General features: G+C 53.4%; 1 long non-coding RNA gene and 1 pseudogene across 1 annotated transcript; both read right to left on the bottom strand.

Moving 5' to 3' along the window:
- Positions 1-27,642: 27,642 nt before the first annotated feature.
- LOC137675651 (interleukin-11 receptor subunit alpha-like) lies at positions 27,643-64,426 on the bottom strand (annotated as a pseudogene).
- LOC137675795 (uncharacterized) lies at positions 41,880-50,726 on the bottom strand. Its single transcript, XR_011050005.1, has 3 exons — positions 50,479-50,726; positions 47,080-48,056; positions 41,880-45,436 (listed from the first exon to the last, which is right to left on the bottom strand). It is a non-coding gene; the product is annotated as an uncharacterized lncRNA (long non-coding RNA).
- Positions 64,427-71,073: the final 6,647 nt, after the last annotated feature.

The following is a 71,073-nucleotide window of genomic DNA, read 5'->3' as shown; positions in this document are numbered from 1 at the left end:
TCCTGCAGCTTGCTGCCACTGCATCCAGATTCTGTCCCCTTCCCTCCTGCAGGGACAACTGTTTTAATTTATCTCTGAGCTTTGTTCAGTGAGGATTTTGGGCATCACTTGTGAACGATCCTGTAGTGCAGGAGTTTTTTAAGTCAGTCTTGGTGGGAGAGGTGGTCCCGGAGGAGAGCAGGCGATGGGACAACTGGGCTCTGGAAAGGTGTGCTCCCACTTGGCAGGGTTGTGGAGGACAGCAGTGAATTTGATCAGAGGTCTGGATGACCTGGCCTCCAAACACAGGCTGAAGGATCTTGGGTTTACCCTGCTTCCAGGCATGGATAAGATGGTTTCCAAGTGCACAGAGGGATGCTGTGAAGAGAAAGTGAAAGAAGTACTCTCTGAGTTTACTTCTGATAGGTCAAGAAACCACAGGGGACCTTGGGGTCAGACTTTAGGGGGAAATTCCATTTAGCAAAAAGAGGCAGCTGAAGAAATGCTACATCTCTACTGCTGGAAACTTTTACAGTTAGACCAGTGCCTGTTGGAAAGCTTTAAGTAGTGCTGGCCCTGGCTCAGCACAGGATGGATTAGATGACCTGGGGCAGTCCTTCCTAATCCTTTTTTTTTCCCTATTATTCTGGTCTACCAGGTTCCTAGTGGGTGAGGTGGGCTTCCTCTGCCTTATGCTATTCCTCTGAGGGCTGCATGAAGTCACAGGGACCACGACCTTGGGAACCTCTCTAGAAGGTGGAGGTGGGAGGATGGGGTCACACTCTGAAGTCCCCATTCATTTGTTGGGTGCTTGACATGAGGCAGCCCATGGCCACAAGAAACCCTTGTCCCCAGGTGCAAAGCCAGGAACTGACCGAGTGCCCATGTGATGAAGGTGCCTTGGGAGCATGGGAAGAGGTTGGCAAGCCGGGCTAAAGGAAGCAGATCTTGTGTTGCATCCAAGAGCCCCCTTTGAAGCTGAGCAGGCTGTGAAGACGCTAATAGTAGAGTGTGAGCCATCAGCAGTGAAAAACAATGTTCTTGCTGTCACCATCTGGGCCACCTGCTAGTGTGCTAATGTCAAGGGCCTTGGCAGCCTTGGCTCTGTTTTGCCAGCATAATTTGAGATTGGGTTTGAGAAAAAAAGCAAGTAACACAAAGAGAGAAAAGAAAAGAGCTCTTCAGGGTGAATGTGAAGCCAAAGAGTTCAGTATCAAATGCCTTTTGAAAGCAGCTGTGGAGCCTTGCTCCGAGATAAATAAAGGCTGGTTTGAAGCTGGAGAGCTAGCTGGCAGGACACATTGTTCCCATCTTGCCAAACACTTCCTGGACCACCTGTCCTTGCAGGGCTGGGTTCCCTGCAGAGCTGCCAGGAGCTGCCATGGTGCCACACGCTTCGGCAGAGTGGCTGGGTGTATTGCCAGGATCCTGATGCTCAGCCCAGGCTTGGAGCAGGGGCAGGACTCAGGGTGTCACGGGGAGGGGTAAGCCCTCAGGGGGTCCTTTCTCTCTCCAGAGAGCTCAGAGAGCTGGAGACCTTTCCACCTGGTGGTTTATCCTCACCCTTGTGAGGTTTCGAGGATTTTTGAGTGGGAGGCAGACATGACAGTTTGGCTGGCAGGAGATGTGCACTGCCTGACCCCCTGGGTTAGTACCAAATGGAGACTTTGGGTTGGTGCAAGGTCTGAAGCATCTGAGTCAAGGGAGTTTTAACCAAAGCAGACCCTAAAGTGTCTGTGCTCAGTGCTTTAGCAGAATGAGGAAGGGATCAAGCAGAAAACTACTGGAACAGGATTAGAAGCCAGACACGGTCCTAAACAAAGGAGATTCATGGCCTTGGAGGAGAAAACAGACATGTAAATGGAGACAGAGGGGGCCAACAGCAGGTTGGGTTTCTCTGGATCTCATTTGTCTTCCTTGTGATGCAACTGTCTAAAGTAAATGCTGGGGGGCTGTGGTGTGCCCGAACACGCCGGGGCCATTCATCACAGGCTGTGCCAGCAGTTGAGACAAGTCCGTGCCAAGCAAAAGCTCCCAGCTGTCCAGAGGAGCTCTGCCTCATTTGCATCATCAGTTTTGAGGCTGCAGCCTTTCCCATACTGCATGCGGGCAAATGCAAGGAGAGAACAACTTCTTTCAGCAGGGCATTAACTCCTGCAAATGTGACCCTGGGGTGCTTTTCTACAAGATCTCTGACTGGGCTTCAGCAGAGTCATTGCTCTCTCTGAACCCCTTTAGCTCAGTCTGGGAAGGAATTCCTCCTGGTCTGGATCTCGCCCCTCATAGGATATTGCTGGCTGCACTCACACAAGCCTTCTGGGTCAGCACTTTCCAATCTGCTCAGCGTTGCTGCTTCTCTTCCAGTAAAACTGCTCTCCTGTCCCAAACAGTGTGTGTGAAGATGGAGAGCAGGTAGTTCTGCAATGTTTTGATATGGATCTGCTATGAAGGGCTTTCTCTGAAAGCCAGGAGACTGAGGCTGAGTACAGCTCTAGTGTGAAGAGAATCTGCAGCTCTGTGCCACACTTGTGTAGGCCATTGGGGACAGCACAGACAAAGAGTTGAATTTAGAAATTCCTAAGTGAGCCCTTTTCTCAGCTGCTTGCAAAGGGAGCTGGAGGAGGCCACGGTGGCTGGGTCTTTGGGAGCTTCTCCATGGAGCAGAGGAGTCTGTGCAGTATCTTCCTTCCCAGACTTCCTGTGGGATACTTTTGTCCAAGGATTTCCAGGCAGAAGATGACCAGGGCCAGGAAGAAGTCATCAGAGAGAGTAAAGCTGGAGTCTGGGGGGGGCAGAGCTGCCAAGAGTGCAAAGGCAGCACAGGGCTGGGGAAGTCTCCAAAGCAAATATGATGTACCAGGCTGGTATTCCTACCAGGGTACAGCAGCAAAGAGTGGAAAGTCCCTGGCTGGCTCTTCTGTGTCCATGCCCTGCCAAGGAAGGACTTGCTTGTGGATCTTTTTTTACAGGAAATGGAGGGGAGAGGCCTCAGGATAGCAGTCAGAGGGATGGGAAAAGAAAAGCCAGCCAGATCGTTCCTTCAGGCTGCTCCAAGCACAGCTGTGGTGTTAGCTGGGCCCCTAAGCTGCACAGGGAAGCTGTTCGGAGGTCCTGGGCAGCAGGTCCAGGACTTCACATCTGCAGGCTGGGAGTATAACACTGAAGCCTGATTGGCCCTTCAGCTCCCCTCTCCTCTCCTAATGCTACCATGGTCCCCTTAGAAGTGCACTGCCCCCCTGGAAACCCTGAAGGTCTTTTAAAGCCTCCTTCTGCTTCAGGGAGGCTGACCCAGGACTCCCTTTCACCACTGGTTAGAAACATCCTCCTCGTATCCTGCTGCAGTGCTCCCAGGGCCAATCCAGCTGCTTCTGTGCTAATGTTGTCCCTAGGCCTGCCATGATCTGTGTCCATCCCCAAAATGATAAGGTTGCAAGTTTAAAGCAAACGAGAGTGTCCTTTTCACATCCTCTGTAGATAAGTCATGGAAACCTACAGCACAGGGTGCTGGAGAGGCTCAGCCAGGGGCTGGACAAACTCATCATGGATGGCTGCACATAAGTTGTGCAAGCTCCACCTGGGGAAATTCCTGTGCTAGTGACTCCTGGGTGCTGGGAGGGCTTGGCAGGGAAGGATGACTCTGGTTTGCTCTGTTTCTTGTGCTTTTTCTTATATATCTAGTAGTGGCCTCCGATGGAGAGAGAGCCAGGGCGATACAGCCTCTATCCTGACCCAGCACTACCATTCTTGGACTGTCTCCTCTGCCCTTTGCACTGATAAATTTCACACAGTATCTATTACATCCACTTATTCTTGTAAGATATCCTGCTGCTCCTCTGAATCATCAGAGAGTGTCATTAACCTGCTCCCACATTCTGTGTTGATGTCCTGTGACCAGCCCCATGGGGTCCCAGGGCGGCTCTCTGATGGACCGAGCCCCATAGTCACTGCTCTTTCAAAACACCCTGCTTGCTGCAGCCACCCCTCACCCTCCATCGCCTCCACCCCCCGCATTAACCCCCACCTCTCCAGCGTCCCCACAGCCCAGTGGCACCTCTGCCTGCTCCTGTGTGCTGCATGATGTCCCCCTAGAGGCAGGGTTTATCCAGGCAGAGCAATTGCCTGGGTAAGTGGAGGGCTTTGGTTTAACTAAGGCACCTTGAAAACATGCCGGGGATGCACATGGCAATGCATATGTCAGATGTAGCACTCGCATGGGCAGCAAACACCTGGATGAGGATGGAAAGCTGATGCATTTGGATTCAGATACATGCAGGGAAGCCAGAGCTGGGGTAGCAAGGCTGGGATGAGGAGTACTAGCAGAGGTTCTTTCTTGCCCTTCGTCCCCAGGAGGTCTTCACTTACAGAGTGTTTCTCACATCCTGAGGAAGCAGCTGCAGAGCTGTGAGTGCTGTCCTGGAGGGAGCATGCTGATACTTTGACCTCACATCCTGTGGGGACAAGAGCTCTCCTGGCTCCTTGCCCTGCCCTAGCAATGCTTAACCAAATGTCCCTGCCTCCCCAAAAAATCCCGGCCAGCAGAAAAAGCCAACCACCTGCTGGGAAGGAGAAGCAAGGCACCACCGAGCTTCTTATTGTCTTTGTTTGGACAGGCAAAGTCCAAGGCTAGCTGTCACACAGAGCCATTCCTGGCCGTGGGTGTGTGCCAGAACATCCCGGAGACCCACAGGAACTAGCAGCAGAGAAAGAGAAACAAGCTGGAAAGGACTTTGCTTGAGGGTATCTAGGGGAGCCCAGGGCTCAAGATACGATGTATGAGGTTGGGCAGTCTTTTTGTGCTCCCTGTGCCTCTCTGCTCACCATGATGAGGCCCTCCAGCTCCTTACAGTAAAGAAACGGTTAGGTCCCAGCTGCTCAGGGAGATTGGTGGGGGACAGGTCTGGTACAGTGTTTGTGAGCAGCCCAGACCACATTTGGTGCTGACTGTGGAGTGAAAAACTACTGATGGGTCACTCCAACACATTTTAAGTATTTTGTGGTTTGGTTGTTGGGTTGGTGTTTTTTTTTTTGTTTTTTTGTTTTTTTTTAAATTTAAAAATAGAGTGATTTCTGGGGACAGGGATGCTTGGGGTGAACACAGCAAGCCTCAGAGATGGGTACAAAGTTAAGGGGCTGCTCTAAGAGATGCCTGTCCTCCATCTAAATCTCTTGTGGCAACTGTTGCTGCATCCCAAACACCATTTCTGGAGGGGCAAGAGGGTTCATGGTCATCTTGTGGAAGGACAACCATTATCCCCAGCTCCTCCCATGGCGGACGAGCAGCCCCAGCAGAGCAGGTTGCCACCTGCATGTGTTGGAGAGTTTATCAGGCAGATGTGGCTGCAGCTCTGAGCCTTGGGAGCACCTGGGCTGTGGGGGAATTACCCTGCAGAGCTCTACTCCGCAGCGGCAATGGGCTCATCCTTCTGCTGTAGCTCTGCCATGGTCTGCGTGTCCCTCTCCTCCTTCCCTGTAAAATGGAGTGGCAGATCTACTCTTCCACTCGTTGCCTGCTTTGTCTATTTAGAGGAGATTGTAAACTCTTTGGGATTCAGTGTAGGTCTGAGTCTCTGGACACCACCCATAAGAGTCATGATTACTGCATGGTTTGGACAGGCGCACATAGCTGGCACATCCCTGCAGTCTGAGTGTTGATGTTCCTTGAAGCATGCAGGAAACCCAAGCCATCGCGCTGAGTGCTGGCACTGGCCATGGCAAATACTTCAGCACTATCTTTCCCTCTCTACTGTCCTAAATCCCAGGAGGGGACTGCCACACTCCTCCAGGCCAGGGGAGCCCTGCTTTGGTCACATAAAGCTTGTCTTTGCTGGAGACACTATCTCAAGGACTCTGATTTGCTGGGATGGGTCCACAAGCCTTCAACTCCCTTCTCACACAAACACAGAGCAAGGCAAAAATATCACCCAAACCTCCATCAGCACCAGTGGTGTTTGCGGAGAAGCAGAGGGAGCTGAGCATGGGAGACTTCCACATGTGCCCTGTTGCTCATGGTAAAAGAGCTTACACAGAACACAGTGAGCACAAGAGGAAGCCAAAATCTCCATCCTGGTAGGTCTCTGCTACTCTTTTTTAACCTCCCAAGCTGGTACAAGTAAGCCTGCATCAGTTCAGGGCTGACAGCCCCGAGTCTTGCATGGATAACTACCGGGTAACTATAGACCAGTCAGCCTCACCTCCATCCCCGGAAAGGTGATGGAACAACTTGTCCTTAGTGCTGTCTCTAGGCACATCAAGGATAGGGGGATCATTAGGGGCAGTCAACATGGCTTCACCAAGGGGAAGTCATGCTTAACCAACTTAATAGCCTTTTATGAGGACATAACCCAGTGGATAGATGATGGTAAGCTGTGGATGTGGTCTATCTTGATTTCAGTAAAGCGTTTGACACAGTTTCCCACAGCATCCTCGCAGCTAAACTGAGGGAGTGTGGTCTGGATGATCGGGTAGTGAGGTGGATTGTGAACTGGCTGAAGGAAAGAAGCCAGAGAGTGGTGGTCAATGGGACTGAGTCCAGTTGGAGGCCTGTATCTAGCGGAGTCCCTCAAGGGTCGGTACTGGGACCAGTACTAGTCAATATATTCATTAATGACTTGGATGAGGGAATAGAGTGCACTGTCAGCAAGTTCACTGATGACACAAAACTGGGAGGAGTGGCTGACACACCGGAAGGCTGCGCAGCCATTCAGAGGGACCTGGACAGGCTGGAGAGTTGGGCGGGGAGAAAGTTAATGAAATATAACAAGGGCAAGTGTAGAGTCCTGCATCTGGGCAAGAACAACCCCATGTACCAGTACAAGTTGGGGGCAGACCTGTTGGAGAGCAGCGTAGGGGAAAGGGACCTGGGGGTCCTAGTGGACAGCAGGATGACCATGAGCCAGCAGTGTGCCCTTGTGGCCAAGAAGGCCAATGGCATCCTGGGGTGTATTAGAAGGGGTGTGGTTAGCAGGTCGAGAGAGGTTCTCCTCCCCCTCTACTCTGCCCTGGTGAGGCCGCATCTGGAATATTGTGTCCAGTTCTGGGCCCCTCAGTTCAAGAAGGACAGGGAACTGCTAGAGAGAGTCCAGCGCAGAGCCACGAATATGATTAAGGGGGTGGAACATCTCCCTTATGAGGAGAGGCTGAGGGAGCTGGGTCTCTTTAGCTTGGAGAAGAGGAGACTGAGGGGTGACCTCATTAATGTTTATAAATATGTAAAGGGCAAGTGTCATGAGGATGGAGCCAGGCTCTTCTCAGTGACATCCCTTGACAGGACAAGGGGCAATGGGTGCAAGCTGGAACACAGGAGGTTCCACATAAATATGAGGAAAAACTTCTTTACGGTGAGGGTGACCGAACACTGGAACAGGCTGCCCAGAGAGGTTGTGGAGTCTCCTTCTCTGGAGACATTCAAAACCCGCCTGGATGCGTTCCTGTGTGATATGGTCTAGGCAATCCTGCTCCGGCAGGGGGATTGGACTAGATGATCTTTCGAGGTCCCTTCCAATCCCTAACATTCTGTGATTCTGTGATTCTGTGATTCTGTGATGGATCCCTTCATCTACTGCTTGATGCCTCACTCCAAACTATGCTGCAGCACAGTGGCAGTAGGGACCAGGAACAGCAGGTGGCATCACATCAGTGCTCCAGACACATTCCCTAGTGCCATTCTCTGGGTTTGTCCCTGCTGATACACTGAAAATAAACCTCACCCTGCAAACGTGGCTGGCTGGTTGTCACCAGGTTGTGCATGGCCCATTGTACCTGTGCGAGGACACTGAAAGCCACCTAGTTTACAGTCGAATGGGACAAGGCTAGCTAATGTCTCACACCAGCGCCATTTACCTCCACAGCAAAATAAGCTGCTGATTATGCAGCAGTAGATTAAAGGGCTTTTAATATTTTTATTGGGTACAAGATAGACAAACTCAGCCTGGTAACTGTCTTCAAGGAAGAAAAAAGTGAAGGCAAAACTAAATGATCAAGGGAGAACTCAGCGCTTTATCCCCTTTTTTACAATCTTCTCAGGTTTGTAGATTATGCAGCCCTGGGTGCATTTGTGTAAATATTCACAGTGATACAATGCAGGTTCATATCCTTGAAGGGACATTTGCAACCCCCTTGTCTCAGTTTTGTTCTTGCTCTTCTTGCATTACCGATGGGAATTTGTCCTTTGCTGCTGATGGATTGTGTGACTGAAGAGGTACTCTGACACTCTGCTTCCTGCCTCCCGGCACCAGCAGCAAGTGGAGGGGCAGTGGGGGCTTGCATATAGTCTCCTTGCTGCTCTCGGCGTAGCTGAGGAGCACAGGAGAGATGTGTGACATGGAAAGTCCAGATCCTAAAGACACCAAGAGGCTGGGCTTCCCTTGATGCAACAGGAGCGAAACCCAATGGCTGGCTGGGCAGCACTCCCTCCTTGCACCTCATGGGGTTTCTGCTGCTGCCCATCATCCCAATACCCAGCCTCCTTGTGTGCAACTGTCTTTTTTGACTTTTCTTACTTTCTGGATCCCAATTGTGCTTTGAGGAAGGTTATGGGGATTATTTTACCGGGGGATCACAGTAGCATTTGTGGTGGGATGTACTGGTGTCCTGGTTTGGACCAAAACAGAACCAATTTTCCTTTCAGTGATTTTTACTTTCAGCTAAGCTGCTTCTAAGTAACTGCACTTTCTGAAACTAACTGCATGTTTTGCAGACAGTGTCTGCTTCTAGGACTGATAACGCTCAAAGTTTATAGTTATCACTGAGGCACCGATAGGAATGGTATGCAGAAAGGCTCTTGCTTGTACTTATTCCTAGAGAAACCAAGGTCACTGCTAAATTCCTCACTGCTTACGAGTGAAGAACTGAAGGGGGGTCGCACCTGCAGGGAGGAGCGGACAGGGCAGGTGACCCAAATTTGACCAATGAGGTATTAATAGAATCATAGAATCATAGAATCATTTTGGTTGGAAAGGACCTTTAAGATCATTGAGTCCAACCATTAACCTAACAGTACCAAATCAACCACTAAACAATATCCCTAAGCACCACATTAACTCGTCTTTTAAATACCTCCAGGGATGGTGACTCCACCACTTCCCTGGGCAGACTGCTCCAATGCCTAACAACCATTTCGGTGAAGAAATTTTTCCTAATATCCAATCTAAATCTCCCTTGGTGCAACTTGAGGCCTTTTCATCTCGTCCTATCACTTGTTACCTGGGAGAAGAGACTAACACCCGCCTTGCTATAACCTCCTTTCAGGTAGCTGTAGACAGCAATAAGGTCTCCTCTCAGCCTCCTTTTCTCTAGACCAAACAACCCCATTTCCCTAAGCCGCTCCTCATAAGACTTGTGCTCTAGACCCTTCACCAGCTTCGTTGCCCTTCTTTGGACTCTCTCCAGCACCTCAATGTCTTTCTTGTAGTGAGGGGCCCAAAACCGAACACAGTATTCAAGGTGCTTCCTCACCAGTGCTGAGTACAGAGGTACAATCACTTCCCTTGCCCTGCTGGCCACACTATTTCTGATACTAGCCAGGATGCTGTTGGCCGCCTTGGCCACCTGGGCACACTGCTGGTTCATATTCAGCCAGCCATCGAGCAACACCCCCAGGTCCTTTTGCATCAGGCAGCTTTCCAGCCACTCTTCCCCAAGCCTGTAGTGTTGCATGGGGTTGTTGTGACCCAGGTGCAGGACCCAACACTTGGCCTTGTTGAACCTCATACAGTTGGCCTCAGCCCATCAATCCAACCTGTCGAAATCCCTCTGCAGAGCCTTCCTACCTTCAGGCAGATCAATACTCCTGCCCAACTTGGTGTCGTCTGTGAACTTACTGAGGATGTGTACACAATCCTCTCGTCCAGATCATTGATAAAGATATTAAAGAGAACTGGCCCCAATACTGAGCCCTGGGGAACACCACTTGTGACCGGCCGCTAGCTGGATTTAACTCCATTCACCACAACTCTTTGGGCTTGGCCATCCAGCCAGTTTTTTTACCCAGCGAAGCATACGCCCATCCAAGCCATGAGCAGCCACTTACTCCAGGAGAACGCTGTGGGAAACAGAGTCAAAGGGTTTACTGAAGTCTAGGTAGACAACATCCACAGCCTTTCCCTCATCCACTAAGCAGGTCATCTTGTCATAGAAGGAGATCAGGTTAGTCAAGCAGGACCTGCCTTTCATAAACCCATGCTGACTGGGCCTGATCGCCTGGTTGTCCTGTACATGCCCCATGATAGCGCTCAGGATGATCTGCTCCATAATCTTCCCTGGCACCGAGATCAGACTGACAGGCCTATAGTTCCCTGGATGCTCCTTCCGGCCCTTCTTGTAGATGGGCGTCACATTTGCTAATTTCCAAATTCCATCCCATACACGTCATTCTCAGTATAAAGCTGGGGGATCACGAGTGTCTCGCCCTCTTCTACTATGGCCAGCGTCCGAAGAGGACTCTGTCCATTTTTCTCCTACCCTCAATCCCAATCCATGAGTTCCTGAATCCAGTTCCTGTCTGTTGCTGAGTCCAGTCTGGGCCTTCCCAGAGCCTGCCCTGCAGTGCCGGTGGTGACGTGACCATCATCGGGGGAGCTCGATCTTGGTTTTGTATATATTTGTATATATTTAATTATTTCCATTATTATTATTATTATACTCTTCTGTATTGTTATAGTTTATTAAAACTGTTTTAACTTTCCAACCCATATGTCTCTCTCCCTTTTCTCTTTTCCTTCCCCTTCTGGAGTGGGAAAGAGGGTTAATAGAGAGCGTCTGCCATCGGTTTAATAGCCAGCCCAGCCTTAAACCGTGACAACTGGAGCCTATGCAAAGGGAACTTGCACTGCCCTTTGCAGTTAGCGCCCCAGTGAAGGTGGCAGATCCTTTCCAGGGTTTTTTCTTCAAAGCGTCTGCCTTCAGGAGGAAATGAAAGCATGACCCTTCAGGCACCAGTACCCTTCTTCTGGGCTGCAGACCCTGGTCAGCTCTTAAGTCTCTCATGGGTTTCCAGGCAGCCCTGCAGAGCAGGGAGCACTATAGAGGTGAAGTAGGTCTGCAGATCGCCTGTCAATCATTACCATGGATCACAGGCCAGAGCTTAGGAATTGCTGCATTTAAAGGATCATGATGCAAAAGGGTAGAGAAAGAGGCTATTGACTGCAGAACTTGGTCCTGGAGCAGAGCCAACATGTTTATGCAAGAGGAATAAGCAAACACAACTAAAATTCTGCAGGAAGTGGAGTCTGCTAACCCACCGCAGCATCTGAGCCACCAACGCTGACTCCTTTGTCTTTCCTCCACTCTGAGTCTTCGGTCTCTGCTGGGTTCCCCTTCTGTCGGACCACAGCAGGCTGCCATCCCGGCAATGGTGGCACACAAACTGTACTCCGTTTTCTTCCATTTATCCTCCCAATGGGCCCCATAGCTCAGCAGTTATCTTTAGCCACACTATGGGCAGGAGCCTGAACTTCTCAACTGTCCCAGTGTCTCCTGAAGATATAGTGGTGCCCACTGCAGGGCATCAAGGCTGTGTGGATGATAGTAACTGAAGCAAATGTCCTCACATGCTGGAACACTCTTAGCATCACTCCTGGCAGGTTTTGGCCCAGGTCAACTAGCTTGAGCAGTTGACCCCAAGGGCAGGCATCATTCCCAACAGGCAATTTGGGTGCAGCCAAGAAGGGTGAAGACAGTTTAATAGGGTAGAGATCAGCTGCCCCATGCCAGTTGGCCCAGGGCCAGAAAGCAGTTCCTGGCAGAGCTGATTTCCTAGCACAGATGAAGCTGGAGGGTCCCTGCTTTTCTCTGTGCAGTCCTGGGCATTGTTTTCTGCATGATGCTTCTGCTGGGTCTCAGTGTGTCATGGTGGGTTATTGCCTTTACCTTCCTGGAGAGGCTGCAAGCAAGGTTCAGCTGCGTCTGGAGAGGCTTATCCCTCAGCTCTGCACACAGCAAAAACATTTCCCCAGCCCACTCAGATGCCTTGCTTGCTAAGGTCTTTCATCCATCACCTGCCAGGGGGATCTGAACCAGCACAAAGGGGATGCAGAGCCTGATAGCCACCCAGCAGCCCCAGCATAGCCCCTTTGCCTTTGCCACCGCTGCCCCACACCATGCACATGGCCAAGACCCCATGAAAGGCCATGAGGAGAGAGGTGCAGATCTTAGCCAGAGTAGCTTGGTGCAGCTCCACTGGCATTTCTGAAGCATTGGCTGCTTCGTGCTTAGAGGATGACCTTGCCTGGCAGCACCAGGTGAGGGATGTGGATGGTGTCACTCTGCTGAAGGCAGGAGGGGACACAGCTGGCCAGTTTGCTCCAGCCCCTGGCCTGATGGATAGCTTGGGACCACTCAGCACCACAACAGAAGCAGAGATGGAGGGAAAAGCAAGGCTGGGGGGTGAGGGGGTGCCTGCTGCCCATAGCAGACTGTTAACATTTAGAGATGCCATGCAAAGGCAGGAAGCATTTGCTTGATGAAAAAACTTGAGCCTACAGGGAAGGGCCAGAACCACTCCCAGGACCTGGACTGGAAAGCTGGAATCAGGCACATGTCAAGGCAAAGACCTGACATCCTCAGGCAAAGGGATTTGTCCATCCTTTCATGTCCTCGGGTCAGGAATGAGGTGGAGTCAGTAGTCAGGAGTCATGGGCGTGGGTTCACAGAATCACAGAATCACAGAATGTTAGGGATTGGAAGGGACCTCGAAAGATCATCTAGTCCAATCCCCCTGCTGGAGCAGGATTGCCTAGACCATATCACACAGGAACGCATCCAGGCGGGTTTTGAATGTCTCCAGAGAAGGAGACTCCACAACCTCTCTGGGCAGCCTGTTCCAGTGTTCGGTCACCCTCACCGTAAAGAAGTTTTTCCTCATATTTATGTGGAACCTCCTGTGTTCCAGCTTGCACCCATTGCCCCTTGTCCTGTCAAGGGATGTCACTGAGAAGAGCCTGGCTCCATCCTCATGACACTTGCCCTTTACATATTTATAAACATTAATGAGGTCACCCCTCAGTCTCCTCTTCTCTAAGCTAAAGAGACCCAGCTCCCTCAGCCTCTCCTCATAAGGGAGATGCTCCACTCCCTTAATCATCTTCATGGCTCTGCGCTGGACTCTCTCTAGCAGTTCCCTGTCCTTCTTGAACTGAGGGGCCCAGAACTGGACACAATACTCCAGATGCGGCCTCACCAGGGCAGAGTAGAGGGGGAGGAGAACCTCTCTCGACCTGCTAACCACACCCCTTCTAATACACCCCAGGATGCCATTGGCCTTCTTGGCCACAAGGGCACACTGCTGGCTCATGGTCATCCTTTTGTTGGGTTAGTAGAGCAGGGTAATGTTTAGCCTGGGGGGTACTAGAGTGGTCTCTGATGCTGGGGCTCTGCAGGCACACAGGCTGGACAGACAAGTATTTGGGTCAAACCCTCCTGGATCTGTAAATCCCACCTTCCAGACAAGTGCCAGGTCTTACACTTTGGCCACAACAACCCCATGCAGCGCTACAGGCTGGGGGAAGAGTGGTTAGAAAGTGGCCCGGCGGAAAGAGACCTGGGGGTGCTGATCGACAGCTGGCTAAACATGAGCCAGCAGTGTGCCCAGGTGGCCAAGAAGGCCAATGGCATCCTGGCCTCTATTAGGAATAGTGTAGCCAGCCGGTCTAGGGAAGTGATCGTCCCTCTGTACTCGGCACTGGTGAGGCTGCACCTTGAGTACTGTGTCCAGTTCTGGGCCCCACACTTCAAGGAAGATGTTGAGGTGTTGGAGCGAGTCCAGAGGAGGGCGACCAAGCTGGTGAAGGGTCTGGAGGGTCTGACCTATGAGGAACAGCTGAGGGAGCTGGGGTTGTTTAGCCTGGAGAAGAGGAGGCTCAGAGGTGACCTTATTGCAGTCTACAACTACCTGAAGGGAGGTTGTAGTGGAGTGGGAGTCGGCCTCTTCTCCCAGGCAACTAGAGATAGGACAAGAGGACACAGCCTCAAGCTTCACCAGGGGAGGTTCAGGTTGGACATTAGGAAGAATTTCTTTTCAGAAAGGGTTATTAGACATTGGAATGGGCTGCCCAGGGAGGTGGTGGAGTCACCATCTCTGGATGTGTTTAAGAAAAGACTGGACATGGCACTTAGTGCCATGGTCTAGTTGACAGGGTGTTGTCAGGGCAATGGTTGGACTTGATGATCCCAGAGGTCTCTTCCAACCTGGTTGATTCTGTGAATACAGTCACATCTGTGCTGAACTGCTGTTTTGCTTCCTTCAGAGACTGAGTTTGGCAAAGGGATGGGGAAGCCTCAAGCCACATGTATGCACCAAAACCCATGCCATCCATGTTGTCGCTGCCTCTGCCCCGATCCCACATCCCCAGACAGCAGCACATGCCAACACAAGTGCTGTCAGGGAGCCCAGCTATGCTGGAGAGAGCCAGAAGGGCTTTCTACCTGCTCTGCTCATGGTTCAGCGGTCATCATGATGGGTTAATGGTTTAGCCAAGGCTTGCTGCCCTGAGCCACATGCTGCAGACCAGCTCCTGACAGCTCCCTCATTTTCTATTTCCCAATCACCCTCCTCCTTTCATTTTTCACATTTTCTCTTTGACTATAAACAGCCCCAAGAGGGGCAGAGCACATAACCCAACCCATCCCCCCCAAGCTTTCCCATTTATAGTGAATGTCACGTTAATGTTATAGAATACACCCGTGGGCCAGCCTGGGTCAGCTGCCCTGGATTTAACTGCTAATGGCCTTGATCACCATACCACAGCTGGCCACAAACGGAAACAAAATGTAACAGAAACTTCATTCTATAAATTTTATCCCCGCAAAACCAGGACAGGCAGCAAGGGTAGAAGATACTGCTAGGAGCAGGGTTCCTGAGCACTTTGTGGAGGAAATACGGCTGCTACCGTTAGCTCATTAATGAGCTGGGGGGACTCCAGGAGCAGCTCCTTGCACAGCTTGGCAGGGAGCGCACCCACAGGCACCCTTGCCTGACAGACCCTCTCCTCCACCCTGGCTGTTGGGGTTCCCTGGTGCACACGTCCAAGCACTGCTGAGCTCTGGAGCCCCAGGTTTGCCATGAAAGCAGGTGGTATGCTGTTGAACGGCCAAGAGTCCTGTTGAAGGACTCCAAGGAGCACTTTGAGCAGGAAGATTTACTTCTTGTTCTGTAGCTCTGTGCCGGAGGCAGCTGTCATCCCCTCTAGCTACCCAGAGATCTTTGTTTCAGAAACAAAATCCCCCTCTTAAGAGACTGTCTTCTTCCCCCAGCTGAAGCTACCTACATGGTGGTCCAGGGGATCTGCAGGAAGATCTGCATTCAGGGTCTTTACCCTTGGCCAGTGCTGGGAGCTGCTGATCCCATAGCGACTGGGATTGTATCCTGCCACAGACCCTCTCCTCCACACAGGACAGACACAGCTGAAATGATACACTTCTCTCTCGACATTGTCTAATTGGCTTGATTTGTCCATACTAAACATTTACTGTCCACAGTTAACTCCTTCATTAGCTGTGACACATCATGTTTAATTGCACAGCAATATTGCAGTGGTGCCAGAGCCAGCAGCAAATGCTCAGAAAACTTCTGCGTAAGGTTAATACAGAGACCATGAGAAAATCTGGGGCTGAATTCAAACAAAAGTACACAAGCCTGGAAATACATCTGAGCTAACAGAAGATCTTAGGCAAGTGTGCACATCCACCTGCATAGCCTTTATCCCTTCCTCATTTGTTTATACCTGGCAAAAGGGCTTGCCCATGGACCCGGGGGCTTCTAAAGAGGAATGAGCACACATTTGGCTTTCAAACCACAGTGTAATTAATTCCCAGCAAAGCTTCTGGGTTTCACTTTGTGGTTGTGAAAATTCAAGGTGCTACCCAGGGTTAACCAGATGCCTCTCCTGCATACCCGGGGCTCTCAGTCCCACCAGCACAGGTGGGAAAGAAAAACAGGCAAGTAACTCCTTGAAAGGCTGTTTTAAAGGCAGTGTTTGCCATCTAGTGGGAAAATAGGGTCTGGGCATCCTTCTTGCTCACTTGAGGCCTGCAGAAAGATGGGGCTTGGGGTTGTAACAATTTGGGCTCCATCTTCTCATGTCAGCTGATGCCAATTCCATGGGAACTGGGTGTGTGGGTCATACCTGGGACTTGTTCTCAAATACTGTCCTTGCCAGCCTTATGCACTTGGCCTCTGTCACGGTTTAAAGCTGGGCCGGCTATTAACCTGGTGGCAGATGCTCTCTGTTAACCCTCTTCCCCCCCCCCCCACCCTAAGGGAAAGGGAAAAGGGAGAGAGACTTACGGGTTGGAAAGTTAAAACAGTTTTAATAAACTATAGTAATGAAAAAGAGTATAATAAGAATAATAGAAATAATCAAATATATACAAATATATACAAAACCAAGATGGAGAGCTTGGAAATCCTCCTCAGGCAGAGTTGCTCCCCCCAGCACAGGCAGAGGGGAAAATGCAGTAGCTGCCCCTGCCATCACACCTGCAGGCTTTTAACTGGAGAATTAGCAAAGCTGGTACCAATCAGTGGGAGACAGGAGGGCCCCTCCCTCCTGGGCCCCACCTCCAGGAGGCAGTGGGTTAGTGATAAATAGGAAAGTGAGAATGACATGTATGGGATGGAATACCTTGTTGGTCAATCTTGGGTCACCTGCCCTGTCTGCTCCTCCCTGCAGGTGTGACCCCCCCTTCGGCTCTTCACTCATAAGCAGTGAGGAATTTAGCAGTGACCTTGGTTTCTCTAAGACTAATTGGCCTGGTATGGGCCAAACCAGGACATTCCACCCCTTATTCCATACCATTCACATCATACTCAGATCACCACTACCTTTTCATTTTCAAATATATATACACATATCACTAGTTTATGATTCATCTTTATGCAAAAAGTTCATCAAGTTCATTTAGTTCAGAATTGTGGGTTTCCATCTGGCTAGCAGTCTCTCAGGGCAGGAGACATGGCATGAGTTTTGTCACGGTTCATGCCCACGGGTTGCAGGTTCAAAATGCTAGTCTCGAGGAGGTTACTGAACACCACTTGCAGCTAGCTCTGGTCTCATCACCACTGTCTTAACCTGAAAGACACTTATGAACACTATTAGTATTATGCAGCAACAACATACAGTTCAGAATTAAGTAGTCTCACCCAGAATCAGATCACCTTCAGGGACACATCGGACTCCACCATCTTGCAACATCACCCACCAAGTACATCCAGGTCCCTGAGCAAAAGCAATCCCACGAATGGGTTTACCTTTGCCCGTTGCAGGAAGAACCCAGACAGTTTTTCCCAATAGATTCCTTTCATGCACCACAGGGACTTTATCCCCTTCTACTGTATGTAAAAGGTCTGACTGAGCAGGGCCAGCTCGGTTGATAGATCCCCTGGTGTTAACTAACCAGGTAGCTTGTGCCAAATGCTTATCCCAGTTTTTAAAGGTTCCACCCCCCATTGCTTTCAGGGTAGTTTTTAACAGCCCATTATACCGTTCAATTTTCCCAGAGGCTGGTGCGTGATAGGGGATGTGATATACCCATTCGATGCCATGCTCTTTGGCCCAGTTGTCTATGAGACTGTTTTTGAAATGAGTCCCATTGTCCAACTCAATTCTCTCTGGTGTGCCGTGTCGCCACAAGATTTGCTTTTCAAGGCCCAGAATAGTGTTCTGGGCAGTGGCATGGGGCACAGAGTGTGTTTCCAACCATCCGGTGGTCGCCTCCACCATGGTAAGCACATAGCGTTTACCCTGGCGGGTTTGAGGGAGTGTGATATAGTCAATTTGCCAGGCCTCCCCATATTTATATTTCAACCACCGCCCCCCCATACCACAAAGGTTTTAACCGTTTGGCTTGCTTAATTGCGGCGCATGTTTCACAATCATGGATAACCTGTGCAATAGAGTCCATGGTTAAGTCCACCCCTCGGTCACGAGCCCATCTGTATGTTGCATCTCTCCCTTGATGACCTGAAGTGTCATGAGCCCACCGAGCTAAAAATAGTTCACCTTTATGTTCCCAGTCCAAATCTATTTGGAACACTTTAGCAGCCTGATCCACTTGTTGGTTGTTTCGATGTTCCTCAGTTGCCCGACTTTTAGGTACGTGAGCATCTACATGACGTACCTTCACGACTAGTTTCTCTAGCCGAGCAGCAATATCTTGCCACAGTTCAGCAGCCCAAATAGGTTTACCTTTGCGCTGCCAGTTGCTTCGCTTCCACTGCTTTAACCACCCCCACAAGGCATTTGCTACCATCCATGAGTCAGTATAAAGATACAGCCTGGGCCACTTTTCTCGTTCAGCAATGTCTAAAGCCAGCTGGATGGCTTTTACCTCTGCAAATTGACTTGATTCACCTTGTCCTTCTGTGGCTTCTGTGACTCGTCGTATAGGACTCCATACAGCAGCTTTCCACTTCCGATGCTTTCCTACAAGACGGCAGGATCCATCGGTGAACAGGGCATACTGCTTCTCATCCTCTGGTAGTTCATTATATGGTGGGGCTTCTTCAGCACGTGTCACCTGCTTTTCTGGTGGCATTCCGAAGTCTTTGCCTTCTGGCCAGTCCATGATCACTTCTAAGATTCCTGGGCGATTAGGGTTTCCTATTCGAGCCCTCTATGTAATTAATGCAATCCATTTATTCCATGTAGCATCAGTTGCATGATGGGTAGTGGGAACCTTACCCTTGAACATCCAGCCTAGTACTGGTAATCGGGGTGCCAGGAGAAGTTGTGCTTCAGTACCAATTACCTCTGAGGCAGCTCTAACTCCTTCACATGCTGCCAGTATCTCTTTTTCAGTTGGGGTGTAATTGGCCTCGGAACCCTTGTATCCTCGACTCCAAAATCCTAGGGGTCGACCTCGAGTCTCCCCTGGTACTTTCTGCCAGAGGCTCCAGGTAGGACCATTGTCCCCAGCTGAGGTGTAGAGCACATTTTTAACATCTTGTCCTGTACAGACTGGTCCAAGGGCTACTGCATGCACAATCTCTTGTTTAATCTGTTCAAAAGCCTGTTGTTGTTCAGGGCCCCACTGAAAATCATTCTTCTTTCTGGTCACTTGATAAAGAGGGCGTACAATCTGGCTGTAATCTGGAATATGCATTCTCCAGAAACCCACAACGCCTAAGAAGGCTTGTGTTTCCTTTTTGTTAGTTGGTGGGGACATAGCTGTTATTTTGTTGATCACCTCTGTCGGGATCTGGCAATGCCCATCTTGCCATTTAATCCCTAAAAACTGGATCTCCCGGGCAGGTCCCTTGACCTTGCCTCTTTTTACGGCAAAACCAGCTTTCAGAAGAATTTGGATAATTTTCTCCCCTTTGTCAAAAACTTCTGCTGCTGTATCACCCCATACAATGATGTCATCAATGTATTGCAAATGTTCTGGAGCTCCACCCTTTTCTAGTGCAGTCTGGATCAGTCCGTGGCAAATAGTAGGACTGTGTTTCCACCCCTGGGGCAGTTGATTCCAGGTATACTGGATACCTCTCCAGGTAAAAGCAAACTGTGGCCTGCACTTTGGTGCCAAAGGAATGGAGAAAAACGCATTAGCAATGTCTATGGTGGCATACCACTTGGCTGCCTTTGACTCCAGTTCGTATTGAAGTTCTAGCATGTCTGGCACAGCAGCACTCAGAGGTGGTGTAACTTCATTTAGGCCACGATAGTCCACAGTTAATCTCCATTCTCCATCAGACTTTCGCACTGGCCATATAGGACTATTAAAGGGTGAGAGAGTCTTGCTAAACACTCCTTGATATTCTAATTGTCTAATCAGTTTATGAATAGGGATCAGGGAGTCTCGATTGGTGCGATATTGTCGTCGGTGCACCATGGCAGTAGCAATTGGCACCTGTTGTTCTTCAACCTTCAGCAACCCCACAACAGAAGGATCCTCTGAGAGGCCAGGCAAGGTAGACAGCTGTTGAATGTCCTCAGTCTCTACAGCTGCTATACCAAAGGCCCATCTAGACCCTTTTGGGTCCTTAAAATACCCTCTCTTGAGGTAGTCTATGCCAAGGATGCACGGAGCATCTGGGCCAATCACAATGGGGTGCTTTTTCCATTCATTTTTAGTTAGGCTCACTTCGGCCTCCAATACAGATAACACTTGAGATCCTCCTGTTACTCCTGAAATACTGATAGATTCTGCCCCTTTATGATCCGATGGCATTAGGGTGCACTGTGCACCAGTGTCTACCAAGGCTCGATACCTTTGTGGTTTTAATGTGCCAGGCCATCGAATCCACACAGTCCAATAAACTCTGTTGTCCCTCTCCTCCACCTGGCTGGAGGCAGGGCCCCCCTAATTAAGAAATGGATTCGTGCTGCTCACAGGGACTGGACCTTCATTTCTCCTATTCACACTTGGGAAAAAGTGATTTGAGGCCCATCTACCCTGACTGGGGTCCTGCTCACTGGTAACTGGAGCAGCCATCCTCTTAGAAAAATTCTCCCTGGTATTTCTTTTAGCTTGCAACTCACGTACTTGTGCCTGTAGGGTACTGGTAGGTTGTCCATGCCATCTGCTCATGTCCTCCCCATAACCACGCAGGGCAAACCACAGGATACCTCGTGATGTGTTCCGTTTCCTTTGAGCTGGTCCTGTAGGAGGGCGTTTTCTAACAGCTGCAACGCGCACCTGTTTAGGTAGAGAGTCAAGTTTATTCTCGATCCTGGACAGTTTGTCTGACAGTTGTTTAAATGAGTCCTTGTTCTCCTTAGTCAGTTTTTCCACAGCCAAGATGTGTGCCTGCAGTGGGGAAGAAATACTATCTTCATACTGTCGCATACAGTTAGCCATTTCATCCACACTAGGTCGTGCCCTAGCATCTTCTCCCCAGACTAATATTGACAATGTATGGGTATATGTCGGTGGAGCATTCTTCACAACCTTCCGGAACATGGATCGGTTGCATTCCACTTCATCAGGATCTACAATTTCCCGTGGGTGTCTATAAATGATCTCTTGCACAGCTAGTTCTCTAAGGTAGTTAATACCTTTTTCTATAGTGGTCCATTTGCTTAGGTGACTCAGAACATCATCTTTTTAGGGATACCTGCTCTTTACAGCTGACAAGAGTCACCTCCAGAGACTGATAGTGTTTGACTTTCTTGCAAGCGCCTTATCAATACCACCATCTCTGGACAGGGATCCCAACTGTCTGGCTTCTCTGCCATCTGATTGCATGCTATCTGCCCCATTATCCCAGCATCAGAGCAACCAGGTAATAATAGGTTCACCGTCATAACGGCTGAAATCTTTCCTTATATTTCTCAGGTCCTTCAGGGATAAGGAGTGGTAGGTTATCTCTACTTCGAAGTCCTCCTCCTGTGATAGTTCTGCTTTAGAAGGACCTTTCTTCTGTGATGGGTCTGCTTTAAAAGGACGATCGAGGAAACCCCCATCTGTGTCAGGCCCTGACTGTGCCTGAGAAGGGCCCTCACCTGGGTCATGTGATGGCTCTGCCTTAGAAGGCTCTGAGTCATCATCCTCCTCTTCACGAGCTGATTTCTTTTGGTATTTCTTCCTGGTTACAGGAGCAATTGGTACAGATTCAATAGATGCTGAGAGTCTGAGTAGCTGCAGTGGCCATCTTGGGGGGTGTAGCAGCTGTGGTGCAGGCTGCCGAGGTTTCAGTGGATTTAGTGGCTGTAGCGGCAGCACACACTGTAGGGTCTGAGGTGGCTGCACAACACCTACAACTGTCCCTGCACTGATATTTAATCTTATCCCACATCAGAAACACATTCAGGACAACCGAAAATAAAAACATGCCACCTAGACAGCACCATCCTAATTTCACAAAACCTAGTGGAATCAGCTTGGCAGAAAAGGAGAAGGTACTATTTCCCGAAGTAAAACTGGAAGTGTAATCATTAACAGAATCAGCTAAAGGACGCCTGGAGCGTGCAAATGAAGTCGCTGCTACTGATTCGCGATTAAAGCTGCCCATCATTGTGTCATAGAGATAAGAGATCGGAATAGGAACTGCCCAGTTTATCACAGCATAAATCAGTATCAAACCCCATACCAAAACAATACATTTTGACCAGCACCCACTGCTAAACTGCATGTAAACATTCATAAGAAGCAAGCAATAACACAGTGCCCACGGCAGGTAAGGCATCATTGCAATACTCAACTGTGAAAGAAACTCCATAAAAAGATGAGATAACACAGCATTCAAAAATGACATCACCATCTTCACTATCTGTTTTAATTTCCAACCCCTCATAAATCTCAAAGGAAGAAATCTGATACTCTCTCAGCTGAGTTCTCCAGGTCTCCTTCAGCCAGAGCCAGGATTCAACTTATCAGAGCAACCTGTTGGAGCTTCTCTCGAGCCCCACGTTGGGTGCCAATAAATCTGTCACAGTTTAAAGCTGGGCCAGCTATTAACCCTGTGGCAGATGCTCTCTGTTAACCCTCCCCCCCACCCTAAAGGAAAGGGAAAAGGGAGAGAGACTTACAGGTTGGAAAGTTAAAACAGTTTTAATAAACTATAGTAATGAAAAAGAGTATAATAAGAATAATAGAAATAATCAAATATATACAAATATATACAAAACCAAGATGGAGAGCTTGGAAATCCTCCTCAGGCAGAGTTGCTCCCCCCAGCACAGGCAGAGAGGAAAATGCAATAGCTCCCCCTGCCATCACACCTGCAGGCTTTTAATTGGAGAATTGGCAAAGCTGGTACCAATCAGTGGGAGACAGGAGGGCCCCTCCCTCCTGGGCCCCACCTCCAGGAGGCAGTGGGTTAGTGATAAATAGGAAAGTGAGAATAACATGTATGGGATGGAAACTGGGAGGAGTGGCTGAGATGCTGGAGGGCTGTACAGCCATTCAGAGAGACCTGGACAGGCTGGAGAGTTGGGCGGGGAGAAATTTAATGAAATATAACAAGGGCAAGTGTAGAGTCCTGCATCTGGGCAAGAACAACCCCATGTACCAGTACAAGTTGGGGACAGACCTGTTGGAGACCAGCGTAGGGGAAAGGGACCTGGGGGTCCTAGTGGACAACAGGATGACCATGAGCCAGCAGTGTGCCCTTGTGGCCAAGAAGGCCAATGGCATCCTGGGGTGTATTAGAAGGGGTGTGGTCAGCAGGTCAAGAGAGGTTCTCTTCCCCCTCTACTCTGCCCTGGTGAGGCTGCATCTGGAGTATTGTGTCCAGTTCTGGGCCCCTCAGTTCAAGAAGGACAGGGAACTGCTAGAGAGAGTCCAGCGCAGAGCCACGAAGATGATTAAGGGAGTGGAACATCTCCCTTATGAGGAGAGGCTGAGGGAGCTGGGTCTCTTTAGCTTAGAGAAGAGGAGACTGAGGGGTGACCTCATTAATGTTTTTAAATATGTAAAGGGCAAGTGTCATGAGGATGGAGCCAGGCTCTTCTCAGTGACATCCCTTGACAGGACAAGGGGCAATGGGTGCAAGCTGGAGCACAGGAGGTTCCACTTAAATTTGAGGAAAAACTTCTTTACGGTGAGGGTGACTGAACACTGGAACAGGCTGCCCAGAGAGGTTGTGGAGTCTCCTTCTCTGGAGACATTCAAAACCCGCCTGGACGCGTTCCTGTGTGATATGGTCTAGGCAATCCTGCCCCGGCAGGGGGATTGGACTAGATGATCTTTCGAGGTCCCTTCCAATCCCTAACATTCTGTGATTCTGTGATTCTGTGAATACCTCATTGGTCAATCTTGGGTCACCTGCCCTGTCTGCTCCTCCCTGCAGGTGCGACCCCCCCTTTGGCTCTTCACTCATAAGCAGTGAGGAATTTAGCAGTGACCTTGGTTTCTCTAAGACTAATTGGCCTGGTTTGGGCCAAACCAGGACAGCCTCCCAGCCATCTTCACAAATCAGGCCCTGCATAATGGGCATCTCCGAGGCTTAGGGTGGTATTTGGGTGTCCAAACTGTCCATCTGCCTGTCCATCCATTCATCCATGCATCCATCCATATATCCATCCTTTCTTCTCTCTGCCAACCAATCCATCATCCATCTATACATCTGCACAGCTTCTTCCCTCAGTCCATGCATCCTTCCCTCCCTGCTGAACTACTGACCGTATACATATCCTTTCCTTTCTCCCTTGTCCCATGACACATATATGTTTCACGCCTCTATGGCTTCCATGATCTGCCAGGGCTGCTTTTACTTCTTTCCTTGGTTCAGCATGTGGTGGAGAAGTAAGCAGGAGCAGCCATGAGAGGTAAGTTAAAACTGTTTTGCTTCACAGTCCTGTGCAACCCACCTCCTCCCCTGCAAAATGTGGGCTGATTCTGGCAGCCAGGCAGGGAAAGGAGGAGGCTGGGCCTGAGGGCCAGCCCAGATATTTGGCAGGGTCAGTGGCAGTCAAGCAGCCCAGACAACACTGCACAACTGTCCACAACAAGTGCCCCCCCACAATGTCTTTGGCCTAGGCTATTGCTTTCCCAAATGAGCCCTGCACACAGCTGGGCGGCTGGTGCACCCCAGCCTCTGCCCAAGAGATGCTCTGGATGGGGCCACCCTGTGCTGGGTGGAGACACGGAGCACAGACACGGGCCTTTCTGTGCCTCAGTGCTGGGGACCTTCGCAGAATCACAGAATGGCAGAATGCAGAATTCCGTGGCATTGCCTGCTGGAAATTTTGGGCCCCCAGCAGGATCTGGGCCATGTTCTCCTGCACTTATCTCCTGCTGGGCTTGAGCTGGTCCCTGTCCCCTGCCAGGGAGCAGGACCCATCCCTGCTTCTCATGGATGCAGCCCGCAGGCTGCTTCAAGCTGGCACAGCCTCAGCATCCCCAGGCCTGGATCGTACCAGCTCCCCCAGTGATCTTGGCACAGCATCCACCCTAGGGAGGGTGGGATATGGCAGCAAGGCAAGTTTGGAAGTGCCTCTAATTACTCCAGGCAGGGTGCGTCCAGGCAGGGCTCCAGCCTGCAGCAGGAAGCCTCCTGCTCATTCAGCAGCTGTGCAAGCCACCAAAGAGCCTGAGCCCTGGAGGAAGTGCCCTGGCCCCACGGTTTAACAGGGAGGTGCTGGCACTGGGACTGCTCTCATGGTCCTTTCCTGTTTTTCTCCTCCATGGCTTGGAGGCAAAGTTGACTTTGGCATCTGGAGCCCTCTCCTTTAACCCAGATTGCTGTTCACCCCAGCCCTCCTCTCGCATCTTCACTGGTCCAGAGGAGAGCCCTGCTTGCCCATGTCCAGAGCCAGGTCATCCCCCCCCCGGGCAGTTGGGCGTGCAGCACCCAGCACTGAGAATCTTTAGCCCTCCAAGCACTGAGCTTGCTGCTTCCTTGGGGTCCCCACTGCCCATATGTCACATCTACAGGCTGTTGGGGCAGGGGGTTGAGCCACTGGGCATCCCAGCAGGCAGCCGTGTTGCAGGCAGGCAGGACTTCATGGCGGCATGCAGAGCTCTCACCTGCTCTTGGTATCTCCAGCTGCCAAATGGGTGGCAGGTCCCATCTCTAAACCCTCCATCAGAGAGGAAAGGGGCCACCCTCCAGGGCCAAGGGCAGTGGGACGCAGTGATGAGGACCAGATGTATGTCTCTTGCCCGCAAGCTGTCCTGATCACACCCCAGTCACCAGAACTGGGTGCCTCCATCACTTGGCCAGCCCAGCCCTGGCTAAGGAAGGGGACAGAGGGCTTGGCACATGGGGACAGCACAGCTCTGGGTCCCCTCTGCCCAGCCTTTCTCATCTACCCACCTGAGCTTGCCTGCACGGCACAGACACACATTGCCTTGTGGATGTGCAAGGCTCTGGTGGTTTCTGCTCCCCCCAGCCAGCAGCAATCTCCCCTTCTATTTGGAGCACGTATGGACTTTCTGGAGGTTATAAGCAGGCAGGATACAGGGGCCAGAGCCACTGGCTCACATGCTCTCCCATTTTCTGGCCATTGCGCTCTTGTGTCTCGAGCAGGTGTCAGCCTCTAAACTAGCACCAAGTGCCAGGAAACCACTGAGCAAACGCTGGAGCCATGGCTATGCGATGGACATCACTCGTGTTCAGTGGCATCCTATGGACAACCACAGCCCTGATCTCCTCCACAGTGGTGGGGAAGTGGGATCTGGTGGTGATAAGAGCAGGTTTTCAAGCAGAAATCTTGGAAGCTGCCCATGGCATGCTGGGGACTAAGGGGAGACAAGGGTGACCGAAGCACATCAGAAAGGATGCTGATTGGGTGGGATGTTGGGGACCATAGTCCAGGAGGTGATGGCAGCGTGACACAGCTGGACCTGGCAAAGTCTGGGATGTACCTGGGAGAGGGGATGTGGCTGTTTGGCCCAGAAACCCAGGCAGGATCTGGCCCCTTATACCTCCCCAGCTTGGTGACCTGCCTTACTTGGTCCATGGTGAGCCCTGCTCCCATCCAAGGATGGTGTCATCCCAGTAGCACACTGGAGATGGAGGGCTGAGCCCCATCTCCCCCATCCAGAGTGAATGCACTCACCAGGGGCAGCAAGAGGCTGGGACCCCACAAAACCAAGCACCGGCATGAGCAGCCCCCATGCACCCGCACCCAAGGTGGGAGTGCAGGGGCACCCAGCAAGGGCAGAGCCTCAGGCAGGCTATCGCACAGGGGGCCATGGGCACACACCTGGCAGTGCCACAAGCCATTGCAAAAGGCACAACCCTGCCCCTGTCTTCTCCAACCCAGTCCCCACAAGGACCCTTGCAGAAGGTCCCCTCCCTCCAGGCTCCCTCTGCACCCTGGGTTCAAGGGCAGCCCCAGGGCCCAGCCAGGAGTGACACATGTCCCCAGAGGGGCAGGTGCAGGGACCCACCCCACGATGTCTCTGCTCCCTATGCTCCCTGTGCCGCTGCTGCCTGACTTTCCACCCAGCCCCATCTGGATTTCATCGGGCTGCTGGTGCTGAGCACCAGGGCTGGGAGGTGCCAACACATGGAAGCGATTAGAGGGGCCAGGTCAAGGCACGGGGAGGGGGCCACATGTTGAGTGAGGGGGGGCTGTCCCTGCCACCGGGCTGGCGAGGGCATGGGAGATGACCCAGGCAGCTGCCTGCATCCTCTTCTGGCACTCAGCAAGGGCTGGCCTGGGTGAGAGTCTCTCTCAGTTCCCCCCAGGCTCCTGGGGAGGGGTTGCCCTGTCTGGGGACCAGCCCTGCCCAGTGCCACTCACCTCTCCCCTGGCCCAGCACCATGTGCAAGGGGGGGGGGGTCTTGCCTGGGCAATGCCAATGCTACCCCCTTTATTGGCATCACTGCTCCATCTGGCCATGGCACGGGGGTGAGGGGAAGAGGGATGGGGGTCCCTTCTGCCTGCTGGCAGCTGGTGGGGAGCGATGGGCAGGACTCAGCATCCTGTGCTCACTGATGCCCAGCATCCCTGGGAGCCTGCACTCATGGTCCCCCTTGACACTGGGCAGTGAAGTGGGGCTGGCTCAGCATCCCATCCCCATGTGTTCAGCAGCACCCGGCGGTGGGGACTGGCCTGTCACCCTGAGTCCGAGGTGCCTCCAGCCAGGTCTGCCCATCCAAAGCTGCTGGGAGCAGAGCCTTTCTCCTTAGGGTCCATCCTACACCCCCAGGGTTCTGGGGGCTCTGGCAACGTGTACGGCCATGGGGCAACCCAGGAGGCATGGTCCCTGGGGGGGGCCAGCAGTGGCGTCAAGTCCCACGCGTGGGCAAGTGGGTGCAGGGAGCAGGACTCACTACAGGATCTGAGCCTCTGCCGAGAGAGAGGGCAGGGGGTCAGTGGGGGCACAGCCCTTCCTGCCCCCTTCCCCAGGGCAGCAGCGGATGAAGCCCCCCGCCCTGCACCCCCCCTGCACCCTGACTCACTTGGCAGCGCCTTCAAGTGGGTGGCAGCAACCAAGAAGTTGTGGGGTTTTTGTCTTGTCCTTGCTGTATTTCCTCACCTGGAGCCTGGAGACAGAGCAGCAGTGGCTGAGGACCCCGAGCAGCCTCCCATAGGCACTGGGACTGCCTGCAGCCCTGGCGATCCAGCTCTGCAGCCCCCTCCAGCTGTGCCCGGCTGCTCCAGCAGGTCAGCTCCAGGGCTACAGCAGGAGCCAGTCATGAGATCAGGCAGGGCTGGGAGGGGGACAGGGACTGAAAGCAGAGCCACAGCATGGCAGGGAGAGCCCAGCAGTTGCAGGATGAGAGGGGACCCAGGGACAGGGTCAGCTGGGCAGTGCCTGGGGACAGGACTCCCAGGAGGCAAAGGCATATGGGGGGGTCTCTGTGCTGACCCTGGAGAAGGAGAATCCCCAGGAAGGTAGGAGGCTTTGGGAAGACATTAGTAGCAGCAGCGTCTTTGGGGGATACAGAGAAAAGTCCCATGGATGCAGGCTCCTCATGAAGACCCCAGGCAGGCTGGGCAGTGACGTGGCTGGTTGTCCTGGTTTGGCCTAAACCAGGCCGATTTTCCTTTCAGTGATTTTTACTTTCAGCTAAGTCTCCTCTAAGTAACTGCACTTTCTGAAACTAACTGCATGTTTTTGCAGACAGTGTCTGCTTCCAGGACTGATAACACTCGAAGTTTGTAGTTATCACTGAGGCACCGGTAGGGATGTTGTGCAGAAAGGCTCTTGCTGTACTTGTTCTTAGAGAAACCAAGGTGACTGCTGAATTCCTCACTGCTTACAAGTGAAGAGCCGAAGGGGGGTCGCAGCTGCAGGGGGGAGCGGACAGGACAGGTGACCCAAAATTGACCAATGAGGGTATTCCATCCCATACACGTCATTCTCAGTATAAAGCGGGGGGATCACGAGGGTCTCGCTCTTCTTTCTGCTATGGCCGGTGTCCAAGGAGGACTCCGTCTGTTTTCCTGCTGCCCCCGATCCCGATCCGTGCATTCCTGAATCCAGCTCTCGACCGTCGCTAGGCCCAGCCTGGGCCTTCCCGGAGCCTGCCCTGCAGTGCCGGTGGTGACGTGGCTGACTTCAGGGGAGCTCAATCTTGGTTTTGTATATATATTTGTATATATTTGATTATTTCTATTATTGTTATTATACTCTTTTTCATTATTATAGTTTATTAAAACTGTTTTAACTTTCCAACCCGGAAGTCTCTCTCCCTTTTCCCTTTCCCTTTCCCTCTGGGGGGAGGGGGGGGATAACAGAGAGCATCTGCCACAGGTTTAATAGCCGGCCCAGCTTTAAACCGTGACACTGGTGGAGTGTGCTGGGAAGAGGCATTGATAGGCGACTGTTATAGGTGACTCCCTGCTAAGGGGAACGGAGGGCCCCATATGCAGGCCAGACCCGACTCACAGGGAAGTCTGCTGCCTCCCTGGGGCTCGGGTAAGGGATATTGCTAGGAGGCTTCCTGAACTGGTGAGGCCCTCTGACTACTACCCTCCATTAGTATTCCAGGTGGGTAGGGATGAGATTGAAGAGAGAAGTCCCAGGGCAATCAAAAGGGACTTCAGGGCCCTGGGGTGTTTGGTGAAGGGGGTAGGTGCACAGGTTATATTCTCTTCAATTCCTTCAGTGTTAGGTGAAAATAGGGAAAAGACTGAAAGTACAACAGAATATGTGGCTAAGAGACTGGTGCCATAGGTGGGATTTTGGGTTCTTTGACCACGGGGTGGCTTTCATGGCACCGGGCCTGATTATGCTGGATGGGGAACAGCTGAATCAGAAGGGGAAAAGGGTTATGGCCCAGAAGTTGGCAGGGCTGGTTAAGAGGTCTTTAAACTAGGTTTGATGGGGGAGGGGGATAAGACCAGGGCAGCCACAAATGAACCTAGGGGTGACAGGCCTGCATCAGGGGCAAGGCCACTAGCCCAGATGAAGTGTGTTTACACCAATGCATGCAGTATGGGCAACAAACAGGAAGAGCTAGAAGCCACTGTACAGCAGGAAGGTTATGATGTGGTTGCCATCACAGAAACGTGGTGGGATGACTCTCATGACTGGAGTGCAGCTATGGATGGCTATAAGCTCTTTAAAAGGGACAGGCGAAGCAGGAGAGGCGGTGGGGTAGCACTGTATGTTAGGGAGTGCTTGGACTGTGTCGAAATTGAGGAAGATGGTGAGGATGACAAGGTTGAATGTTTATGGGTGAAGATTAGGGGGAAGGTCGGCAGGGCGGACATTATGGTGGGAGTCTGATATAGACCACCCAACCAGGATGAGCAGGCGGACGAGGCGTTTTACAAGCGGCTGTCAGAAGCCGCCCAGTCGCCGGCCCTTGTACTCGTGGGTGACTTCAACTTGCCGGATGTCTGCTGGAAATACAACATGGCAGAGAGGAAGCAATCTAGGAGGTTCCTCGAATGTGTGGAGGACAACTTTCTCATGCAAGTGGTAAATGAGCCCACTAGAGGAGGGGCCCTGCTTGACCTGTTGTTTGTGAACAGAGAAGGACTAGTGGGAGGTGTGAGGATCGGTGGCCATCTTGGGAATAGCGATCACGAAATGTTAGAGTTTTTGATAGTGGGGGAAGTAAGGAGGGGCAAGAGCAGAACTTCTGCCTTAGATTTCCGGCGGGCAGACTTTAGCCTGTTTAAGAGGTTGGTGGACCGAGTCCCTTGGGAATCCGTCCTGAAGGGCAAAGGAGTCCAGGAAGGCTGGACACGCTTCAAAAGGGAATTGTTAAATATTCAGGAGCAGGCTGTCCCGGTGTGTAGGAAGACAAGCCGTCGGGGAAAAAGACCGGCCTGGTTAAACAGAGAACTTAGACTAGAACTTAAGGAAAAAAGGAGAGCCTACTTGCTCTGGAAGAAGGGTCGGGTAACTTGGGAAGTCTATAGGGACGTGGCCAGGTCATGTAGGGAGAAGATTAGAAGGGCCAAAGCTCAATTAGAGCTTGATTTGGCTGCTACAGTCAAAGATAACAAAAAAAGCTTCTACAAATACATCAACAGCAAAAGGAGGGTCAAGGAGAGCCTCCACCACTTGCTGAATGAGGAGGGTAGTGTAGTGTCAGGGGATGAGGAAAAGGCAGAGGTGCTCAATGCCTTCTTTGCCTCGGTCTTTAATGTCAAGACAGGTTGTCCTCAGGAGACTCGGCCCCCAGAGCCTGAAGTTAGGGACGGGGGGCTGTGTGAACCTCCCGTAATCCAGGAGGAGACGGTTAGTGATCTGCTGTGCCAATTGGACACCCACAAGGCTATGGGACTGGATGAGATTCACCCCAGAGTAATGAAGGAACTGGCAAATGAACTTGCCAAACCACTCTCTATTATCTACTGGCAGTCCTGGTTAACTGGAGAAGTTCCAGCTGACTGGAAATTAGCAAACGTAACGCCCATCTACAAGAAGGGTCGGAAGGATGATCCAGGGAACTATAGGCCTGTCAGCCTGACCTCGGTGCCAGGCAAGGTGATGGAACAGATCATCCTGAGTGCCATTACACGGCACATGCAGGACAATTGGGGCATCGGGGCCAGCCAACATGGATTCATGAAAGGCAGGTCCTGCTTGACCAACCTGGTCTCCTTCTATGACCAAGTGACCCGCTTAGTAGGTGAGGGCAGGGCTGTGGATGTAGTCTATCTAGACTTCAGTAAGGCATTCGACACTGTCTCCCACAGCATCCTCCTAGACAAACTGGCTGCCCGGGGCTTGGATGGGTGGACTCTTCAATGGGTTAAAAACTGGCTGGATGGCCAAGCCCAGAGAGTGGTGGTAAATGGGGCAAAGTCCAGCTGGCGGCCGGTCACTAGCGGTGTTCCCCAGGGCTCAGTTCTGGGGCCGGTGCTGTTCAATATCTTTATAGATGATCTAGACGTAGGGATTGAGTGCACCCTCAGCAAATTTGCAGATGACACCAAGCTGGGTGGGAGTGTCGATCTGCTGGAGGTTAGGAAGGCCCTACAGAGGGATCTGGACAGGTTAGATAGATGGGCCGAGACCAACGGCATGAGGTTCAACAAGAACAAGTGCCAGGTCTTACACTTCGGCCACAACAACCCCATGCAGCTCTACAGGCTGGGGGAAGAGTGGTTAGAAAGCGGCCTGGCGGAAAGAGACCTGGGGGTGCTGATCGACAGCCGGCTAAACATGAGCCAGCAGTGTGCCCAGGTGGCCAAGAAGGCCAATGGCATCCTGGCCTCTATTAGGAATAGTGTAGCCAGCCGGTCTAGGGAAGTGATCGTCCCTCTGTACTCGGCACTGGTGAGGCTGCACCTTGAGTACTGTGTCCAGTTCTGGGCCCCGCACTTCAAGAAAGACGTTGAGGTGTTGGAGCGAGTCCAGAGGAGGGCGACCAAGCTGGTGAAGGGTCTGAAGGGTCTGACCTACAAGGAACGGCTGAGGGAGCTAGGGTTGTTTAGCCTGGAGAAGAGGAGGCTCAGAGGTGACCTTATTGCAGTCTACAACTACCTGAAGGGAGGTTGTAGTGAAGTGGGAGTTGGCCTCTTCTCCCGGGCAACTAGCGATAGGACAAGAGGACACAGCCTCAAGCTTCGCCAGGGGAGGTTCAGGTTGGACATTAGGAAGAATTTCTTTTCAGAAAGGGTTATTAGACATTGGAATGGGCTGCCCAGGGAGGTGGTGGAGTCACCATCTCTGGATGTGTTTAAGAAAAGACTGGACATGGCACTTAGTGCCATGGTCTAGTTGACAGGGTGGTGTCAGGGCAACGGTTGGACTCGATGATCCCTGAGGTCTCTTCCAACCTGGTTGATTCTGTGATTCTGTGATTCTGTGATTCTGTGATGTGGGGGGAACAGCCCTGCCAAGGGGGCAAAGGGAGCATGAGCCACCTTATGGGGCTGTCGAGAACTGGTATGGTTCACCAGCTATGATTGATCATATCACAGCCCTCCTGGGTCAGCCCCACCCAGCTGGAACGGGTCAGAGCCCCCTAAATGCTCCACGGTCAGCCCCAACGGTATGGGTTAGAGCCCCCTAAAAATAATTTCCCCCCCCTTCCCTCCCGGTGCACTCAGGAGCAGGGGTTCCCCTCCCCTATGAAAGGTTCTTAGTTGATCCTTGAGATCAAGATAAAGCACAAATGAGGCACGGTATTGAGTCACAGTTGGCTATGTTTACTTGGAGAATGATATTCTATAAGTGGATAACGATATTTTGTGAAAGAGGAGGAAAGACACGGAAAAGAAACCAAGAGACAGAGGGAAGAATAAACTGAGATTACGGACAGTATAGCAAGGATAGGATAGTCACCACCCAGGATCCAGCGGCGTCCTGCAGGTCCTCTGTTTGTCTTCGGTGTTCGGTCTTCTGGTGATGGTCTGGCACCGTATCTCGGGGGTGGTCTTCTTTTATATCATGTAAGTGGGTCTCGTCATCTCAGTGACAGTGGACGTCAATGCCTGTTCTTTGTGCGATTACAGTTCAGCACATGCGAATTCATCCCATGCACTGTTCACACACCTTAGGTCTCGCTTATCACTCGGCCTTCGCTACAGTAAACAGGATGTTCTTGGTGGGCTGCTCGCTCAACCTGGATGAGGGTTGGTAACTGATAAGCAGAAGAATGGTGTGCTGCATCCGCAGTCTTATCAGTCAAACCAGCTCACACAAGCAAACTTTGAGACAATCACTTTACATTTCAGTCTCTCACAGGGGCTGGTGTCAAGTCTGTTTGGGCAGGGACCCCAGAACAGGGTTGGGGGGATATGGGGCACCCCATGCTGGGGGCTCAGGGGCCAATCTACCAGATGAGGATGGTGATGATGAGAATGGCAGCCATGATGAAGGCGGCAAAGATCCTGAGGGACACCAGGATGGCCATCTTCTCCAGAGGGTCGCTGTGGTCTGGGACAGAAAGACCATCATGGCTGAGGGATGCCACAGTCCCCGGCACCTGGTGGGGACCCTGCAGCCAGGGCAGGCTAGTGCAGGGGTGGACCCTGCCCTCCTTTGGGGCCTGCTCCCACTCTGGAGAGTTGCTGGATCCCAGTACCTCCATCGCGCCCTGCGGCCCTGGATGCCCCAGAGAGAGAAAAAGCAGGGACTTGCTGTCTCCACCCCGAGATGGCTCTGGCCAAGTCCCCTGCAGACCCCGAGGGGTTCAGGACCCTATTGCAGGCTCCTGGACACCCCAGCACCCCAGACACACACAGGCATGGGGCAAGAAACCCTTCCCATTACTCTCAGCCACACATGTGCCCAGGCAGGCAGCTGCCTGCAGGCAGTCCCCCCTCCTGCCTACCACCCCTAGCTCTACTCACTGATGGGCTCAGGGTTGGGAGCCCGTGAGGGTTCCTCGGCCAGGCTCTCCAGGCTGACGTCTGTAGTGGTTTCTTTACTCACCATGGTGGCCAGGTCTGGAAGGACAGAGAGGTTGGGAATCACTCACCCCAAAATATGGGCTGCATCCCAGGGACCCACAAAGAGGAGCAAGGAAGGGTACCCCTGTGCCCCAGGGGTCCTGCGAGCCCAAGGGTGCCCCCAGGGTGCTAGTGGCGCTCTGGGGAGCCCTGCTCTTCTCAGAAAGGGTCATTAGACATTGGAACGGGCTGCCCAGGGAGGTGGTGGAGTCATCATCTCTGGATGTGTTTAAGAAAAGACTGGACATGGCACTTAGTGCCATGGTCTAGTTGACATGGTGGTGCCAGGGCAATGGTTGGACTCGATGATCTCAAAGGTCTCTTCCAACCTGATTGATTCTGTGATTCTGTGAGGGGCCATCCCCAAATGGCAGCAGCACGGTTGCAGCCTGCCGTGGGGCTGGGAGCTGCTTTGCCCCCTTGAAGGTCTGCCTTCCACCATGGGGCCAGTTTTTGGACGGTGCATGGAACCAGATTTTTGGGTCAACTTTAAGGGACCCCAGGAGCTGGGGCTTGCTCTGATATTTGGCGGGGGGAGTGGGTGCTGTGGGGAAGGGGCTGGAGAGGGGAAGCCTGGGGTGCTGGAGGGGCTTTGGGGAGGGATGGTGCAACCCAGTAGGGCTGCTGGGAGCTGCAACCTGAGCTCCCCTTCCCGGCACCTCTGACTGGTGTCGCCCGGGACTTGGTGCTCCACTTGCTCCAGTTCCCAGCATCCAGGAAATCCTTGGCACTGACTTGGACCACGTGCTCCAACCCGGCAAAGGCATGTGTGATCACCTCCGAGAGGTACACTGTCTCCACCTAAGCTGGGCAGAGGGGAGCCATGGGGCAGGAGGGTGCACCCCTTGCTGCCCTCTCCCGGCCCCCATGCCAGCTTTGCCTTCCCTCGCCCACCACTTACCACAGACCACGAGCGGTGGATGACGGGCCGGTACTGGAGCCAAAACCTGAGCTGGAAGTGGGGCTCCTTGGGCCAGGAGGAGGGGTACTTCCAGCTCACGTGGAGCCGTCGCGGGGCCAGAGGGATGGGCTCCACCATCAAGCCCTCCAGAGGGTCTGGCTTAACTGTGTGGGAGAGAACAGGGAGCCCCTGTCACACCAGACCACTGCACAGAGGGGCGCTGGTCTCCCTGCCATCACCCGGGGCTGGATGCCCGGGGAATGAATGGACAGGGGGATGGATGGATGGGGACTCACTGATGGCCTGCATGGTGATGTCGAGGAGGCAGAAGCTGGAGCCCAGGGGGTTCACCTCAGTGATGTTCAGGCGGTAGGAGCTCCAGAACTCCAACCCATGGATGGTGCAGGTGCTGGGACAAGCTGGATCCTGCAGGCACAGCCCCACGTGCCCATTCTTGTTCCTGCAGATGGGGAAGTGGGGTGGTGACATGTCCCCCCCACTGGCCATGCATAGTTTCCTGGTGCTGCCAAGGAGGTGCCATGCAGGGAGCCCTCTGTGCCAAGAGCCCGGTGAAGAAGGCAGCCCCTGTTACAGCTCGGGCAGGGTCCAGGTAGCTGCCCTCATCCCCCTAGAGCCCAGCACGTCCCTCCGAGCATGACCGAAGCAACCCCCATCCCAGCCCCACAGTTCTTGCTGCAAAGGTACCTCCCTGGGGCAAACCCTTCTCAAGCCCCCAGGCTTGGGCAGATGGTTCCCACATGGGGACACCCAGCCCTCACCTCAGGGACCCCACTGAGGACAGTGGCAGAGCCTTTGGGATGGAGGCCAGTCCCCAGGGCACAGGACCAGAGTGGGAGCGAGTCCTACCTCCACTTCTCTTCGCCTGTCAGCGATTTCTTCCTGCCACAGAGAGAGAGAGATGGAAAAGCAGATGGTGAGGATGGGAGACGGCATGAAGCCAACCCCACCGTGACCCAGAGGAGGGACAGAGGTCTCCACCCGGGTCCTGGGGGGCTGCTCCACTGCACCCGACTCCCACATTGATGCACACAGGCGACATGGCATGGGGGCTGGAGGTAAAATCATGCCCAGCCCCACCAGCGAGCAGCCTGGCAGCAGGAGCCAGGGGCTGGGGGTCCCAGGGGAATGAGACGGCAGGAAGCCCAGAAGTGTCCTCCACAAAGGACACCCCTCACCTGCCTGGAGCTTCATCAAACAGCAGCAGCAAAGGCACGGGGATGTTGATAAAAGCAGCTCCCCGGCAGCTGGCTTCGCCTTCACCCTACAGCTCCCAAACATCCCTGCTTCCCACAGCCAGCTCCCTGCTGAGCACCCAGCCCCCTAATCCTGCGGCTTTCAGCAGGGCTGTGCTTTACCGGCTCCGGCTGACTTCAAAGCAGCCCGCTAATTTGGCCTGCAGAGATAATTAGAAGCAGAGATGCTTCCCGGGCTCCTTTCATTCCAAAGCATGCGAAGTGCTTGGCGGCTTGCAGATGACCTACTTCTCTTATAGCCCCTCCGGTGCTGGCAGAGCTGAAGACAGGGAGGGAGCCTGCCTGTGCCAGCCCCCCAACACTGCTGGGGGGCCCCTCCTTGGAGCAAGCAAATCCTCAGTGCTCTGCTTGCCCCAAAATGCAACCTGCTCCAGGGCACAGGATCATAGAATCACAGAATCACAGAATCAACCAGGTTGGAAGAGACCTCTGGGATCATCAAGTCCAACCATTGCCCTGACAACACCCTGTCAACTAGACCATGGCACTAAGTGCCATGTCCAGTCTTTTCTTAAACACATCCAGAGATGGTGACTCCACCACCTCCCTGGGCAGCCCATTCCAATGTCTAATGACCCTTTCTGAGAAGAAATGCTTCCTAATGTCCAACCTGAACCTCCCCTGGCAAAGCTTGAGGCTATGTCCTCTTGTCCTATCGCTAGTTGCCCGGGAGAAGAGGGCGACTCCCACTCCGCTACAACCTCCCTTCAGGTAGTTGTAGACTGCAGTAAGGTCACCTCTGAGCCTCCTCTTCTCCAGGCTAAACAACCCCAGCTCCCTCAGCCGTTCCTTGTAGGTCAGACCCTCCAGACCCTTCACCAGCTTGGTCGCCCTCCTCTGGACTCGCTCCAACACCTCAACGTCTTTCTTGAAGCACGGGGCCCAGAACTGGACACAGTATTCAAGGTGCAGCCTCACCAGTGCCGAGTACAGAGGGACGATCACTTCCCTAGACCGGCTGGCTACACTATTCCTAATAGAGGCCAGGATGCCATTGGCCTTCTTGGCCACCTGGGCACACTGCTGGCTCATGTTTAGCCGGCTGTCGATCAGCACCCCCAGGTCTCTTTCCGCCGGGCCGCTTTCTAACCACTCTTCCCCCAGCCTGTAGAGCTGCAGGGGGTTGTTGTGGCCGAAGTGTAAGACCCGGCACTTGTTCTTGTTGAACCTCATGCCGTTGGTCTCGGCCCATCTATCTAACCTGTCCAGATCCCTCTGTAGGGCCTTCCTACCCTCCAGCAGATCGACACTCCCACAAGTCAGCCCGCCGGAAATCTAAGGCAGAAGTTCTGCTCTTGCCCCTCCTTACTTCCCCCACTATCGAAAACTCTAACATTTCATGGTCGCTATTCCCAAGATGGCCACCGACCCTCACATCTCCCACTAGTCCCTCCCTGTTCACATACAACAGGTCAAGCAGGGCCCCTCCTCTAGTGGGCTCATTTACCACTTGCATGAGGAAATTGTCCTCCACACATTCGAGGAACCTCATAGATTGCTTCCTCTCTGCCATGTTGTATTTCCAGCAGACATCCAGCAAGTTGAAGTCGCCCACGAGTACAAGGGCCGGCGACTGGGCGGCTTCTGACAGCCGCTTGTAAAACGCTTTGTCCGCCTGCTCATCCTGGTTGGGTGGTCTATATCAGACTCCCACCATAATGTCCGCCCTGCCGACCTTCCCCCTGATCTTCACCCATAAACATTCAACCTTGTCATCCTCACCATTTTCCTCGATTTCGACACAGTCCAAGCACCCCCTAACATACAACGCTACCCCACCGCCTCTTCTGCTTCACCTGTCCCTCTTAAAGAGCTTATAGCCATCCATAGCTGCACTCCAGTCATGAGAGTCATCCCACCACGTTTCTGTGATGGCAACCACATCATAACCTTCCTGCTGTACAGTGGCTTCTAGCTCTTCCTGTTTGTTGCCCATACTGTGTGCATTGGTGTAAACACACTTCATCTGGGCTAGTGGCCTTGCCCCTGATGCAGGCCTGTCACCCCTAGGTTCATTTGTGGCTGCCCTGGTCTTATCCCCCTCCCCCATCAAACCTAGTTTAAAGACCTCTTAACCAGCCCTGCCAACTTCTGGGCCATAACCCTTTTCCCCTTCTGACTCAGCTGTTCCCCATCCGGCATAATCAGGCCCGGTGCCATGAAAGCCACCCCGTGGTCAAAGAACCCAAAATCCCACCTACGGCACCAGTCTCTTAGCCACGTATTAATCATCTGTTGCATTTTCATAGTCCTTTCCCTATTTTTACCTAACACTGAAGGAATTGAAGAGAATATAACCTGTGCACCTACCCCCTTCACCAAACACCCCAGGGCCCTGAAGTCCCTTTTGATTGCCCTGGGACTTCTCTCTTCAATCTCATCCCTACCCACCTGGAATACTAATAGTGGGTAGTAGTCAGAGGGCCTCACCAGTTGAGGAATCCTCCTGGCAACATCCCTTACCCGAGCCCCAGGGAGGCAGCAGACTTCCCTGTGAGTCGGGTCTGGCCTGCATATGGGGCCCTCCGTTCCCCTTAGCAGGGAGTCGCCTATAACAATTACTTTTCTTTTCTCCTTTTTGGAGCTGGTTGCAATCCTCCTACTTGGTTGCTTCTGTTTACGTAGCCCCTTAGAAGGTCCTTCACCTAGATTCATGTCTTCCTGACGCTCAGGAAGACGTTCAGGCTCCAGCACCTCATACCTATTCTTCAGGGGGATGTGGGGAGGGGAGGAAGGTCGGGATGGGATTCACCTACCACCCCGAGCAGGGACCTGCCTCCATTCCCCCCATCCCCTAGGTCTCCTCCTGCTCCTTGTGGAGGAGGAAGAGGACCCTCCACTTCCCGGGGAGCGTTAGGCCCGTCCGTTTTCCCCAGGGCAGGCAGGGAACAGCACTGCCTGCCAATCTCTTCCTGGGATGCTCTTGTACGCCTTAACCTTTCCACCTCCTCCTTGAGTTGTGCCACCAAGGAGATCAGGTCGTCGACACACACGCACAGCGTGGTCCTTGGGGCAGGAAGTGAACCCAGGGAGTAGGTCGGATGGCCAGCAGGATTTGGGGGTTATCCTTGGCCGGGACCCAGGCCTCACCCCATAAACCCCCCAGCCCATGCCCTGTAGGGATACATCACCTGTAGGTGGTGATATATCTGGTGGGGAGGAAGGTCTCCACGCTGGAGGTCCAGGAACAGCAGAAGTCCTCGTAGCTGGATACTCTCCAGGACACAAAGGGGACCCCCAGCAGGTCTGGGGTCCGGGAGAGGTAACACTCAGCAAGGGGTCACCTGTCCCGCAGCCCAGCCAGCACACAGGGATCCGTGTGTCACTGCAAAGTCCCCTCTTGGCAAGCCCCTGCCAGGGGTACAGGCAGTGCCAAACCCTCCTGGCTGCTATCACTGGCCTATCCCACCGGGGCCGCACGCCCCCCCACACCCCAGCCCATGGACACACTACTCAGGCCCCAGCCGCAGGCACACAGTGTGCAGGAGGCCATCGTCCTCGCTGTGGCAGCTGTAGGTCCCTGCAGTGGCCAAGCGGGTACATGGCAACACCAGCCCTCCCTGCTGAATGGCTGAGCCCTCTGGCAGCACAGCGGCACCCACCCGTCTCCATTGCACCGGCGAGCTGGGGAGGAGAGACCCTGCAGGTGGCATTAGAGGACAGAGATGGCGGGCCCACCCCAGCCACACGTGGGGCCATGCAAGCTGGGGGAGAGGGGATAGGGAAGTGCGTTGACGCCAAGAGAAGGGGCTCAGCTGGGGACAGGAACAGGGAGTTTGCTCCCATCCTGCTTTTTTGGAGCTCACCCTGTAAACCATCCCATCTGATAAATCCCCTGGTGTGCATGGAAAACACCTACCTGGCGCAGGCACCAGTGCACGACAAGGTCACATCTGTCCCCACCTGGCCGTACTGCACACCTAGAGGGACACACACAGCCCCAGATGGGTGTCAGCACCTCATGCCACCCTGTGACAGGGCTGGGTGTCAAGGTGAGCAGCTTGGGGCTATACACCTCTGGAGAGCTGGGTGCTGGCTGCGGGGTCTTGCTTCACGCAGGTACCACCGTGGGGGGCTCGAAAAGACTGGTCCCAGTTGGGACTGGGCAATGGGCAGCTGCAGGGAGGGGCTGGCCAGAGGACACCTATCACCATGGGGCTGTGTTTCAGGTACATCCTGACTCTGGTAGGTCTGTGCCTGCTTGGGGTGAATGGGGTGCCTCCAGGGTCCCCACGCTGGGAGGGTCATGCCTTGCTGGGATGTGGGGAGCTCGGGGGTGGGGGCTCACCTTCCTCTTCCCAGCCCTCGAGGATGGCAAGGGAGGTTGATGCCAGGGCTGCTGCAAAGAATACCATCACCCTGCCCAGGCCTGGGATGGGACTGTGCATCTGAAGGAGGCAGAGTGGGGAAGGAGAGGGCATTATCCCCTGCAACGGGGTGACCAGCGGGGGGCCACAAACCAGAGCATCCCTGCAGGACCACTCACCCCACATCTCCCCCTTGTCTCATCCCATCCTGCTGGAGACAGCATGGGGACAGCATGGGGACAGCATGGGGACCGTGCTACCAGGACCCCAGTTGGGACAGCCAGCAGTGTCTGTGCCACTGTCACAGTTGGTCCCCGGCTGACGAGGAGTCCCTGTGCCTGGAGGGGGGATGCAAAGGGCAAACACTGACCAGAAGCTCAGGGCTGCGTGGGCTGGCGGGATTAAGGGCTCTTTGCCATTGCAGTCCTGTGCCAGGAGACCTGGCTGGCTCTCAGCCCTGCGAGAAAACTGGGGTGATCCAGAGACCTATGCTGGTGCAGCTGGAGTGGGAAGGGACGGAGGAGAAATTCTGGCCTGTTTTTATGTGGCAGGAGACATCAATTAGATATGAACAGGCTCACACAGCCAGGGAGAGCAGGTCTGTGAGAGCTCAGATCGCACCAAGAGCGGGGCTGGCTGGGGGTCCTGTGTCACTGCCCATCCCCGCGCCCGCTGCAGGGCTGGTCCATGCAGGTCTGTGCCCTTCCAGGCCATTTGGGGTCTCTGGGCCCAGGGAAAATGGCCCTGAAATCCCTTCCTCCCACTCAGAGACCACCAGTGAGGGGGATGATGAGGCAGGATGTGCACCCAGCTCTCCATGGGTCAACCCCAGCCACAGACCTGGGCCTCTCTACCACAGCACAGCCAGAATCGCCATTTGCGCCAGTCAGCATCGTCATTTACGCCAGCCAGCATTGCCCTGTCCATCCCAGCCAGCATCACCCTGTCTGTGCCAGCCAGCATTGCCCTGAGGTGTCTGTCCCAGCCAGCATCACCCTGTCTGTGCCAGCCAGCATTGCCCTGAGGTGTCTGTCCCAGCCAGCATCACCCTGTCCATCGCAGCCAGCATCGCCCTGAGGTGTCTGTCCCAGCCTCCATCGTCCCGCACATATCAGCCAGCATCTCCCTGTCCGTGCCATCCAGCATCACCCTGTCCATCCCAGTCAGCACCACCCTGTCGCTATATTTGTCACGGCGGTCAAATAAAGACAGGAGACAGAAGGATAGTTCCAAGCAGGCAGCAAAGCAAAAAAAGCGCCTGTGTTTATTTTACACCACTTTTTATACCCTCCCCCTCTAGCTGACTAGCTTTATGATTGGTTGCACTCGCTATTCACGCGCCTGACAACAACTGCTGATTGGCCGTCACGCGCCAGCCACGAGTCCATGGTTGGCAGCTGGAATGTCACTCCGCTTCCTGTTTTGACACTATCTCACATCCTGTTTTCTTGCTAAATTCCTCTTCGCTCTCAGGATTAGCCGTTCAAGGACATAGCTCCATTCCTTCAAGGTCAGGGCTGCCAGCAGCCCAGTCCAACCCCTCAATTCCCCCTTTTTGTTTTTCAACCAAAAAGGCCGTGTTTATCATCCGTTGCAGGGCCCTTTGCAAACAAGAAAACAAACACGGTAACACGAGCATGACGATACAAACTACAAACAGTCCCATAAGTCCCATCTTTATCAATCCTGTCAGCCATCCCCCAAGTCCTAGGTGACCCAGCCAGTCATCTAAGAACCCATGACCCTCTCATATTTTCTGTGTTGCATCCATTAGTTCTTTGATTTGCTTATGAATTGATTTGGAGTGATCGCTCAGATCCATATAACACATCCCATCAAAATCCTGACACCCACGACCATGCGCTAATAATAAAAAGTCTATAGCAGCTCTATTTTGCAAGGTGGCATGTCGAATACTATCTACATCATTGGCTAATGCTTCTAAAACTCTAGAAGTTTGGTTAGCTCTTTTTGCAACCCAGCAAGCTAAATTTCGCAGTTACGTCAACCCCTGGGCAGCAGCAACATCCGGGGCGAGAAGGGAAGATATAACAACCTCAGTCCTGGACCATAGCTTTACCTCATCATCACAGTCCAACCCCATGGCAGTGACACCTCTTTTTTGCCTCGCCTTACGTAGGTCAGTATGATTTAGCATGACTTTTTGTGTAGGCATTAGTAGACTTAATTTGCCTATGGTAAACGGACCTCCCACCTTCTTACTGGGCAGCCCTGGCCAAGCCCTATCCCCACAAATTAGGAATAAACCCTTTGGTAATTTCCTAGGCATGGCCAAATTCGGGGCTGGCTCTGTTCGATCGCGCCCTACGGTGGCACACCAGATCGATTCATTTTGCCACAATGGATTACTGGGTGTGACATTTTGTAATCCCTTCATGTTGTTTTGAGGAATATCTGATCCCTCTGTGTAATTAAAAAACACACAGGATTCCGCCCCTAAAGTTCCTAGGATGTCGAGTTCCTGGGGCTCTAAGGGACTGACAAGCAAGTTATCGTCCCAGGAATCTCAAGTTTGGCCACACTCCGTTGTATTCCCACAGAGGTTATGTTTCACCTTACTCAACCCTGCCACTATCTCCTTGCTTTCAGATCTGTTTAAGGGGACCTCCACTAGACATGTATGAAAGGGTTGTTCAGGCTGAGCTAAGGAGGCACAAAGCTGCGTCTGGTTCAGGCTCCGCATCAGAGTCACCCAAACGTTGTGACTCCCCTCCCAAGGTGTCGGTGGAAGGACTATCGGCTGGTGTCCTCTTGTCAGCTCCAGGATCCAAAGCAGGCTTAACACACCTGGTGGGAAACCACCGTGGCCCTGCATCTGTGGAGACGCAAGCATAACCACGTCCCCAGGTAATTAAATCCCACGGGCCTGTCCACCTTCCCGTTCGCAGATCTCGTGCTAAAACCTTTGCCCTAACAAGAGGATCGACTCCCTGCAAAGACAAAAAATGAGAGATAATTACAGGACACTCTTTCCTGGCTGGCACAGTTAAATGATTCAATGTGTACACAGCCTTCCATAGGCGAGCATGCGGGGGTCTCAGAGCTCATTCCCCCTTTTTGTTTCTCGAGAAGTTGCTTCAGAGTGTGGTGCACTCGTTCCACAATGGCCTGGCCGGTCGGGGAATGAGGAATGCCAGTAACATGTTCCACCCCCCAGGAGGTGAGAAATCGGGCCATGCGTGCAGATACATACGCCGGCCCGTTGTCCGTCTTAATACATTTCAGAATCCCAAGGGCAGCCCAGGCTCGCCGAAGATGTGAGATGGCGTCGATTGCTTTCTCGCCGGCATGGGCCGATGCCCACACGACCTTAGAAAAAGTATCCACAGAGACGTGAACATATTGTAGGCGACCAAAAGAGGGAATGTGTGTTACCTCCGTTTGCCACAGGTCCAAGGCTTGGCAGCCGCGTGGGTTAACCCCACGTGGAAAGACCAGTACGGGTCCTAGGTGTTGACACTCCGGACAAGCGGCAGTGATAGATTTCGCGTCTGCAAAAGAGATCTTGAATTGACGGACTAACGCCCGAGCCCCTTGGTGAAAAAACTGGTGAGACAGAAACGCTTGACGAACAAGGTCTGGCACTGGAGGGGCCCAAGCAGGGGCTGCGAGAGCGTCAGCACGCGCGTTCCCTTCACATATGAATCCTGGCAGACCGGTGTGGCTGCGAATATGCAAGATATAATACCTATGCATACGTCTGTTCACTACAGTCCATAGCATTTTTAGCAACGAAAATAATTGTTCTGAGTTTACCTCTTTGAGCAGCGCACGATCAACACGCTGCGCAATGTCTGCTACATAAGCAGAGTCCATGACAATGTTTATAGCACAATGCGAAAATGTTTTAAAAGCAACAATGGCAGCACTAAGTTCAACCAATTGAGGTGATCCCTGTACTAAATGCACCAATTCCCGCCATTGCCTTCCGTCATACCAGGTAACTACTGCTTTTCTCAATTTTTCCAGAGCCGTCAGTAAAGACCGTGGGGCCTTGTACTGGGTTATCCGCTGCCAGTGGCTTTTGAATCACTTGTAACAATGACCACTCCCCATTGTCCTGGAACATCCCATCCCCACAAATTCAAGGGGACATCAATCACGTAGGGTCGCACTGTCGCCATCTGACCCTCAGGGCTCCGAACTTGCACCATAAATCGTCTCTGGACACTCTGTGTCGCACCACCTACTCCCGCCAGCATGGAGCCAGCCGAGCAGGTGGGCCAGGATCGAGGCCATATACGTGCAGATATGATAGTCACATCTGCTCCCGTATCAATCATCCCGGTCACCCGTATTGTCGAGGGGGTTCCTTTGGCGAAGGTGAGTATACAAGTTAAAGTTGGGCAGGTATTCTGTATGCTCTGAGCCCAAAAGATCTGCGGCGTTCCCGTCAAACCGAACCCCTCCTCCCCTCTGATCTTATCCTGTTTACAAGTGACTTGCGCTCGGAAAAGAATCAACTGCGTGATCCGGCTACCTTCGGAAATTGACACGGGGGGGTAGGAGTCCATACCATCGCACAAATTTGACCCATATAGTCTGCATCAATAACTCCTGGTAAAACAAATAGACCTTGCAAGGTTACACTAGGACGTCCGAGTAATAGTGCACTTAACTCATTTCCAATGGGTCCCACGGCATTCATTGGTACCTTATGCACTCTGCTATTCTCTATTGTGATTGTGGCTGCTGTGGTAACATCCAGTCCGGCGCTCCCTGCGGTTCGGGCTGCCAGTTGACTGCGTAAGCCTGGAACTGGTTGGGAAGATTCATTTGTGTCAGCACACGGTTCCCCCCCATGTTCTTCCTCCCGTTTCCCTGCACTCTGCTGCTGCTTGCTATCAGCTGACCTTGAGCATTATACTTAGACCTGCACTGCTTCACAAAATGCCCCAGCTTCCCACAGCGATGACACATCAAAACAGAGTTACCTCCCCCACTCAGCTTCTACTTCTTAGGGCAATTTTTCTTAAAGTGACCTTCTTGCCTGCATGTATAACAACGATGAGTTACCTTAACTGCTGCCGCAAATGTTTTTGTTAAATGCTCCATCTGAAATGTGGTGGTTCCCACTTTCCCGCAAGCATCCATTAGTTCGGTTAAGGTGGGGTTACGATTTGCCATCCCTGCAATAACTTTCCTGCAATCCTCGTTTGCGTTGTCCTTTGCTAACTGTAACAACAACACTTCTTTAGCAGCCCCGTTTAGTATTTTTTTTTCTAAGGCATCTCTCAACCTATCTATAAATGACACGTATCCCTCACCTGGACCTTGTTTTATTGTGGTCCAAGATTGTTGAGGAGCACCGTTATCTGGGACCTGCAACAGGGCCTGGAAGGCCAGTTCTTTTCCCTGTTGCAGGATTAAAGGATGCAAGCGAGCTTGCAATTGGGGAGAATTCATCGGAGGATCTCCCATCAACTGCAGTATCCCGGCCCCAAAACAGGGATCATCTTGTGGATATTCCAAATTCATCAATGCCTGTTCGTTAGCAAATCGCCTCCAGTTTGCCTCAAAAAGCAACATTTGCATAGGGGTCAGTATCACTTGAGCAATCGCGTGGCAGTCATGGGCTGTCAAGTCTCCCGTAAAAATACTACGCAATAACGATTGAGCATAGGGCGAGCCCAGACCATGTTGTATATTCTTATCTCCTTAATTACTCCCCAATTGAATGGCTCCCATTCTGGTGGGCCATTTCCATCCCCTCGATATACTGGGTAAGCCAATACCCCACCACCCATAGCAGCCGCAGCCCCGAAATCACCGTCCGCAAGTGCATGCTCTCTTAATTTTCTCCAGAACCTGGTCAGGTCCGGGCCAGACACAATAACCTGGACTGGCTGCAACGTGACTGGCTGCTACCACCTGACTTTCCTGACCCTCGGGCTCTGCAGCAACTATGTCCTGCTTCCATCTCTTCAGAAAGGTCTATTAAGGGTGGCTCAGCCTCTGATTCGGGTAACGGGACGGTAACGGATCAATGTTCTGCTGCTGTTCTATGGGCGGTGGGGGGGGCTCTGGCGGCACGGAGGGCAAAGTCACTGTGGAAGGAGCTGTAGCCGCCTCAGCCGCCGCCTTTGTCTCTCTGTCCACTTCACTTGCTCCAGTGAGTCTAAGACTAATCTTTACAGCGTCAACGACACAGTTTCGATCTTGTCCCCCCTTGAGGCAGCCTCAAAGAGAGACGTTCCAGCACTTTGCCACGTACTAACTTTGAAAGCAGTCTGCGCCGTAGCTGGCAAATCATTCTTTTTACACCACACCAGCAATGTGCTCAGGGCATTCTCCTCATATTTGATGCCCCTCTTTTTGAGTATGCTAATCAGTATCATTAGTATGGATTTTTCCTCGGCTGAAATTTTAGCACCCATGTTAATCAGTCCCCAACGGCTCACCTCTCCAGGTGTCTGTTACAGTGGTCTGGACCCCAGGCTCACTCCGCCCGTCTCAGCTACGTTGGGCACTGCTTTCACCACTCGTTGTCCGCAGTCTCTCAGCAGCTCTGAATGCTCTGGTCGTGCCTCACACGGGGCACCATTTGTCGTTATATTTGTCACGGCGGTCAAATAAAGACAGGAGACAGAAGGATAGTTCCAAGCAGACAGCAAAGCAAAAAAAGCGCCCGCGTTTATTTTACTCCATTTTTTTATACCTTCCCCCTCTAGCTGACTAGCTTTATGATTGGTTGCACTCGCTATTCACGCGCCTGACCACAACCGCTGATTGGCCGTCACACGCCAGCCACAAGTCCATGGTTGGCAGCTGGAATGTCACTCCGTATCTTGTTTTTCTCACATCCTGTTTTCTTGCTAAATTCCTCTTCACTCTCAGGTTTAACCATTCAAGGACATAGCTCCGTTCCTTCAAGGTCAGGGCCGCCAGCAGCCCAGTCCAACCCCTCATCACCCTGTCTGTGCCAGCCAGCATTGTCCCAGGGCATCCATCCTGGCCAGCATCACGCCATCCATCCATTTCAGCAGCATCACACTGTCCCTATCAGCCAGCCCTGCCTGGCCCCAGCAGGCACAGACAGCTGAATCATTTCTCCCCAAAAGACCCCCTGCCCACCCCTCACAAATGGGCAGACCTGCTTATTTACACCCACATTGCTGGGCTCTGCTCCTGGTTGCAGGTGGGCAGGAGCCAAGGGCATAGGAAGCAGGGAGCTCCCTGCCAGCCCCAAGCACAGGCTGCAGCTCGTGGGTGTAAATCCACGTCCCCCTGAGTCACCTGGGTTCGACAGCCAAGGGGGGATGCTCAGGGATGGAATGCTCCAGCCCTGGAAAGGTGCCCCGGAGCAGCTGCTGGTTTCTCTCCTGCAGGAAGGCTGCCAGCTCTGAGCCTGGTTTGCTGCAGGCACCCACAGACTGAACTGCAAGGCGAAGGAAAAGAGCCATGAGGAGATGCGTTGCAACCCAGTGAGTGCAGGGAGAAAGGCATGCAGCACCCTTCATCAGCCCCATCCTGAACACACCAGGCAGCCTCAAACACAAGCCCCAAATGTAAATAATTTCATGAGACTGTTGTAAGCTTTTCCTACCAAACCACCTGTAGAAATGTTCCCAAGAAACATTGGTTAAAAGGTTTCTGCCAAAACTATGCTGATAACTCACTGGGAACATTCGGCCTGAAAGTAAAATATTTTGGTGATGGAAAAAAAAACCAGACTTAAAATACACTTAAAAGCAGCAACCAAAAATAACTCCAAACACCACATGGACCAGAGTTAAAGGGATAGTGCTGGGGGCGGGGGGAAGGGAGAATGTGTCAGTGTGGACAGAGAGAAATAGTTTTAAAAGAAAATAATTTCTTCTCCTGACCACCCTGGGGTTTTGTGGAAACACTGTGGAGGGTGGAGGCAGAGCTGCTGCGCCCATTGCCCACCGTGCCCCTCTGTGGCAGGGGGATATGCTCTGGGTGCTGGCTCACTGGTGACACGAGCTTACCAGGTCTCAGGGCCACTGACTGGTTCAAGACCAGCCTGGAAAAATGACCCTGCAGCCACAATGCTCAAAGGCATCTTTCCCTGCACGGACAAGGGAAGAGCTGGGGGCATGGTAGGATTTGCAGCCAGCTGCTGTTACCCCCCGGGAATGGTGCAAGCCCTGCCCAGCCAGCCTGGCTGTGGGTGGTAATGCCCACAAACCCAAAGGCACCCCAGACCTCTATATGGTGACAGAGGGCATCTCTGTAGACCCCATCCCCAGCCACGTCCCAACCCCTGATCTCCATGGCGATCCCCCAGTGGTCCCCCACCGCTCACCCTGAGGGCCACCCTGCATCCTCCCACCCTTCAGCACCCTCTGTCCCAGGGCCCCCCCCAGCACTCCCCATCCTTACCTCAGCACCCCATGAGCTCCCCTGCCTCAGACGGGCTCTTTTGGGCAGCTGCCCACCCCTGCCAGCACGGCACGGGGGGAAGGCAGCACCAAGCCCCCCCAAACACACACGTTGGCTTAATAAATGACCCGCCTGAGCGTTGCTGAAACCTAGCCACAGCTGAACACTACCACAGAGAGAAGAAACAGGGCAAGCCTTTCCTCGCCTGACCGAAGGCCACAAACAAAAGGGGAAGGAGCCACAGAGTGAGGGAAGACCTGGAGCTCTAACCCACCCTGGGTGTGGCAGTGTGGCAGGGGGCCAGATGTTCTGGGTCAGGCAGAGCTGTAAAACAGCCTGCCCAGAAAGGATCCCCTTACTTTCTGCAACCAAACTCCCCGGCAGAGGGGAAAACAGGCGTGCAAATGAACTCACACGCACATGTGTTGCCAGGCCACCTTCCTTAGCAGCTCTGCACCCCCATGGACCGGTACACAGGTGGAGAAAGCATTCCTCTATGCTTGCACCAGCAGTGACATATCCTAGGGACCGGGAGTCCTGGCACAGTGGCCCTGGAGCCGAGCCGGGGCAGAGAGAACAATCAGAGCTTTTCTTCCTCCCTGCATGTTAATCCTGGGCCGAGAGGCATCTGCCACCTGCCTGGGGCTGGGTGACCACCCGTGGCCATGGCCAGGGCAGTGGGACCAAGCCCAGCCTGGGGCTGTGGCTTGGCCCTGGCAGGGAGGGCAGTGGTGCCAGACTCTGCACCCCCCAGCACAGGATGCTCTCATCACTAGCATGGCCAGAGTGACCAGGCTGTGCATGGCACCCATGGGTACGAGCCAGAAATGCAAGGTGCCACCCTCCATCCCGCACTGATCTCTGTCCTAATGGGCATCATTTTAGCCCATCCAAAGGTTTTGGGGGAGATGCAGGGAGAAATCCTGCCATGAGCCCCTTCTTGCATCCAAACTGAAATGCCACAAGCCAAAACATCCCCCCATCCCCCCAAATCACAGCCCTGTGCACTGGCACTGATGCCAATGCAGGGTGTGACAGTCCCCCTGGCATGGCTGCTCTGTGCCATGCCCCGATGTGGCCTGGCAAATCCTGGCTCAGATTCCTGGGGGAGGCCAACTTTTCATTGTGCTCAGCACTTTGAAAGACAGTGGGGTTTGGGTTTTTTTTTTTGCTTTGCTTCATTTGAAGTTGCTCTTCAAAGACAATGAGCCACACACAGAGCTGGGGGTGGCAGGGGGACACACATGGAGATGATGTCGTGCCAGGGGGCTGAAGATGGCAGGGGGGAGACATGGGATGCTCCCCACCAAGCACAGAAAGCTGGGGTGCCTCCTAACCTTTCCCCAGGGTGGTCTGGGGCAGCATCGCTGCAATGGAGATGTGGCAAATAAAACAACCCAAGAGCACTTGGCAGCTCTGCCCGCTGCATGCTGGGCCCTGCCAGAGTCGCTCACCTGCAAAAAGCCGCTCTGCAACGGGTGATGTCTGATGCTGGCCGGCTCTAATGCCCTGGACATGGCATCATGCTGCACTCCTGCCCCTGAGCTGGTGGAGCATCCCTGCGCCCCAGATCCTCCTCTTTGCCAGTGCCCGCTGTGGGAAACCCATCTCCATGGCCAAGGGTGGTGGTGTTTTGAAGCAGCAGGAATTTCCCTCTTCTTGCTTTCCTGTGGGGCTGGGAGCACAGCACCCTGTTAACCCCCTCTCCTCCTGGCAGCCCTGCAGAAGTGCCATGCCCCACTCTGAGGAGCTGCAGCGTGGCCTAAGCCCATCCCTGTGGCCACTGCTCTGCCCAGAAACCTGGAAGCACCCCACCCCTGCAGCATTGGTAGCCTCCATCCCCGCTGACGCTGCACACCTTAGCATCATCCCCTCTTCAGATGTGAGTGAAAGACCAGAGGGTTTCGTACCCAACAGCGCGGCTAGACCCGGAGGTGGCACAAACCCATGGTACCAGCTGGGAATTGCATCAACATGCACCTTTGGGGTGAGGGGAGCATCAACCCCACTGCTGTGTCAGTCCTCTGCAACCAGCCACCCCTGTCCCCTAAACGCCACTGTGTGCCCAGAGAAAGTCCAGCAATAGGTGCCAGTGGGGAGGGAGACGTGTCCCCCACCACCTCTGGGTGAAGAGCCCCCAGGACTGCTGGCAGTGCCCGGGGGGCACCTCCTTGCCCACTCTGGGCACTGCCAGGGTGATGCTCCCCGAGGCCAAGGGGAGAGCCCCACTCACCATCCCCAGCCCCTCCCGTGCCTTGGGGACCTCAAAAAGGGCTGCTTTCCTCTGCACCCCTTCGTTGGGGTGCTGAGCATCCATGGGCCCCCATGCCTGCTGGGCTGAGCTGAGTCAGCACACACACACACGCACACCTGCACCCACTGCGACCCCAGCACCCACTGCTGGAATTACCCCAACTAAACCAGTAAAACCAGTCACAGCCTTTCCCTGTGAGGCTGCTGCAGTCCAATAACCACCTTGCAGCCTGAACACGGGGCTAAACCCCAAGCAGCCCACGTGCAGGGCTACATCCAGTACAGTCCCAGTGTGGAGCTTAACCCAGTGCAGCCCAAAGGTGGGATTAAACCCCGCTCATCTCAGGAGTGTGATTAAATCCAGCACACTCCAAACTTGGGGTTAAATCCAGTGCAGCCCAAACATGGGGTTAAACCCAGTATAGACCAGAAGTGGGGTTAATCTCAGCTCAGCCCAAATGTGGGATTAAACCCAGCTCAACCCAAATGTGGGGTTAACCCTAGTTCAGCCCAAATGTGGGGTTATACAGCCCAAACATGGGGTTAACCCTAGCACAGCCCAAACACAGGGTTATGCAGTCCAAATGTGGTGCTGGTGCTAAACCCAATGTAGCCCAGGAGTGGTGTTAACCCCAGCTCAACCCAAATGTGGAGTTAAACCCAGCTCAGCCCAAACACAGGGTTAACCCCAGCACCACCCAGGGAACTGGTTCATCTCCACAGACAGGCACAAGGCAAATCCCCATACAACCCATACAACCCCCCCCCTCCCCCCCGCCCCTCCCCGCCATCCCCACGGGGCTGGCGGCCCCTAGCAGGACCTGGTGCTGAGGGGCCAGGGGCCCACCCCATGCCTCAGCATGGTGGCAGGGCAGGCTTTTCTCTTACCCCGTCTGGGAAACTCCCACCCCAACACCCCAATTTCTGCCTGACGCTGCCCCAGCCCACAGGAAGGAGAAGCCTCTGGCTCCAGGTTGTAACTGGAGGCATCTGCAAGGGCCAGTGAGGGCTCTTAGCAGCCAGCAGCCCCGACGCCCCACCAGCTGGCAGTGTTACATTCGGAGGCAGGGAGAGAAGGGGTCCCCCCTCTCCCCGTCCACATTCCCATGCTCCCCTCCCCCAAAGCCACACACCGGAAAAATTTCTAAAAATAATATCCTGGCTGTAAAGAAACCCACCAATGCTGCAGCTGGAGTCATGGGGGGGGGGGGCTGCATCCCCTCTGTCCTTGACATAGGGCTGTGGGATGGGGACAGGCACGGCAGAACCCGTCAGCAGGGAGTTGGGCCACCCTGTGATTAGAATAGGGCAGGAAAGGCTTTTCCAAGTGTTTGGGATTTGGGATTTTTTTTTTTGCTCCCATCAGCCTGCACCCTGGCATTTCACACCCCGCCCCAGGAGCATCTGCACCCCTCAGAACAAACCTCCCCAGAAGTTGGCCCTGGAGCTGTGATAGAAGAGCATATGCATCCATATATGTAGGGCATGGACATATATATATGTACATATATGTGAGCATCCCATGCAAGCCCAGCTCCTCCCAATGCTCCTGATGAACTGGAGCCGGGAAGCCCAGGCAGGAGAGGGGTCCCGCAGCATCCTCCTGCCTGGTGCTCCCTGCATCCCTCCCCATGCTCCAAAGCCGGCCAATGCCTGAGGGTTCAGCTCCATCCCTGAGGCACAAAGGTGCCTGGGTCAGCCAAAACGCTGCAGGGCGTCAGGGCCAAAATAAACAGCTTGCCCAGCTCGCCCTACTGTGGTACAAATGCTCCCCTAGCTAGCAATTTACTGTCACTCTTTTTGCAAAACAAAATCCCTTTTGGGCCAGAGAGGGATTTCAGGTGTCATCAAGGGCCACCTGGGCAGCCAAATAAAGCCACCACCAAAGGGTGGCCCATTAATCCTTTGCAGCCCACCGGTGGTGTCCCTGCGTGGGGGGAAGATGGCAGTTGTAGACCCCCCCCCGGCAACGTACAATGTGGGGATGCCAGTGCCGGGCTCTGGCACCCAGTGGGAAAACCGTGGCTCGTCTTCTCCAAGCTTGGAGGCAACCCTTCCTGCTTTGCTAAGGGGAGACATCCCAGGGGATGCAGCAGGATACAAGGCACGTGGCAGGGTTGGAGGCTAGGGAAACACCTCACTGAGGCAGCATCTGTGCCCCCTGCCTCACACTAGGTCAACAGACAGCAGTCCCCAAGCCAAAAGGAGAGGTGGAGAAGCGGCAAGAAGTGAGCAAAAGCTGGGGCAGAAGCCCACTACCGAGGCTGGGGGCTGCAGAGCAGGGCCAGGGAATGGGAGCTGTGCCCTGCCTGAGTTGAGAAGGTTGGAAAAACACCATCTGGCTTGTTTTCTGCTGGGGGAAAATAAAAAAAAAACAACCAAGTTCTCCTGAAAGATTAAGTGCAAGTATATCCGAGTGGAGGGAAGCAGGGCAACATGGTGAGCATGTTGACACATCTCCTTCCATGATGCTGGAGAGATGTCCTGGCCTCACTCCGAGCCAGCTCTGTTTATAGGCTCCTATTGTCTCTTTTTTCCTTTTGGGGTTCCCCCCCCGCAATGTTATAGTTCAAAGTAAACAAAAGCAAGCAGCCTCTTACTCCAAACATTTCAGCCATCCCAAACTTTCTCCAGAGGGGGGCTGCCCATGGAATTTTCCTCATCCAAAAGAATTTCGAAATGTTGCTGTTGCAGCCTGCTCTGATTGGAGGCCAAGGCAGCTCTGAAATCCTTCGCAAAACACTAGAGCTGCCCTCTGCACAGCCCCCAGCTCCAGACAGAGGCACCCAGTTCCCTTCACCAGGACCAGCAGCTGCCGCGCCCCAAAACCCCCCCATGCACAGGGAAACCCTCCCACCTGGCACACTTGCTGAAGGGGAGTCGAGGCATGTCTCAGCCTGCACAACCCCCCCAGCCCATCACCTGAAGGGAGCCAGCAGGTCCTGGTGAGGCCAGATCCTGATTTTTATATTTTAAACTGCTGCTACAGTTACTATTGCCCCGAGACAGCAATGCTAGTGCAAAGGGCTTGGGTGCACCAGGGGACAGCAGGGCAAGCCCATGCACAGCAGCATCCCCTTTGTAGGCCTCTCCACTCTGCCAGCCGGCGGGGGGATGGAGGGCGAAGCAGCTGCCAGAGCTCCTCGGAGGAGCAGCTGGCAGCACACCGAGCACCGGGAAGGCAGTTTGCAACAGTGATGCCTTCTCGGTGTCCGCCTGCTCACCACATGGGCAGACAGAGCAGGAGGGGATGCCATGCTGCACCCATCCCTGGGGATGGTTTCTCATCAGGCCAGGCTCAGGCGATACGGGCTCCGCCGGCAGTGGCCCAGGGAGGGAGGGGTGTTTGTAGATATTAAAATGCAGTCATAAAGGAGAATAAAAGGGCAGCCTTGTTTCAGAACAAGTCTCTCAGGCTTTCCCCTCTCCCAGCACGTGCATGCTCAGCACCTGGCCAGCAGCTGCGAGTGGCTCCCCCTTCCCGCAGCCCCCCCCCCACCCCTGGCTTGCCCAAGGACTGGGGTGCTGCTGGCAAGACCCCAACTGTCATGGGGTGAAGCCCAGCGCCTTTGGGTGGTAGCAGATTTGGAAGCCCACCCCTGCAGCCACCTGCACTTGATAAAAATTTCAGCTGGCACTTCTGGAAAACCCACCCCTGCACATCCCTTCCTCCATGCCCTTGGAGCTCCCTGCCTTCCTCTGCCTGCTGCCCTGCTTGTGTGCAGGCAAGGCTGCCTGGCCCCAGCTGCTTGGCAGCAGCCCCATGGCAGAACCACTGGTATTTCACCGCCTGGCCTCTCCCTGCCTTCTTGCTGGAGGCAAAACAAGCCAGCCAGTGTTTCAGCTGGGGTTTAAAATTAGCCCTGGGCACCCGACGCCCCCGGCGCCCGCACAGAGCAAGAAGACGTTGCAGGGTCCCCGCTCCAGTGGCTCCCCGGCACCTTGGGGTCTCCCGCTATCCCCAGGGACCCGCAAACCTCCACAGAAGCCCTCTCCTTGCGACATCTCCCCAAATCCATCCCCGAAATGGGATGATGCCTCCCCACAGCATCTCCTCTGCCTCTGTGCTGCCGTGCCCAGCCCCAAAAAGCTGTGGCCAGGAGGTCAGGGAGCAGCTGCGGGCATCAGCCTGGCAAAGGTGGCCCTCCCTGTCCCAGCCCCACCTACTCGGCTGGAGATGCCCGGCACACATCTGGCTTTGCCACTGCCCTCTGCCCCCTCTCCAGGCAGCAGTGAGGAGGGGGATGGTGGGCTGTGAGTCCAGAAGCCCCTCCATCCATCCCTCTCTCCATCCCTCTGCCTTTTCCCTGGCAGCATCCCAAAAGCGCAGGCTCACTGAGCTCCCTGTCCCCACGGTGCATGGGGACCCCGGGCACACTCCATCCCCAGCCGTGGCCCGAATGAATAACACCCCGGCAAGCAAGCTGGGAGCTGCTGTCTGGACAGTGTAGCAGCATCCCAGCCACGGGAATGGCTGCGGGATGTGGAAACATGGCAGCAAGCCCCAGGTGCTCATAAAAGCACTCCTGGGGAGCGGGCAGGAACCTCTAACCTCCCTCTAACCTCTCTCATAGCAGTGCAACCCGGTCAGGGTCTGGGGGGGTGACTGGGGGTGGTGATGGGGCCGCTGACACCCCCCATGGCAGAGCAAACTGGCTGTGTTTTCATGGAAGGAGCTGGCAGCTCTCGTGGGCTGGAAACACCCCTGGGCAGCACTGGAGGGGATGGTGAAGGACGGGCCACCGCAGCTCACCTCTGACCTGGTACGCAGCACGCGTTGGTTGTGACAGGGGCGACTAATGCAGCTCTTTAAACACCTCCACTGGCACGGGAGTGTGGCTCCAGGTTAGGGTTTAATTATCTGCCTTCCTCCACAGCCCATGCTCTCCTCTTGCTGAACCGCTATTGGGACTCCGGAGACTGTGGGGCTGGTACCAAGTGAGCAGGGCCGCGGTGAGGAGCTGGCCGGGAGCACGTCGAGGCTGCTGGGGACTATAAAAAGCACGGCTGTGGTATGCAGCAAGGCACTGAGAGAGGGGAATAAAATAAAATCAGGTGGTGGATGAGTCGGGCACTCGCTTCTGGGCCAGGGCTGGCCCCAGCACTGCCCCCCATCATCCCTTCCCCACTCCCTTCCTGGCTGACAGCCTGGGGATGTCCCAGCGAGGCTGGGGCAGAGCTGAGATTTGGTAAAGGATGGAGAATGCAGGGCTGGGATGGCAGGCGATGGAGGAGGGTCAAAGCTGGGGGATGATCGCCAGCTCCAGCACACAGGCTCCTGCCCTGGATGGAGGCATTGCAGCCACACCTCACCCAGCCTGGAGATGCCGGATCCGGGCACCCAGCCTTCTGGCAGCTTGTACCAGAGGATTAACCATTCCCTGATTTACAGCAGGAGGTGCCTTTGCCAGGGGCTGGCACACTGACAGCGAGAGTGGGTGCTCCACCATCGCCCAGAACCCCCTGGCATCTCAGTCCCGGTGGGAGATCTCACCCAGAGGTGACAGTGATGGCACAGGTTGGGGGTAGATTAATTTTAAACCTGAATAAACAATGGGAGAAGGCAATACCAGAGCTCGTACTTCCCGGCAGGGATGTTCAGCAGCAGGGCACAGCACCCGCGGCATGGCCGTGCCCAGCCTGGGTACCAGTGGGGCTCAGCCCTGGGGCTCACACCGCTCCAGGGGAGCTGAGACAGACTCAAATCCCACACCCGGGGGGCCTCCCCTTTCCACAAGGAGCTCCCAACTGAGTCAGTGCTGGCAGCGGGGAGAGCGGCTCCCGCTTGCCTTTGCAAAACCCCTCTGGCCTCCATGGGGAAGCACCCGCCCTGGGACACCCGTCCCACTGGGGATGGCACCAGGGCTCGCCTGTCCCCCAGCCACAGTGCACAACATTGGTCTTGGGAAACAACCAGGAGGGAAAAAAAAAATAATATTGTTGGTGGATCTAGAGGAAAAAAAAAAAAATGTTGGAGTTTTTCGTGCCAAAACGAAAATGAAAACCAAAACATTTTGTTCTAAATGATAGGCCTTGTTTAGTTTTCAGTGGTTTTACTTTTTTTAAAAGGTTCAAGTTAAATTGAGCTAATTTTGGCTTCCAAACATTACCTTGGGGTGGGGAATAAAATAAAATTAAAAAAAAAAAAAATCAAAACATTTCATTTGGAAAATTTCAGAGCGAAATGCCATGGCTTTTCCAGCCCTGGGAGAGCCACAGACCGGCGCTGAACCCAGCCTCAGCTCACAACATGCACTGGCCTCTCCGAAACAGCCTTTTTTTCCAGCAAAAAAAAGCAGCTGCATGATACGACCCCCCCGGGCTGTGTTGGTGGGTGTCTGGGAGATCTCATGCCCCAGTACCCGGCTGCCATCGGAGAGGTCCCCTCTGCCCATGCCAGTCCCCGGGACCTGCTGGGGCACGGAGAGACCCTGCTGCAGCTGGCAGCTGTGCACGCTCGAGCCAAATCTGAGCCAAGTTGCTCTCCAAAACTCCTCTTTAAATGTCTTCTCTATTAGGTCAGCATTCCTGTGTCGCCCGGGGAAGGTGGTTACAGCCAGCAGCCCGGCACACAGGCTCCTCGGTGCCAGCTGCTGGCTCTCCATCAGCAAGCAGCCTGCCCACGCTATTAAATTACTGAGAAAAATGGATTGTTTCACCAAAAATTAGATGCGGGAACTTCTTGCGCAGTGGCAAGGCAAGCGGGTAATTGGAAATTCATAGAACTGGCCACAAAATCTGCCTCTTGCTCTGCTCCATCCTCCTCTGGTTGCGGTGGGGGATGGTGGAGAGGCGTTTTTTGCCATCCTTGAAACGCTGCTGCTGCCAGAGATGCAGCGGCCACATCGCCAGCAGCGCTGCTGAGGTCCCCTGTGCACCCCAGGAGGGTTAAATGCTGCTGCAGGGTCCCTCCACCCTTGGTAGATGGGGAAAAAAAGTGAAAAAAAAAAAAAGCCCTCAGGAACCTTTCCAGGCGCTGGAGGAAACAAATCCTCTGTGCATGGCCAGACCTGCTCACTATTAATCACCTGGTGGGACACGTCTCACAGGGACATTGGCTGGGGACGCAGAAGGACACGCTGCCCCAGCACCTGTCTCACTCTTCCAGCTGCACCCCAGGGGTGAAAACTGAGATGATCTTCCCCATGGACCTTGCCTTGCTTATGTCCTTCACCCATCCCAGGTGCAGTGCAAGCACTGCTGAGACTCCATCCAAGCCCAGGCATCTCAGCATCCTCCTCCCAGATAGCTCCAAGTCTGAACCTCAGCACCTTGCCAGCTGAGCAGAGCCCTCCAAGGCATCTCCGGGGCAAACTGCCCAGCCATCGGAGCTGCCAGAGAACCCAGCTGCAGCCTCCGGTTAGGAAGGAGGGATGGGGATGTGCAGCAGACCAAGAGCTGTGTCAACAGGATGCTCCCAGAAACTGGTCCCTCTGGAGTTCATGCCGGCTGCTCCCTGCGTGTTCGCGGGCAACGGGGGGGGACACATGCATCCTGCTCTCTGCATGCACCGCCTGCCCCCATCACTGTGAGGAGCGGGAACGTGGCAGCCATGGAGTCCAAGGCACTGAGTTGTTTTTTGGGTGCTGGGGATGCAAGGACCCCAGGCACAGCACCAGCTGGAGAGAGGGAACAGAGCCGGGCACGGGATCGGGGACACCGAGGGAAAAGGGACGCTTCCCCAGGTGCAGCCACGCTCCAGCCATAAAGCTGCAAAACTCAAATCCAGGACGGGGCAGAGCAGCCTCGGACGAGCTACAAAACAGCCCCCCAGGAGCCTTGTGGGAGCTAAAACAAAAATCAAAAGCAGCCAAAGCGCTGAGGAACCCCTCGGGGTTGCGTGTTGGCCCTTGCAAGACAAGGATGGAGCAATAGCTGGTCGAGTCCACCAGCTCTTCCTAAGCCTTGGGGCCTCAGGCAAAACTCATGGAAAATAAAGGAGAGGCTCCCACAGACCTTCCCAGGGACTCAGGTCTGGCCCCAGATCTGCAAGAAAGTCTGGGAAGATGCCAGTTGGCCCAGGCACCCTGTGTGACAGCAGCTTTCACAAAGCCAAGCTGGGCCACCACGTCCAAGCCAGCCCCGGAGGACTTTGCAGGGCTGTTGTAGCACAGCTGTTGGGAGCTCTGTCACAACACCAGCACAGCGCTGGGCCGGCCCGCAACAAAGACCCTCCATGATGGCACTTTTGGGTTTTTCCTAGCTACTTTTGCAGGACGGTGAGGGCTGAGTCACACCTTTCGCAGTGTTATTGAATTCAAGCACTGATGCCCACGCCAACCTTCATCAGAGGGCCTGGCGAGGTCCCTGGCTCCAGCTGTGGCTATCGGTCTGGCCAGGATGAAGTGCACAGGGGTTTTGGTCCCAAAGGAAGGGGCCGGTGAAAGCACAGGAAGGCGAAGGAAATGGCTGGACGGGCATCGCCGTGCCAGCCCATGGGGACGTGCTCCAGCTGTGCCATGCCAGCCCACTGCCTCCCACATGCTCTTCTGCGGGGATATCCGAAGGGCTGCCAGCAGGATGGTAGGTGGCAGCCCCAAGCCCTGTTCGGGGCTCCCCAAAGTGAGACGGGACTCGGAGGCAGTCCCTTTCTGCCAAAGTCTGAAGACACTCCCCCAAGCTGCTGCAGAGATGATGCTCCCACGAAGCTGGCAGCTTCTCCCTTCCCCTTTTCCCCTTGGAGCATCTCCAGTGTCAGCTTTTCAACAAGGCTTGGCATCCCTTGTTTTCACTTTAGGAGGTCAGGTAAACCAGAAGATGCCCAAACCACCTTCTTTCCATCATCAGGATTTCATTAGATAAAGGAGCCCTAAAGTTTTCCACCTCTCCCTATAAGGCAATCTCTGCAGGTCTGTAATTGTTTTTATTAGGCTGTTTCTATTTCGGCCATCTCTGTATTGAGAGGAGGGGACCAGCGCCAAGCAGCCTCCGGGAAGCCCCGGTTTGATTTCCAAAGCGCTTTCAGCATCCTCCCCTCTCCCCATGGCCCAACATCCTGTTTGCTTCTTCCCCACCGCCACATGCGTTTGCACCAAGCTGTCGGCAGTGAGGACCTGGGTGGCTAGTCGGCTGAAAACCCCACGACCTGCACAGTCTTCATAATCACTCCTGCCAGCAGGCGCTTTCTTGCACTGTTCGATGCTCAGTCTTACCTGTGGTCCCCCCAGCCATCACCACCTGCACAGGTCAGCCCCATGTCTGACCACATCAGCCCTCACCCGAGGTTCCTCCAGACCATTTGTCCTCTCCAAAAGCATCTTCAGGAAACGTGTACGAGCAGGGCACCGGCTGATGTGACCTTCCCTTGGCCAGACCCTCCCAGAAAACCCTTCCAAAATCCCTCATAAGCTTTTTCAGCAAGGACTGATCCCTGCTGGAGCAAGCCCAGGCTCTGCTGGTCAGATGTGACCACAGCACATGGTCCTGCTAGGACAGAGGTGAGTCAGGTCTTGACAATCAGTTGGACTTCTTGTCTCTCTTCTCCTGAACCTCCCCCACCCCAAATATCAGAGGAGATGTTTGCCAGGTTTTTTTTTTCCACGTTCCAGACTCATGCCACCGGAGAGAAGGCAGTCGCACCTTTCAGCCCAGCCTACTCGTCCACCCTCCCTCCGCCTGTACTGGAGAGCCCGATGCATGCTCCAGGGGCTCCAGGGGTGCTGTGACCATCCAAAGGAGCCTGAAGCTCACCCCGTGCCACCCCTGTGCCAGGGTGACTCAGAGACCTGGGAAGCAGTCAGACTTGAGAAATAATTCCTATTAACACGCTGATCCCTAACATTGCAAACCTGCTTCTCATTTCCAGAGGAATTTTTCTTTTTCCATGGAAATGGTCCATGGGAATCTGGCTGTTGGAGAAGATGACCCAACCACAACTGCAAGGCATCTGTGCCCTTCCCCACCTTCACAGCCTGGATGGGAGGAGAAAACCATCACCAGGAGGTGTGGAGAGGTTTCCCAGTAGGAACTCAGGTGGCAAGGTCACTACATCCCCGGCTGGAGAGATTTGGTGATTTTCACACATGCGATGCTGTCGTAACCACAGGAACACTTAGAAAAAACAAAAGCTCTCTAAACATCTCAGCAAGTCACCCCAGACATCCACAGGCTAATTCCTGATGCTGGCTTTGCATCAGCATCCCAAATGCTGGTGAGGCCCTGGTGCATCACCCGTAGGGAAGAGCTCCCATCCTATCCAAGCTCCATCCTTGGCTACATCTTCAGCAGGGGCAGAGCCACCCTCTCCCACGCCTGAACAAGAAGAGGGGAAACAAGCTGGGAGAGGTGCCCAAATTTTCTGAAGGGAGGAAAGTGGAGCCACAAGCCAGCACTTGCCCCCTCCTGTGGGAAGCATCTCGTGAGGGGTTTTCCTCCAGAGCCAAGCCTGCAGGAGAAGAGGAGGCAAGAATCCTTTGGCTTGTTTAACATGAGGAAACTATAAATACAGCAGGATAAACACTGGAGAGGGAGAAGAGGTCTTGAACTAAAAGCACAATGTTGGCATGAACCCATGAGGGAATAAGCTCTCCAGGAACGCATTTGGCAGGAAACCAGAGGGAGGTTGAGACTTGCGTGAGCATGAAGAGTCTGGAGTCACCTTTGAACAAGAGCAGAGTGGAAAGGGAGCATTTGAACCAAGTGCTCAGCTAGTTCATGGCAGGTGAGGGTGCTGCGCACTGTCCCCATCCGTGATGGTTTCCCCTGCTCAGGATGGCCCAGGTGAGCCGAGGGAGAGGGGTAGGGGAAGAAGGTCTGGGTTGTGTTTGGGTACCTGCAGGCTAGGGGATGCAGGTGTGGGTTGCCTGGGTGCCTATCCAGCATGGCTGCTTCTGATAAACCTGGCAGCTGCAAAAGGGAACTGCCACTGCTGCCATGATGAAGACAATGGGGAGACTTGCCACGCTGCGAGTCATTCGTTCATCCTTCACAAACAGGGCCTGTACCCGGTCAAGCGTCCTCCTCCCCCTGCCGCTGTGACAGCTCTCTGGGATGGGGAAAAAGTGGCTTATCAGATATAATCAAGTCAAGTTTTCCCCTCCTCGTGAGGTTCCCAAAAGACTGAAGTTCATGGAGCAGGAGGCAGGGCAAAACTGGAGCCACTCTTCTCCCAGCTTCCTGCAGGCAGCCTCTGCCTTCATCAGCACTCCCCAGGGACCTCTCCCCACCACTCTGCCGCACCCCACGTCTCCCCACCCACCCACCGCTGGGGACATGCAGCCCTGCGCACAACCCCACCGTCACCGCTCAGCCCCTGTCCCCTGGCTCCTGTCCCACTTTGGCTGCCGAGGTCAGTTCGCAGCTCTCCCGAGAGGAGACATGGCCCCTTTTACTCCTCAAAACAGGGCCAGGTCAGTGGAGCAGAGGGTGCGTGGGTGCTGGGAGGACATTGTGGCTGTGTCCCATCTCCGTCCCTGCCCCAGGAGGGACCTCCACCAGCTCACAGCTCCACACAAGGCTCCTCTGCCCCATGCCAGGCTGGGATGCCGTGGGCTCTGTGCAGTCCTGTGTGTAACCACACCACAGCCTGCCCTCATATAAACAGAGGCAGAGTGCAAACACCCCACCTCCTTGCAAACGCGGCAGCCAGACATGGCTGCAGCCTGCAAGGAGCAGGCACCTCCTGGCACCGGAGGTGCTCAGCCAGCCCCGGGCAGCTCGGCACCAGCTATGCCACTGACACTGGTCAGTCCAACACCGGTTCGGGCATAGCAACACGTCCGTGAGTTGCTGCAGCTCCGAGTTTCTCCCCGTGGAAACCAGGCACAATGAAAATGAGATTCCCAAGGTAGCCCCAGGCCCCTTCACAGTGGGGTCTGGGTTTGCCAACAGTGTTGTCCGAGCCAAGCTCAGCCCCGTGGCCCCCCTTTAACACTGTTAGCCAGCCTGGAGCCAGAGCTTGGAGGGGACCCAGGGGGTGACACAGCTGGAGAGGACGACATGGCCAGTCTGTGAGGGTGGCAGCGGACACAGCCCAGGGCTGAGCACCCGCAGGGGCTGGCAGAGGATGAAGAAGTCATGATTGAGACAGTCTCCTGGGGCAAGGAGGGACAAGGCAGGCAGAGCCCTGCCAGTGCCCACGCATGGGAAAGCGCCTCTTCCCACACCTCCCATAACTGAGAGCAGCTTTTCCCTCCCCGGACCCCCCAGGAGAAGAGGGGACCCTGCCAGTGAGGTACTTTGCCTGGTGTTGTTCTAGCCTTTCTCCAGAAAACTCCCCCCGGAGACGGGGGGGGCTAGTTTTAGGTAGTCTGGCGAGGAGCAGGGAGTTGGACTCGATGATATTCTATGATTCTATGAAAATTCGGGGGGGGGGGGGGGCGTCTGTGGAGGCTGGGGAAGGGGCTCAAAGTTCCCACCCCGGGAACTCCGATCATCCCCCGAGCATCTCCGGGCAAGGCGGAGGCGCGCCGGGCGGGGGGAGGGGTAGCACCGGGTACCCCCAGGCAGGCGGAGGGAAGCGGGAGGGCAAGTCCCTGTCAGCTACTTTGCAGGAGACACACACACACACAACTTTCCCCGTACGAGCAGCAAACAGCCAGCGGAGCCGCCTGCCTGCGCGGCGCCGGCAGCCTGCCCGCAGCTGCGCACCCCTCACCGCGGCGTCGGGGCGGCGGCGAGCCGTTCCCCTCGGGGGCGCGGGGAGGTTTTCCTACCTTCCTGCGTGGCGCCGCGGCTATGTGTCCATGGCGCTCGGCGGAGCGGAGCCGGAGCCGGGAGCGGGGCCGAGAGCGGGAGCAGGGCCGGCGGCGGGGCATCCGCGCCGGGCTAGCTGGGGCCGGGAGCGCGGGCAGTGCGAAGCCGCCGAGGCCGCCGCCGCTGCTCCATTGGAGCAGGACGCTGCCAATCTGCCGCCACCGCCCCGGGACGCTTACTGTCTGCGAGCCGCCCCTCGGCCCCGGACCAGCCCCGCACCCGCTCCCCGCAGCGCTCCCGACGTGCATAGTCCCCCCCGGGGCTCGCCGTCCCGCTCTGCCCGGGGCGCTGGGCTCGGGGTCCCCCCGGGGCGTACTGTTGCACAGTGCCCCCCGGAGCACAGGGGTCCCCCCGGGGCACGAGGACCCCCCCCCCCAGGATGCACAGCCCTCCCCGGTGCCCTCGGGGGGCAGCACCTCCTGCATTCGCTAACCCTGCCTGCCCCTCTCCCAGCATCCAGGAGGAGTCGAGGCAGGTAGGTCCTGCCCGTGCCTCAGTTTACCTTGCCCCAGGAAGAGGCATTTCTTTGGGGTTTATTTTTATAGTGGTTTATTTGATGGGGAACACGTAGGGTGAAATCTGGCCCCGAGGCTTGTGTCCCTAAGGCGAAGAAAAGCCTCTTTCCTCCTCATGGCTTTCTGTGTGTGTTCGCATGCCCTTTTTGCAGCATCCCTCCATTGCCCTACCTGCTTTCATTTGGAAATGGGTTTGGTTTGCAATTTTATCACAGTGAAAATTTTCAGGAGGAAAAAAACATGTTGAAACTCTGCAACGGGAAACCAGCTAGTGAAGACCCATTGGGAATTTTCCCCTCCCCTGGCACCTGGGGCCAAGCGTGATCTGGGGTCCCCCTGGGACATGCTGGAGACCCTGGGTGATGCCATCAGGGCTGGCACTTCTGGAGCCCTGGGACAGACCAAGTGTTTCCCTCTCCACCTGGGCACGGTGCCTGTGCGGAGATAAGGGCCACGTGCCCTGGGTGCATGCAGCACCCACATAGCACCACTCTGGCAATCCTGCAATAACAGACCACTCTGCATCCCAGCAGGAATAAACGGGGTTGCAGCCCCCCTCTGCAACCCTACAATAACAAATTGATCCTTGCTCGTGTCCTGGCACACCTGTGCAACCCCACAATAACAACTGGCTACCTGTTGCCGTCCTAGCTTATCTCTGCAACCCCACAATAATGCACCCGTGAGTCATCTCACCTCCCGTGTAACCCTGCAGTAATAAACTGGTGTTTTTCTTTGTCCCAGCCCTCCTGTGCAACCTTACAATAATGGACTTTGGGAGAGGTGGAGGCTGCGTGTGGGGTGAGCATGCCCAGCCCAGAGCCCATGCCGGCTCCTGTCTGCGCTGTGGGTATTGCGCTCAGCTGTGGTCGAGACTTGGTGCCCACATCGCCTGAGGAATAGCCCAGCATGACACATCTGCTCATGGCCTGGGCTGCCGCCTCACTAGCCACATGTGGCTGGATCCATTCCGCCTGCACTACAAGAGCTGGTGCTGTGCCAGGGCTGGGGATGTCGCTCTCTGAGTCAGCTCACATGGCCTCTCAGGTGCTTTGCAGGAGGGGTCGGGGTCTGGTCCCACCAGCCTGCTCACATCTGCCCTTAGCTAGTGGCTCATGTGGATTTTGGGAGCCTGGGGATGTAGGAGGGGCTGGTCCCAGGCAGAGAGAGATTTTCTCCATCCAGCTTCTTGCTTTCCCCTTCCTGCCCTCTCGACTCCCTGCAGTCCACGTGAGCTGAGGGATGCCGAGCATCTTGCAGGATCAGCCCCTCTGGAAGGAGGAGAGCTGGGCAGGCTGCAGCAAGCGTTTGGCTGTGGGTCCCCCCCAGGAGCAGACCCTGAGCTCTCCCCAGTGCTTCGTGGTGCTTGCTGGGCACTGGGATCCAGGCTGCTTGGTGCCAGCGCTGGTGGGGAGCCACACGCTGCTTTCTCTGCCACTGCAGCACTGGAGAGCCAAGCCAAGCTGTGGATCTGGGGAATCCCTCAGCTCTGCCAAGCTTGGGCCACCCTTGAGGTTGAGAAGCTGAGAGCAGAGCTTGATTTGGAGGGGTCTTGGGGGGGGTGGAGCAGACAGACACCCCACCAGGACACTGGGACAAGGGACGTGGTGGGGCTCTGGGGCTTGCCGGGCCACCGGCTCTGAGCAGAGCCAGCGAGCTGAAATGTTGGGTGAAGAAGGAGCAGGTTTGGCAGGGGCGGTGTGGGGGTCTGCCGAGTGAGCATGTTACCGAAAAATAGTAACCAAAAAAAAACTCTCTAAACCAAATGATAGTTTAGAAAGCCGACATTGGTTTATTGCAGCGCTGGGTGCATGGGGGATCTCTCCTCCTAGCATGCACACCTAAGAACAAAAGCTTGCTCCTTATATACATAATTCCAAGAAAAGCCCACCCATTCAAAAAAAATTATGCATATGCTAATACGTTATGTAATGCATTATGTAATGTCTTTACGCATGCGTACTAAATTGGGGAAGGGGTCTTGGGTGGTCTCTGGTGGTCCCAATCCCCCTTTAATCGTGCTTGTGCGCAAGCGTGGTCGAAGCCTTCTTGTTTACAAGTACATGTGTTCTCAAGAAGATGATATCGTTTTGAACTTCTCTCTCCTCTGACACAAGAGTTTATGAATCAAGTTAATTTAGACATCACAAAGTTGTTCTTTACAGTTTTGTTTTGTCTTTTGTCCCTTTTATAATTAGCAGAGACCTTTGTTTTTCTAAGACTAAGCGTAAACAGCATGAATCATTGTCTACTAGAACCTTGTTATCAATCCCATAAACAAACTCTATCTACAAAACATGTAGTTTGCTTCAGAACCTATTGTTATCCTCTATTATTCTAGCTAAAAGGAAAATTATTGACAGGAAAGCTTGTTCTGTGTAAAGGTAACACAGAGCAGGCCTTTTAGAGCCTACTCTGAGGCCTACTCTTGCTAAACCATTGCTGAACTGAACCATCTGGTATCAATTCCCCCCTTTGGAAGTAGTTAGATTTATTATCTCACTACTTCCATATATTTTTCTCAATGATTCTCTTAACACAACCCACGCAGATCCCTATGATAACTATAATCACAACTACATAAACTATTCCCTCTAATAATGCGGCTAACCATCCTTTTAGAGATAATCCACCTAATTCTTGCAGGATTTTGTTGAGCCAACTATTTTCTGCTGCATCCCTGATTGCCCTGCTGTCTTCTGCTACTTTCTTCATTTTATCCAATTGCTCTTGCAGGTTATCAGTGATGTTTGGGATGTGGATGCAGAAGTGCTCTTTGTCTAACTTAAGATATCCACACACTCCTTGTTCTTTGACTAATAGTAAGTCTAAGGCCAGTCTATTTTACGGAGTCATTTTAGTATTGGCTTGGATCTGTTTGTTAACAATTTGGAATCCCTTTTGAGTGGCTCTTGATAAAGATTCTGTTTGCCACGTTAGATTTTCTATTAGCATCCGATTTTCTAAAGCCATCAGTCCTGGTAAAAGGAAACTTTGAAATCCCCATTCAAGTTGTGACCCCAGGGGACAGGCTGACTGGCTGAATGAGGAATTGGGATGCATGCTGTTACACTAGTAAGATTGCGCATTCTACCAAACCCTTGTATCAGAGTTAGAATTAAGTTCTCATCTATGTCTGTATTGGCCTCTTCATCTGTATCAATTTCTGCATTTCCGAACATCACTGCAAGGGAGATAACCCAGAACCTTGTGATCCCCGGGTTAATCTTAAACGTAAAGGTCCCTCTTGTTTTACAGTCCATTCTGGTGATGAGGCTGGTTTGATCCTGCTGTGATGTATCCACGGAGTGACTCCCTCGAGCTTGACAGCTGTGTAGGTGGTGAGCAAAATCTGGAAAGGTCCTTTCCACTTCTCTTTTAGCGGTTCATCTGACCACGTCCTTAGGTACACCCAGTCTCCATGTTGGTATTGATGCACAGGCACGTCCAGGGATAATGGTGCGCTCACAGTGATGTACCTGTGGAGAGAGGACAAAACCTTTCCTAGAGAGATAACATATTCTTTCAGATACTGTTTCCCCATGATCTCAGGATCAACTCCTGTTTCTGTCACTTGATAGGGTCTACCATAAATGATTTCAAAAGGACTAACCTTTTCTTTAGTTTTAGGATTCGTAGCAAAGCTAAGGGTAAAGCACCTGGCCATTTTATCTGAGCCTCTTGGCAAATTTTTACTCATCTGTTTATTTAAGCTTTGATTCATTTTTTTTTTCTACTTTTGCACTTGATTGAGGTCTCCATGGGGTATGGAGGTCCCATTTTACCCCTAACACTTTAGCCAAACTTTGAACAGCTTCTGATACAAAGTGTGGGCCCCTATCTGAAGATAGTCCTATAGGTGTCCCAAATCTCAGTATTATTTGCTTAAGTAATATTTTTGTTACTTCTCTTGCCTTGTTGGTGCGACAGGGGAAAGCTTCTGGCCAGCCTGAAAAAGTATCTATCATTACTAAAAGATACTGATACCCATTTTGCCGCAGTAATTCGGAGAAATCTATTTGCCAATAGTCTTCTGGATTGTTTCTTCTCTTTGTTGCTCCTGATAAAGGTCTCTGCTGGAGTATGTTTGTTCCATCACCTGCAAACAGTCATGTGTTAATTTTTTCTACCAGGATCTGTAGTTAGAAAGGTTGCTGGATTCAGGATGCTGGTTACTTTCAGCTCCACATCATCTTGTTCCAGAAGGACGGCTTGATATTTCAGCATCTGTCTCGGTGACAGCCAGTGTCCTCCTTTTTGTTCTAGAACAGTTGTAACTGCATGGGGCACAAACACAGTTAGCTTTTGCCTGAGTGTCAATTTTCAGGCCTCTTGGATCAGTAGTACTGTAGCTGCCACTGCTCGGAGGCATGCTGGCATTGTCTTGTTGTTTTGAAAAGTATCCCACAGGTCTTTTCCATGATTCTAGTTTCTGGGCCAACGCTCCCAGAGCAATATGCAGTCTTTCATGTACAAATAGTTCAAATGGTTTTTCTAAGTTTGGGAGGCCCAGAGCTGGAGCACTCATTAAAGTCTGTTTTAGTTTTGCAAATGCACCTCTGAGTGCAAACAAGGAGGTTTCCTTTCCCTTGTACAGCTTCATATAAGGGTTTGGCAATGAGTCCAAAATTCATTATCCACAGGCAATACCATCTGGCCATCCCGAGAAATGCTCTAAGCTCTTGTTACATTTGCTTTCATCTTACCGGTCCGGCGTCTCGTTTTGACTGGATGGTTACCGGTCCTGCCGCTCGGGATCGTCCCGGTGTTCCTGAAGCCCATATGAGAGGTGTCACAGCATCTTCTGGTAACTCGGCTTCCTTCTGTAATATAAAAACTTGGGCATCCAAAGCTTTATTTTCAGGGATATGGTTTTGGATTTTTCCTTTTGTAAAAGTAATTTGTTCATTCAATTTACTTAGCATTTATACATTTATAGTGAATCTGACATTAATGTTATAGAATACACCTGTGGGACAACCTGGGTCAGCTGCCCTGGTTTTCACTGCTAATGGACTTGATCACCATACCACAGCTGGACACAAACTGAAACAAAATGTAACAGAAAAGTGATTCTATATATTTTAACCCCACAAAACCAGGACAGAATTCCACCCCTTATTCTTTATCATTACGTCAAGTCACTACTATTTTCCCCATCTCAACATATATATATCTCCATATATACAAACAGATATCATTCTCTTTAGTCTATGGGCTATCTCTCTAAGATGTCCATTGAATTAATTTAGTCCAAAATCGTGGGTTCCATGTCTCATAATAGTCTCTCAGGGCAGGAAAAAAAAAATGGTGTGGGATTCACACAGTCGGCAGATCAGGACCAGGCCTCTATACAGTGTGATGGACTGGTGAAGTTGGGCACAGCAAGATGATGTGTTGCATCTGGAGATGCAGCTGGTGTCTCTAGTGCAGCCCATGTTCACTTCTCTGGGGTGATTCTTACTGTGATAAATGACAATTAGCATAATACAGCTCAAGTTTTTGCCCAGAGCATTCATGACTGTCAGAGTCGCCTTGTACTTCACCGTCAAGAAGACCTGGAAATATTTGATGTGACACCTGTTTTTGGGAAAGACGTCCTTCTCGCAGACCATCTCTCTTGTGACGTGTCTGGAAAGCAGGGGCAAGGAGAGCTGTTACCTACAGAGCAGTGCTCAGGTTGGGGATGCATCCACGCAGCTGGAGGCAGGGAGCAGAAGGACCAGCGCTGTCTTCCCCCTCTGCCCAAGGTCCCCGTGTGCCAACCCCCACCACAGCCAAAGAGCATCTTTCCTCCTGCCAGGGGATTTTGCAGGCTCAAGTGTGTGATGTTTTATCCTAAGCCTGCACAGAAAATGGGGTGAACATCCTCACGCTGGCCCCAAGGAAAGGATGAGACCCTGCTGGGGTTGGGATTACACAGAATCACAGAATGTTAGGGATTGGAAGGGATCATCTAGTCCAATCCCCCTGGCGGAGCAGGATTACCTAGAACGTGTCACACAGGAACATGTCCAGGCGGGTTTTGAATGTCTCCAGAGAAGGAGACTCCACAAACTCTCTGGGCAGCCTGTTCCAGTGTTCAGTTACCCTCACTGGAAAGAAGCTTTTCCTCATATTTATGTGGAACCTCCTGTGTTCCAGCTTGTACCCGTTGCCCCTTGTCCTGTCAATGGATGTCACTGAGAAGAGCCTGGCTCTAATCCTCATGACACTTGCCCTTTACATATTTATAAACATTAATGAGGTTACCCCTCAGTCTCCTCCAAGCTAAAGAGACCCAGCTCCCTCAGCCTCTCCTCATAAGGGAGATGTTCTGTGGGATTGGAGGACTGGGCTGCTGGTGGCCCTGACCTTGAAGGAATTTAGCAAGAAAACAGGACGTGAGAAAAACAAGATACGGAGTGATATTCCAGCTGCCAACTATGGACTCGTGGCCAGTGTGTGATGGCCAACCAGCGGTTGCGGTCGGGCGCGTGAATAGCGAGTGCAACCAATCATAAAGCTAGCCAGCTAGAGGAGGGAAGATATAAAAAATGGAGTAAAATAAACACAGGCGCTCTTTTGCTTTTGCTCTTGCTTTGCTGC

This window comes from Nyctibius grandis, chromosome W (genome assembly GCF_013368605.1).
Source record: "Nyctibius grandis isolate bNycGra1 chromosome W, bNycGra1.pri, whole genome shotgun sequence".
Lineage (NCBI taxonomy): Eukaryota > Metazoa > Chordata > Aves > Nyctibiiformes > Nyctibiidae > Nyctibius > Nyctibius grandis.
Note: the sequence above shows the minus strand (reverse complement) of the source record. Positions and strands in the feature narration are given on the sequence as shown.